A 72,089-nucleotide genomic window follows, 5' to 3' on the forward strand; every position below is an offset into this window, starting at 1 on the left:
AAACCGTGCGTGTACATACCAGCTACTTTAACCCAGCATTTTTGAATGTGAAAACTTTTCAGGTGGAAAATCTTGTAATTGTGCAAAACTCATAGGAGGAGGTTTAAGAGACAGAAACTCTGGTAGTCTGCTTGACAGACTAGCGGAGAGATAGGAAGCTAGACATATGACCAGCAAGGCAAGCTTGCAGGAGTGTAGTAGACAGACAGACAGACAGACATGCAGACAGACTGACTGACTGACTGGCTGGCAGACAGACTGACTGACTGACTGACTATCCAGGCGCTTGCATGCCCCCAAGGCTTATTTGAACAGCCGGGTCTTGAGGGCAATTCCGAATTACGGAAGTGAGGTGATGGTCCGGGGATGATGGGGTGTCGGGGATGGTGGGGTGTCTGTCTCTGCTGTGATGTGGGAGAAGACGGACAGACAGACGGACGGTCGATGATAAAAGGAAATGCGAGTTCGCCACAATGTGCTTTCTACTACTAAGATAAGGCAAATACTGAGCTAAAACTGAACATCGGATTTCTCAAATTCCTTAAATGAACTCCTGCAACAGTATTTGTTCATCGGAGGTGGTGTCCAATGTTTTTTTTGTTTGTTGTTTTTTTTAACGAATATGATGCTGCGCCGTGCATGGCAATGACTCCAGATATTTTATTTATCCATCCTCTGCCATTTTGGGAGTGTTTGAATAGAGCAGCTGAAAGTTACAAAATGAGACCGTCTGTCATTCCGGTACATAAATATTCATTTTTTAAGGGCCATATTAGAAATCACTGAAGCAAGACAGAATCAAAAAAACACAATGAACTCCGTGCGAGTGGCAGAAAATGAAAGGTTAATGGTGAGGTACTCGACCCTGGAAAGGTCTGGCTTCCCACACAGTCCATTAGCAACCTAACCATGTGACAGACACATTGGATCAGCAAACTGTCAACAAAACTGTCAGCGCACACGGAACCTGCCAAAGGGCCAGATGTCACCATGTTTCCCAGATCCCTGCACCTGCGCTTTATGTTTACTATCCAGGAATGAGAGCAAAAGAGACTGTGAGCTGCAATCTGCAGACGAGTTTCACAAACGTGCCTGCACACACATGCCTTTCTCAAAGATTTCGATTTCAAACATAAATTGAAAATATTAAAACAGTGTTCCATATGTGGAAAGCAGAACATGCATAGTAATAAGTTCGGTTGGTGCAGATCTCAAGTTTGCCTTTTACCTCATCTGCAACATTTATCTAATAAAACACTATTAAATAAGAAGTTACTCATGGAAATGGTTTTCAACAACGATGAGCACCTCTGGTTTAGGATAGAGTTATTTAATTCCTGCTATTAATTACTGCGTACAATTCACTTGATGTTTTGCGTTTGTGTTTTTTTCAATGTGTACCTACATGTTGAGTGCTTGGGAGGTTGGAGAGGCTAGAGGCCTGGGGGAGGGCAGGATGGGAAAGGGAGTAGAGATAGTATCCTCGGTGGGAGTCATCTAAGAAGATGAGGAGGCATAGAGGGCTACACGAGAGCTGGGGCAAGATGGCGCATTTGCTTCGGGAGGGAAGAAAAAGACGGCCTTTGGGTGATACTTTCGTGCAGTGCCGTGATAAGGCCGGTATCAATGAATGAGATTTTCTCTGAGTGAGCTCACTCGTAGGGAGCTACTGAGACATTTCAAGCGAGGCTTGTTCCACTTGAGCGCGTGAGGCCGACTCCCAGACACGACGAGAGTGAGATTTGCCCCCAGAAGTGTGTGATCTGCACTGATGGGGTTCACTACCGGCTAGAGAATGCGACTGACACCAGGGAGCAAAACAACTCACAGCAGCATTGATCATAAAAAGTATAACTTAATTCCCCGTTATGTTGATGACATACATAAAATAAAAACAATGGTTCCTTAGGATTCCTTTAGTGTACATAGGGGCAGATTTACAAGAAAGTGACACATCTGTAGAGATGGTCACTTTCCCTGCGCCACCCTGAGAAACCCTCACACCACCATGGATGCGCCGTATTTACAATATGGTGCACCATGGCGCAAGGGTTGACAGATGCGTCAGAAATTCTGATGCATCTGTAGGGGCAAAAGTCACACATTGCTGGAGTCGTGTTGCAAGCACGATGCAACTCCAGCAATGCATTTTGAGGCCTATTCTCAGTACAATGCATCACTTCTTATGCCTGCTTCAAGCAGGCGTAAGGTTTTGACGCAGTGGTGTCCTAGAAGTGATGCAGCGAATTATTGTAGATTTCTCTGCGTTACTTTTACGAGGCTTTCCTGTGTAGGAACGCCCACCCGGCATACATTAGACCTGAAGCAGGTATAATGTGACGCAGGGATTTACAACATGACGCATCTCCCTAGATGCTTCACGTTGTAAATTGGCGGCATTTTTTACACCGCCGCTGCGTCAAAAATGTGATGCAATGGCAGTGCAAAAGTGTTGCAAGCGGCTTGTAAATATGCCCCATAGTATATTGAACTAATGTGGATACCTAACGTTTTCATTCCAGATATCAACCCATCATCATTATAACACAATCCAAACAGCTCACAAACACAAAACAGCACTTCACATATGTTTCAGAATAGCATGTAGGAATAGCATCAAAAGATACAGGTGTTTATGACGGTGTGCCCGGGCAAAAGTTATATACAGGCTGGGTGATGAAGTGAAGATCAATCAATTACACGATTTATAACAGAAACGTTTTGTTCCTACGGTGGCAAATGTCCCTGAGGGTGTCATTAGGACATAGGAATGGCACATGCCAATATTTATTTTTTGAGAATATATTCACATTCCTAATCTAATACCAAGAAGGACGACAGCCTTACGCGCTATAATCGATAATGGACCACTCTGTAAGAATGAAAAAGGGACAAAGGCCCATAGTTAAATGGCAGATTGAGCAATGCCCAACATTGAAAAATAGCTTACAAGGTCACTTTGAGGGGCTTATTTATGAGAGTCCTGCACCACTTTTGCACCATGTAAATTAGTACATTTGTGACGCGGGGCTCTCATAAAGATTTATGAAAACATCAAAGCCAACCTGCATGGCTTTCAGTGGCCTCATAAATCATAAGTAAGTTGGCGCAGTGCAAATTACTGCGTCAACTTACTGTGCACCCTGCAGGCATTCATTGGGCATTGGGGTTGGTTTTTCTATTCAACACTCATGGATTTTGATGCTGCACCAGATTTACAAAGCCATATAAATCTGGGGAGAAGTGAGACATAATGAGAAGAAAGCTGTGTATGTGAATCAGGGCCTGGCAGTAGTCAAGCACGTCAAAAATGGCATGCCCAGAGCAGTGACCTGCCTAGAGTGACTCCTGCAGTGACAATAGGGAGAAATTGGTGAACAGGAGGACTCTGCACCCACCTGACAGTGTACGATGAGCCAGCAAAAAATTGGACCACCCGAGCCGTGAGAGGCCTAGAGTGAGACTCTAGCAAAGACTAATCGAGAGAGCGTCCCAATTGGCATCATTCAGCAGGGTCCCTTTGCAGGTGAGAGATCCCACCACGGACCATTGAGGGAATTTGGGTGGGTTTGTGACTGTATTAGGTGCTTGCGCTTGATTGCAGCTTAGCAGGGGCCGTGGCCTGACACTGGGGCTGGCAGGTGCACGACAGCGGCCGTATCGCCATCATTCAGGATCAGAGAGGAACTAAGGAGGAGTGCTACCTGGTGGAAGCCCTCCCCTAACAGACAAACATCACTGTTTTTTGTCCAGGCTGCAGCTGCACTGTGGTAAGGCTGATTGAAAAAGACTGATCAGGTCTTACCGCTAATCGCAAATCTCACTATGGGAGTGGCCTACCTTCATTGCCACAGGGCCTAAGCCATTTAGAGGAGCAAGGCTGCCCTGGTATATTGCAGGGCTCACAAGGGCTAGTGTGTATCTTCACCAGACCTGGTGCAATTAAACTATGCTCCACAGGTCGGGCGATGTAGTGGAATCTTGGTGGGCAGACAAGAGGTCTTGTCTGTTAAGACCATGGTCACAAATCTCGGGGTCAAGTTCATGCACTCCAATAAGCTTGATAGGTACGCTGTGATTATGGCCACCACAGAAGGAACTTCCCAAAATGCTGATGATGGTTTGGTACAGGACCATCACACCTTGGAAGAAAATACACTGCAAGAAATGATGGCAGCAATAGGGGCCTGAGAGGTATGCTAGAGCCAAAACTAGAGTAGCTGTGGTCAAACCACTATAAACAAAAGACTGCAGACCTACAATTTCCAGCTCATCTTTCCTCTTTCTGCCCCAGCTAAGATGATAGAATATTGGTGTAATGTCTCCTTGACAATTCTGGCAGTTTTCACTCTTTTTAATCAGGGTTTAGGCCTCAGCACTCCACCTAGAAAGCACTGCTAGCATTCTCTGAAACTTCCAAATTTAAGTTGGATAAAGGTCAGAATGCTGTTTTGATTCTTTGAGATCTGTCCACAGTGTTGATACCCTATCTCTTTCAATTCTCCAAGGACTCAGAGAGTCTGGTATCTGCGGGCAAGGACTGGCCTGGTTACAGTAATTTCTTCAGAACAGGAGGAAGGTTATATCCATTAATCAGTTCTCCTCGAATGAAAAAACTCTGAATTTTGTACTTCCTTAGGACTCAGCATTGACCCCAAACCTTTTTCATTTTTTATTTAGCTCCTCCTATGTCTCTTATCTATTCTTTTGGACAAAAATTTCCCTGACTCTAAGACCAAGTTTAAAAACCTTTTTCAATATTGTCCTCTGGATGGAAATTAATTCCCTGAAATGTAATACAGACAAGACAGAGTTTCTTTTATTTGGTCAGGATAATTTATTTTCTCCTCAGTTGGAGTGGCCTGATGATCTTCCTCTCCAGTCAAAGTGGCTCGCAATCTTGGCAACAAATTCAATTGCTCACTCTCTTTTCATTCCCAAGTACTACCTGTTACCGGTACTTGTTTTCCCTGATCAAATCATTAAAGAAATGATTTGAATACCTTTCTTTGACAGCAAGTACAACTGTAGTGCTAGCACTTATACTTCACAATTAGACTACATCTGTAGCTCAAATTCTGGGATTCCTAAACATCTATTCGATAAACTTCAAGTGGTCCAAAATCCTGCAGCCAAACTGGTTCTGAAACTCCCACACAAAAGTTCAGTTTCTGAGGGATTTAGGAAACTGCATTGACTCCCTGACCACAAACGGATTCTTTTTAAGACTCTGACTTTGGTCTTCAGAGCCTTCTACCGCTCAGGGCCTTGACACCTCTGTGACGGTTTGAAACATTACAACCCTTCAAGGACATTGGTATATTCCCACTATAATTTGCTAGCATCCCTGTTTTCAGATGCAAAAGAATGAGAGGTAAATCTCTTTCTATAATGGGGTCCAAAATCTAAAATCAGTTCCCTGTACCCACTCAGATTTACTAATAGTAAAACAGAATACAGGAAACTTCTCAAAACCTGCTTTTTTCTCCATCCAATGATTACTGTAGGTGTTTGAGCTACTGATTGCAAGGTTCTCCTTTCTCTCCTCGGTTCGTCATACGACAGTCTTGTGTGATAGGTGATGGTTTACTATGTTTGTTGCTGAGTAAGATCCAGTATACTCAGTCGTGAGTGACAGTGTGCTTTATAAATACCTCCTATCATATATTTTCATTATTCAAAAAAACATGTACTCCAGCATCCCTCATATCTGAATGAAGATTGTAAGAAATTGGGTTACTAAATGGTATGCATGTGAGTTCTCAACAGGGAATAAGAACACAAGTGTTGAAAATTGGGTCTCGCCTTGGCAGAGGTTTGCACCCTTTCCAAATAGTGACCACAATCCTAGTCAGGGTAAGCTAGATACAAATTTTGAATCATTGATATTCAAAGTACGGCCAGGGGCTGCATGCCTCCCTCCTGACCTTAACATGAGGCCCCCTGGTGTACAGCAGCACTCAACTGCTGCTTACTTGAAAGATGCTAACAGTAAAAAGATGTTAAATAAACAGGCAAGCATTTATTGAAAGTTTAATTGGTGTAAAGAAAGAAAATAACAATTGAGCCCTACACCACTTAACTTTAGGAGCGGCTTTATTTTTAAAACCATCTTGCAGCAAAAATGTAAAAATATGATAGTTTCTTCAAAATTAAAAAAGTGTACTAAATGAACATGCAGAACCTTTTCACTTTAGTAAATAACATTATACCATTGCATTGATAAGTATTATTTTAAAAGTGATAGTTGTCAAACACAAATTTAGAAACATCAGTTCTTCCCCCACCCTGACAACATTGCCAATAGTGAAGTAAAGGAGCACATTAGTTATTATGTGCACTTATTGGGTGGTCTGGGTTCCTATTATACAAGTAAATCCTTATAGTTTATTAAATCAAACACAGGAGAAGATTTTGTACGGCGCGCATCTAGAAGTAATGTATTTTGAGATCCTTGTATAATTAATAATGAGAAAAAGTGGCAATTTGAAATAAAACTATTGCCTAGGTTCACACAATTTAGTAATATGAGGTAGCTGGGATTAATCCAAGGTTTTCTGGTTTCACAATGTGCAATTCAGCGACTAGATGTATATGCTTTGTTTCCCCTACACCCACCTTACCTCCAATCAGTCCCATCCCAACCACACACCGCGGGCATTAAAGTGGTCCTCGGTCACATCACAGACTGCACTCTTTTGTCCCCAGGGAAAATATTTGTGAGTACCCATGCTTTAATTTAACCTGTGCTAACTCCAAAAGGCAACGTGAAAAGTATTTGTGCAACACACATACACACATTAACACAATGAAAACACCACACAAAGACTCCACTCAGGTTTAGGAAAATATAGAATATGTATCTAAGTAAAACAAGACCAAAACTAATTATGATGAGGGGGCATGCACCTCCCTGTACACTCAACATTTCATTGCGTTGGGACTCCATCCCCTGAGCCGAATTAATTTTTTTAATGGGGTTGGGAGGCATGCTGTGTCCCTCCCAGAGCCTTCAATGTGCCCTGGGATCAGGGCCGAATATTGCTTTTTGGGTAGGGGCCTGGTCCCCACTCCAAGCCACATAAGGGCTTCGGGGGACCCTAACCCCGAAGGCCGAAAGCCATGCATGGCAGTGGTTGGTCGCTGCAACAGTGGGTGGATGCAGAGCCTGACCACATGGCTGAAATATAACTTCATGTTAGAAAAACCCTTGAAATGCACAGAAAAAACAAAGGTTAAAATGACATTATAGGTAAGTATGTTAATAACATCTTATTTTGCACAGAAAAAGTCTCTGAAATTCACTGAAAAAAATAAATGTAACATTTTAGTTAGCTGGAAATGTCAGTTTGCACTAACATTTGTACTAAAAAAAAAACACTGACATTCACCAGTTAGCGATATATGAAGCAACTATAACTCGTGCCCTTGCCTTGCTTCGGCGGCAACATGGGCCGTTAGAGGATCTTCTACCATACTTGAGCGCCCAGGAGACATTCCACAAATTGCTTCCGTCCCCACTCCAATCATAAGGTACGCTAGCAATCGCTAGGTGTCCTTTTAACTTGAAACATGCGAAGGATCAAATACCACAGTGCTAATTCTAACGCAAAATCAATCTATGGCTAATGGATTCCGCAAGCGTTCAGTTCTTCTAAAATCAAGACGAGGGCACTTAATGAAGAGAAATAATACACCAGTCCTTATGCCTTCTGGCACAAATACACAGAACAAAGAGGCCATTCTAAAGATGCTTGCCCTTTTTCTGATGAGAGCTATCTTGAGCTCTCGCGTGCACATTAATATGCATGATCTGCGGTAATTTGTGCCTCGCTTGTCATCCCCCTGCCGGCTTGGAACAAAGCCTGTTGTTTAAGGATGAAGCGTGCTGCTCCCAGACACCACTTTTGAAAAGTACTGAGGGATGCCACGTAGTTTCTTTGCACTGTTAAGCTGATAGTAAACGGCATTCATTAGCGGTAGTAAACTGTTTTCTTCTTCAAAGGCTTTTGAAACAGAATTAAAATTCAACGTCCCAAATGCGATGTCCGACACTTGATGATCAAAGACCTTAACATTTTAAAAGGTAGTACGTACGAAAAGTGTGCTCACAGAAAGAGACTGCTGTTCGGCAATGGCCACTAAAGTGCTCAAGCGATGAAAACTTTGCTACTGCAACGAAAGTGCAGTGCTGAATTATTTTCTTGATGAGCCCTACTCAAACTTAAACTCCCCAACTCCGTTAGGGAAAACTGATCTCTCTCCTTACAGTAGACCAAGCAGTGCCAAGTTAATGAAAGAATTCCTTTGTAGGAGTCCTGATCCCAAAACAGACCCTTTGATAGGCTTCCCCAAGTACAGGTGCCAGAGATTAAAGTTGTTGTCAGAAGCTCTTGGCTGGTGTTGCCTAATGTCGAATATGCCAAAAATCAATGCTGTCTAACCTTACATCTGACCTCAGGCCTCTCTTTTTTTCAACCACCTCCCTGCATTTATCTCACTTTTGCAAGTTTTTTAATTGACGTCAATTCACAGAAATGCCAAGGGTAGCAAAAGTGACATCACAGCCCTTTGACTTTCATTTTCACTCACACATACATGCTTACACATACATACACAGTCACACATGCACACACTCTCTCTCTCACAAAAACACACTCACTCAAGCATGCGCACAACATACATGTGAAAGGAGTTTTTTTATTTTCCTTATCTGCCTGGAAAGGTGCTATTCCATCCATTTGTACTCCAATTTGTATCACACTAACAGTGAATAATGTAACAATATTTACTACTAGTGTTATAAAATAATTGACAGAAAGCAAGGAGAGTGGAGCCCCTACCCAAAGCCATTAGGATAAGCTACAGTTGTGTTCATTCTACTAATTTTGCCAACTCTGAGGCCAGGGAAAGTAAAGATGGTGCCAGAGGTTGCAATGGCCGGCTAGGGGTTACACGTGGAACCCCTCCTGTCTCCTAAAGGACTTCCATTTTTCTTCCCTGCATTCACAATTTCGCTAATGTCCACCATTCCCTCTTTTTATGGATGAAAAGTTGGTGATGAAAAAATAAGTGCAGGTACCCTAAGATGGTGGCCCTCCATTGGCAGTAATTGGCTCAAATTAAGCACAAATTAAGCACTGATCAAAGGCCCAAAAAATCTATTAAGCACATATTTTACGACCACAAATCACTTCGCACATCAGCCCACAGATTTATTTGTTACCATTTTTGTTTCTGAAATGCTATAGCAAATGTTCCTGATGCGCAAACAGTTTAAACAACTGGGCTGTCAACTTGAAAGATTATGGCCTTGGTCTAAAACAAAGGTATATAGGTTTGGTTGTGAAAGACCCTGCTGAATAGACAAAAAAATGTTATCGCAGCAAAATGGAGACATGCCCTAGACAAGTTAATATGGCGTGATCCTGTAACTAAGTTTATTTCAAATTTTTACGGAGCTAATATGTAACACCTTCTATGCTAGTTTCCTACAAATATTGTGATAAGTTCAGTATTTATTTTAAACAAGCTATTGATAATTTACATGCTAAAATTAATACAAAACTAGTCTGGCATTAAAATAACTCAATGTGAGCTTATCATTTATTAATTTTGACCTTTTATACCCAAGAGAAGAACAAAAGCTGATTGGCCATTTGGAGACCCAATCCCAGGGCCGGCTTTCCGGCACTGGGCGCTGACCTGTGGAGAGGGCCTGACCTTAGGGGGGGCACTGTGTTTACCAATAACTTATGATGCAGAGACGAGGGTCACTTTTGCCCGGTGATAGTGAGAGAATCCGAGGAGGTGGCTAAAGCCGGCCCTGCCCAGTCCTTCAAGGAATTATCTTTTTGCTGTTGCATTGTTCAAGAATACACAATCTTTATCAGGGACTATTTCCAGTTTCATTCACTCTTTCCTACATCGACGTGTCTATCGCACTCTTTTTAAGAAAGTGATAATGACATCTTCAGTAAAAAAGAAAAAATGAACAGTAGGATGACCTGTAACTAATGGCGATATCTACCGTTGAAGTTTTTAATTAATATGATAGTATTAATAGCTACAGGGCAACAGAAGAATTATCGCAAGAAGAGTCTGCTTCTTTCTGATATTCAGTCTCTGTCAGGGCCTTTGAAAAGGATGACATTTCTGTTCTGGACACCTTAGAATAGATACTATGGCGGGAATACAACAGATCCTCAGGAGCTATAATTTCAGCTGTATTTATTAGACTAATTCATGGCATTTGATATTGTGGACTTTAAGCGGCTCTGTGAGGGAGTGGAGGGGAATGTGCGAGGGAAATGTAGAGGAATGGATCCTCTCATTTTAGTGGCCAACGATTGTATTTTATAAAGTGCCCCAGGACGTCACAGGCTTATGTGCCTACTTTCGGTACCCCTAGAGCACTTACGTATTACATAAGGGACCCCAGATGCTCAGGTGGCCCCTTTTGTAATGCATTCTGCACTGGCACACATATAGGACTATCAGAAGGTGGGTCCCCATGTTAATGAGAGATTCACTTTGCCACTGTGCATGCACCTTTTTATGAATGTGGATGCAGAGGCACACAGGGTCAATGTGCCCTTTTATAATCTGGACCCTCGTCTAATACACCTATGGGTTTCTGGCTGCCACTTTGAATGATTATTCCTAGCTTACAATAAAAACAAAATAATTATATTCCATCAGTGACCCTGAAATAGTCTCTACTAGAGAGAGATCTGTTACATTTGGTTGTAAGCTGCTCCATATGGCAGGATTTGTGCCGCAGAAGGCGCTACATTAAATTTTCTGTTGTATAACTTTCTTTAACTTTTTCAAGTACAAATTTGAAAGTCAATTTGAATCCCCCCAAAGCCACAGGGGTTGGATTTCTAACCTTTCTGGTGCAAGGACTTAGTTCAATGCACCAACACGAATTAGAAATTCAGTTGGACCAGGACCTTTCAGAACCCACTAAGCAATATTGTGCGGGTGGCATTTACTGGTCATGATATGTCTCTCTAGATGAGTTCAGGGACACAATGGAACTCCAATCCCTCATTAATGAACAACACACTCAAAAATAGCATTAAGAATTCTGATGCAGAACTTTAAGATGTTTATTTTCTAAAAAATGTAAGTATAGTAACCATAAATATTATGGACATAAATATATACATTGTATGAAATGGTCAGTGAGTACAATGTGAACAGTCTCAATATTATTAGTACATTCATAGCATCCAACACCCTACCACTACTTCTAAGCACTATGATCAAATTTAGATGAAGCAGAAAATAGCAAGCTTATAAATGGAGTTTCTTATGATGGATCATACAGAGTACCGTCCTTAGTTACAAAAAACTGTTTAGCTATTCTCTATCATACTACCTGGTCCGGGAACAATAAGAAATTCCTGAACTGAAGATCACTTCTCTGCACCATTCTCGAAGCACCAGAGCAATCCTTAGTTGGGGTTGGTTTGCAGCAAACTGGATTGATAGTTCTCCAAACTACATGGGTTTTAATAGCGCCTCTTCAATGATTTTTATCTCATGGTCATAAATATGATGACACTAAAGTCCTAATAAGACAAAATATTTCTGAATTTGTATCATTTAAATTCATATGTTGACATTTCAGCCTCCACTGTAAGCATCCATCTTAACATGGCAGTGACTATAATGTAAAGAATGAAAGTATGGCAGCCTAGACAGGAGGGAGACATGATTCTAATACTTTTGCACATGTCTAATAATTGACATTCTTTAAAAGAAACAGACAATACTGTTTGCAAGCCAGCATATGATAAATATAGAAGAAGTTAAATAAGGCTCTGCCACGGTGTTCATGACATTGATAGCATGATTTACTACTTTTATTAATTTTGTATTATTCTGTACTTTATTTGTGATTTTGGAATGCTATTTTAAGTGTGCTCTGCATTTTGATGTGTGGCATTGTGTGCTTTGTAAATCAAAAAAATGTATTTTTTCTTTTTCCTGCCCTTGTCCACTATTCTGGGCATGGAGTTTCTAGGGAGGATAATGCATATTGGAAGGCCCATCTTTGATAGGATACATAGTCCGCCATACACAAACAGTCATGCTGTGGCTGGACATCAGGTCAAAGATTTCCAATGCCAGAGCCAGTTGAGGCTTCTCAGTCAGAACCCTGAAGGTTCCCCACTTCTGAATGAAGTGAATAAAAAGTGAATAAGGCGAGATGGGTGGACTGTTGATTTACTCTGATTCCCATGTTTTATTACTTTAAGAAATTGGATTATTGGCTGAGGGGGGGGGGGGTGAAACCCTACTCAAGCAGCAACCATAATCTTTGTGATGGTGAGGCACAAGCCAACCCTAAATTAGCCTGTGCTCAACTCTCTGGTTGCTTGGCACAGAGCAGTGAGTTTTTACATAAAGGCAATGTGTAAAGTATTTGTGCAACACTTTATACAGCAAAAAAAAGAAAACACACCGCAAAAGGGATCCCACAAAAGACTGATACAATATAGAAGATTTTAATAAATAAAACTAGACCATACTGACAAAAATCCATTCAGTAGAACCAGAGCTATGCAATTGTAAATATAATTGAAAATAGCACCAAAAAGCCCAAAGTGTCTTTTGTAGGTAGCTGGTCATGTGAAACCTGGAGAAAGTCACAAGTTAAGTCCAGCCTCAATGAGCACTGGTTGGATACAGTGACCAAGCTTGTCCTGCTGAAAAGTTACATTCTTAGTCCAGGGCAAAGAGTCCTGTTTACGGTGGAGGAGGCTGTGAGAAGCAGGGAAGCGTCAAGAACAACATCGCTGTAGCGCGAAAAGCCAGCCTGGCATCAAGACGGTCATCGCTCCTGCAAGCGGTTGATGCCACAGTGTAAAGGGTCTAGTTGATGGTGCTGGTGAGCTCTGTAAGTGACAAGGCTTTTTGTAACAATGATATTATTTGTGGATACGAGGAGGACAAGAACTTCAATTTAGCTGCACTGAGTCCACAGCAAGGTTCCAGAGCCTGATGGGCACCACTTGGGGGTGAGGGGTGGGTCCTAGCTGGATCTTGGTCCTGTTTCAGGAGGTTGGTCGCCTGTTATGTTCACATGGCTCAGAACAGGAGAGCAGCAAATTAGCCCTTGGAGTCACTCTGAGAGTACTTGGTTCAGGTGCAGGTCAAATCCCTCTGATTCAGGCAGGAGGGCAGTAGGGCACCGAGGCGGTAATCCAGCAAGGCAGGAGTCCAGCAAAGTGACAGTCCTTTCAGCATCACAACAGTCCTTCTTCCTGGCAGAGTCTCCACAGAAGTGGCTTAACATAGGCCCTAAAGCCCTGTGGTTCATGTTGGGCCCCCAAGCTCCAGGGGGGAATACTCAACACAGTACCCTGGCCGGAGAACTTCTAACTGAGTCCGGAGGGGGCCCCTCTATGTACCTTGCACAGGACCCCCTCAGGTTTTGTTACACCACTGCTCCACAGGTCCGGAATTGCACTGATAGAAGGCCACTTAATTGTGTGGCACAATCAGTGCTGCAGATCCACTAGTAGCATTTAAGTTATACTCTCTGGGTAAAGGTAGTTACACTTTACTGGGGGCTTACAAGTAAATTATATATGCCGGTTGGATGTAAGCTAATTCTACAATGTTTTAGGGGAAGAGCACCAGTACTTTAGAACTGGTTAGCAGTGGCAAAGAGCATAGAGTCCTAATGCCAGACAAAACAAGATCCACAAAAATAAGAAGGGTGAAGCAAAATGTTTGGGGGAAGACCACCCTAAGGCTGACAGGGCTAACAGCTACATTCTAACTTTGTTTCTCAGTCTAAAAGATAAATCGTGAAGATGTCTGAGCAGGTGCACATTCACACATTGAGCAGGTCTACATTAACACATAGGGCCTTATGTTGAGGTCACCTTAAGTTATGCTCAGTAACTGAAGGGAGGGGTGCTAAGCAGAGCTACTTTATGATATATGTATTTCCTGAGAAATGAGGAATTATCCAGGGAAGCAGTATTTCTGGTCTTCATTTCCCTAGTTTTTCCTCATTTCACATTTAAACTACACCTAGTTTTAGCAAGTGGAGTCTACAGGTGAAATACTCCAGATCCTTAAATGTAGACCGGATTGTTTAATACCATTTAAACTGGCACCCCTCTTACCAGCTGAAATAGAACTACTCTGGTCTTTGTAATGAAGTCCATTGTCACTCTCACAGTTCCATTGCAGGGATGTCTGGATTTCGATGCTGCACCATTACACCTCCATTTTACTCTGACAAGGCTAAGAATGCATTTCTGAGAAAACAAGGGTAAAGCGAATTGGGAAAGACACACATCACTGCATAGCGCCCTATCCTAGAATGGATTAATCTCATGGATTTGAGTCCTCAAGAGAATAAATAAACAACCATTATTAAATAGTCTTTTAAACTGAACTATCTCACACTCTCTAAAATACTGTTTTAAATATACCTTTTAGAGGTGGGTAACACTCTACAGGTGTGGTGCTTGTGAATACAAATGGTTCACTTGCAAAATATAATATGGGATGCTAGCATTACATCTAACTTATGTTGTGTGATGATGCATGGTTGCAGATTGTAATCCCTCGATTACCTTGAATAATATTGAAATAATTTAAAATACTTTGAGAAAATCAAATTAAATATGTGGATCAAAGTCTTTAGCAGGGATGGCAGACTGTACTTTAACAACAATCAGTTTCACTGAAGAAATTCAGCTATTATGAAGAGGATTTTACGGAGATTTTTAAAGAGATGATTGCAGCACAGTTTAGTCTTCAACCTGAGCAAAACAGAAGCAGATGAAAAAAGATGTTAGGGAAACAAGGGCAAGATGGCGGTCGCAACTGTGGCCGAGTAGCTGGTGTCGGCGTTTGCTCCCCCCCTGCCGAATAGCTTCCTAACTTCGATTATATGTCGGGACTCAAGAGACTCCCGCGAATTTGCAGACCGGGAATTTTTACCTGCTATTTGTTGCCTGTTCTCTGATGTTGCTGTGGCGGCTTCGCTGCATGAGTCTCGCTTTACACTCGCGGGTCTTGGTCAGCCGTATCCTCGGAGCAGGTCCGTCTTTAGGCTGCCGTTGCATTTCGCGGACTTTTCTTAAACAGAATTTAGAGCTGTCATCTGCAATGCCGCCCAAGAGTCACTCACGGGGGCCGGCCCGGGGGGCTGCCAAGCCTGCTACTGGTGATCAATCTGCGGCTGCGGCTACGGCCGCGGTCAGGCGGCTGCCCTTGAAGTCGGCTGTGGCTGGATCTACGGTCATTTCATCTTCTGGCGGAAACTCAAGAACACAGGCACTGGTGCCTGCTCTGTTTAAACCTCGTAAGAGTGCTGCTGCTGTATCGAGTCCTCTAGCTGCCATTTCGGTCATTCCTGCTGACTCTCCCCCTGCCATTCAGGTATCTGGCGATCAGGCATCACCTTCTGTCTCTTCTCCTCTTGCTGTGTTAACCGGGACCACTACAGAGGGGATCTCCGGAGGGAGTCAGTCAGGCACTGCATTAATCTCTGTACTAATCCCTGCGATAGATTCAGCTCAGACGCAGCAGGGCATGCTGGGAGATGTAGTTCCTTCAGCCCAGGAATCTAACTTGCAGCAGGCTGTCCCCTTAGCAGACCCCCTTGTTTCTTGCTTTGTTCCTACACAGACCTCTAATATCCCTCTAATTGCTGAGGCTGAAACAGACGCGACAGATGTTGATAATTTCTTCTCACTCTCGGAACACACTGGTTCATCGGGAGAGGATGGCGCTCTGGATAAGGACTGGACAGAGGATGAGGGCAGTGATACTGGGGATTGGCGAGTCAATGATGTCTTGAATTCTGTGGGTGCTCACAGTGGCCCACCCACAGTCCGCAAGGTCCCTACGGATTTTGTCTCTGATGTTGATACCGGATCTTTGGCATGGGACTACTCCTTTTCGGCACAAGTTGCCCCTCAAAACAACTCTAAGAAATCAGGGATGCTTCCTCTGGAGTCTGAATCAGGCCCCCCTGAGGGGGAAGTTTCATTAGCCACAATCTATCAAATAATTATGGCACACAGGGAGGAGACTCGACAGGAGAGTGCTCGGGCACAAGGGGCATGCCGCAGGGTTCAAAACTCCCTGCGTAGAGTCATGAAGACCTGTTCGGATATCGCTTCGAGGGTCACGGAGGCTGAGTCCCGGATTTCTACTCTGGAGGATGACTTAGCTACCCATAAAGCCTCTATGGATTTAATTCAGTCACAGAGGGGTGACATTGAATGGAAATTGGTTGATTTGGAGAACCGGGCACGGAGAAACAACCTTAGAGTCCTGGGGGTGCCTGAAGGTTTGGAGGGGCAGGATACGCGCCAGTTTATCATAGATCTATTTATGGAAGCATTTCCAGAAGTCAAGGAGTGGGACTGGCGGTTGGAGATCCAGCGCGCCCATCGTTTTCCCTTTAAAATAAAACATCGCCCTGGTCAGACTGTTAATAGGCCACGTGCAATTCTAATATGCCTACATAATTTTTTGGCGCGAGAGAGGATTTTTGATTTAGCCAGGCCTGATAGGCAAAGATCTGGGAAGGGATGTCAGTTTTTTGTTAGGCCAGATTTTTGCCCAGCAACAGTGGAGCGGAGGTGGCAGCTCCGCCAGCTGATTGCCCCTTTCCAGTTAAAAGGGGCACATGTCTTTTTGCTGTTTCCCTCCAAATTGAAAGTAATTTTTCATGGCCAGATAAAATTCTTTGAGTCTGAAGTACAGGCTAAGGGATATCTTGACACGTTATAATGTTATAATGTTTGTTGATGTATCTCGGATTCTCAGTGCAACAATAGCGGGATTTGGAGTCCCTGGTTTAGAGTGATGTTTCTCGGGGGGGGGGGGGCCTAGTCTGCACCAGCTTCTACATCATTGGGACGATGTTCCCTGCCCTGTTTGGGGGGTGGTTAGGGTTTGGGTGGTGGGGTGGGTCAGTAGGGGTGAGGGGTGGGAGGGTGGTTGGGGGTAGTGTGTTTGGGGGAGAAAATAAGCTTGACGTTAATTTCTTGTTTTTTGGCATTCGTGGTTTAAACCAACAAAATGAAAGTATCTTCTTTGTCAGTATGTTTTGGTTAAAAGATAATGGGTAGTATCTCTATTGTGACATGGAATATATGCGGTCTCAACAATGCTAGGAAGCGAGCCTTATTCACACAGGTTATTCGTTCTTTCCAGGTCGAGGTACTCTGCCTGCAGGAAACCCACGTCCCTTGGAATAATAGAGAGTATCTTAAAATCCCAGGGTTTGATTTGGTAACATGCTCTCGGCAGTCCTCTATGATAAGGGGGGTGGCTATTTTGATGAAGTGTGGGATAGGATCATGCTTGAGGCATAGTCAGGACGTTGGGGGTCGCTGGGCAATTGCGCATCTTTTGGTAAATAATTTTAACTTGACAGTTTGCACGGTTTACAACTCAAATTTTGACGATCCTGAGTTATTAGACTTCCTAAATGTTGAGTTGGCTATGTGGCCCCAACCTATTTGTCTTTGCGGGGACTTTAATATTAATATGCCAGAAAGTTTTGACATATTAAAAGGTCAGACGTATTTAGGTCAAAAACCTAGAGTGTATAGAGCCTTGCAAGCCCTCGTCCAAGAACATTTTATGATTGATCTGTGGTTCTACTATTGCAAAGACAAGGAAGGGACTACCTATTTCTCTGCTCCCCACAAAAAAACGGTCAGGTTAGACTATTTTTTTCTTTCAGATCAGTTAGTATCTTCAGTTTCAATTTCAATTCTTCCCAGAATATTGTCAGATCACAATCCGTTGGTTATGAAATGTAATATATCAGCAGACAGGCGCATTTTAAGATCTTGGACGTTTGAGCGCAAGCTTCTTCTGGATCCTAATTATTTGGATCATATGAGACCATGGGCAACTGAGTTTTTGAATTTTAATAGGGGCTCAACTTCTAATAGCATATTCTGGGACTCGTTTAAATCTGCTATACGAGGCGAAACTAAAAGTTTTTCTTTTTTTCGCCATAAACAAATAAAAGACCGTATTCAGGAGCGGATGGAAGAATTACGTAGATTTGAAATTTTACTCACCACTACTATCAGGGAGGGTGGGGACATTGTTATAGCCCAAACGCAGGTTGCACAGACTAAAGCTTCACTGCAGGAGTTTTTTGGACAGGACTTGGCGGCTAAATATCTGCAGTTCCGCTCGACAATGTTTGAGTATGGTGAGAAGTCTGGGCGGGTTCTCGCCAAGCGACTTCAACAGCGTGGATTAGCTAACCGCATCACTAGGATTGAGGATCCCCTGGGAGTCATTTATGATACCCCCAAAGGGGTTCTTTCGGTATTTTGTGACTTCTATCGTTCCCTATACTCCGAGGAAGCCACTTCACAAACATTGGACCTCGAATTTGCTGATTTTATCGAGAGTCTGCACACAGCTAAAATTTCAGACCATCAGAATATGGTTTTGACGGCCCCAATCCAATGGGAGGAAGTGATTTCAGCAATGAATTCATTGGCTAGTGGGAAGGCTGCGGGCCCCGACCTTATCCCGTTAGAATTCTACTGTACATTTTGTTCAGAAATACAGGACGATTTTCTGCGGGTTTTGAGAGATGCCCAGCGAGGAATTATTCCTGATTCTTGGCGCTTCACCTCTATCATTCTGTTAAAGAAAAAGGATAAACCTGAGCTGAACCCCGCCTCCTTCCGCCCAATCTCATTGATAAACACGGATAGCAAAATTTATTCAAAGATCCTGGCGAGTAGATTGGCTTTGGTTATAACTCCCCTGGTCTCTATCCGCCAGCACGGATTTATTCCTGGAAGGGACATGGCGGATCATGTACGCCGTGTCATTGCTCTCTTGGACTGGGCGCAGGTTAGACATTCCCCTCTTGCAGCTATCCTGTTGGACGCCGAAAAGGCGTTTGACAGGGTAGCTTGGGAATTTTTATGGAGAGTTCTTCGGTGGAAGGGCTTCTCCGTTATCTTCATTCAGGCTCTCCAATCACTCTATATTGCTCCTCAAGCAAGTCTGTCAATTTCAGGTAAGCTTTCAAGACCATTTGCAATAAATAGAGGTACTAGGCAGGGTTGTCCCTGCTCGCCTTTGTTATTCGCTCTTTATATTGATCCTTTTTTGAGTAAAATAGAGCTATCCACTAGGATCCTACCTGTTGAGATCAATGCAGTTGACTTTAAGGCATTAGCTTATGCCGATGACATTATAATTATAACAAGGGATGTGTCTCTGGCATTTTCCGCTATTAAGAACTTAGCTCAGTCATTTGGACGGCTTTCAGGTTATAAACTTAATGTCCAAAAGACTCAGATTATTCAGTCTGCATCTATGCCACCTACGGAAGTACCGGTGGTACAGACTGCAACATATCTGGGGGTTAAAATCTCGGCAGCAGTAGAACAAATACCAGATATGAATATTCTTCCTATTATTGATGCTGCCAGTCTTACTTTACGTAGGCTAGACAATCTCCATCTTTCTTTATTTGGCAGAAGGAATGCGCTAAAGATGCTGATCGTGCCAAAATTTCTATACATTTTTAGGACTATACCCCTGGAGTTCTCGAAGGCTAGTCTTAATAGCGCAGAAAGATGCTGCAACAGATTTATGTGGAGCTATCATATGCCTCGAAGAGCTGCTAAATGGATGATCCTTACATTGGACAGAGGAGGTTGGTCAGTCCCTAGTCTCTCTTTATATTATTGGGCCGCTTTACTTCAACATCTGGCTCCCCCATTATTCGGGCTCCGCAGTTCACTTCCCTTATCCTGCAGTCCTTCTATTTTCGAGATCAGCTTAGGACAAGAGGTCAAGGGGGTGCTTCTTAAGGTCCTCGAGCCGAGTTATTATAAAAAAACAAAATTCAAGGTCATTACAGCAATGCATTCTGCCTGGAGGAAGATCACTCGAAAATGGGTAATACCTAAAATAAATTTTTACACTCCATTGACTGCTGCTAGGTTGCTACCATCAATCTTTCAAGACTCAGTCACAATTAGGTGGGGAACTCAAGGTATTCTTACGCTGGGGGACTTACTCTGCGAGGGTAAAATGGCCTCTTTCGCATTTTTAAAAGATAAATATGCTTTGAATGCGTGTGATTTTTTTAAATATCTACAGCTACGCAGTTATATAGACCGTCTTCCGTCTTCTGATCAATTCTCCTAATGCATTAAGTAAGAATGCTCTCATGGAGTTAATCTTAAGGAGGACTCGTCTGAGTATTCTTTACCAAACCTTGCTAAAAGGTCTTCCTGATGATCTTCTATTCCAGACGGCTAAATTAGGAGGCAAATTTGGAAAGGCAAATATAGATATCGCTTATGCATTGGATCTGTCTAATTCTGTATTAGTTTCAGGCAGTTTACGTTCACAAAGTTATATGGCTATGTATGATTTATATTTTACCCCAGCCAAGATTTCTAAATGGGGTGGTGGGGGTGTTCAGGGGTGTCCTAGGTGCGGCTTGGGGGCAGCAAATGATGTTCATATGTTTTTTTCATGTACTAAACTGTATAGTTTTCTTCAGGATATCCAAGTGTTTATCAATAATTCACTGAACATTCAGGTAGAACTGTCTTCCGAATTAGTAATTATGGGCTACATGACAGATCCTAGTATGGAGAGACCATTTTTTGAATCTGCCTTTCTCTGTATTGCAATGTCTGTAGTTCGCTTATGCATAAATTCTGAATGGATCAGCCACTTAGCCCCGTCTTTTTTGAATTGGAGAGCGAGAATGCTGGCCCTCTATAATTTGGAATCAGCAGTCATTTTAAAAAGCGGGAGAAGAAGGCGGGATAAGGGCCTAAAGATTTGGGCCCCTTTTTCGATTTGGTATAGCAAGTAAATTGGTTGGGCCAAGTGTTATATTTTTTCTCTCTCCCCTTTTTTTTGTTGAGACTGCTTGTTGTAATGTTCCGGACAGTGATTTTATATTCGGTACTGTGAACCATGATTGCCTAAGCTTTGTGCCCTTCTGTTCTTTCTTTGTTAAGTCAAGCGAAAATTAATAAAAAAAAAATTAAAAAAAAAAAAAAAAAAAAAAAGGAAACAAGGGTCTCTAGAGTAAGCACTGTTATATAGTAGAGTTCAAAGACGGCTGCCACATTCTAGCTCAAATTTGGATTGTGACCCTCACTATATTGAAGCCATCTTGGTCTAAGAAGGATCCACCATCTAGAAAACATTTTGGCTTCCATCTTAGATGTATAGAATGTTACTTAAATCTACATTCAATATTAAAAATGTGAATTCAGTATTCAAAATATCGGTTGTCAAAGACTAAATGTAAGGAACCATAAATTTACCTAACGCCTATGTCCAGGAACCTTGGTTCACCTCCTTAACAAATCCTCTCTTACTCTGATCACAAGTAATGCATACTGTGTTGATGTTCCTGACACCCAGAGCTTGTGTTTTCAGTGAGCTAGCTATCAATTACATGCCTGGTAATACTAGTGGGGAGTGCAGTGTGAAAAGAAGTGAAGGATCTCGGAGGGTTTGTAAGACACACAGCAAAACACAATGCTTCACAATGAGCCCAAAAAACAGCACAAATTTAGGATAACATTGAGACATCAACTATCTGACACCATTCAAGCCTGCTATGTTATGTGTATATTTAATGCACATCTGTGAGTGTTTGCTGGTGCTAAGCAGCTGTGTCCTCCTAGCCCCGCCAATGTAGTTTGGTTAATCAAAAAGCCAGGCCTTCAGCTTCTTGTGGTATTGAAGAAGAGAGGGGGAGACTCTGATGCGGAATGAAAGGTCAGTCCACGCTTTAGGAGTGATGCAAGGAAACAACCATTCTCCTAATCTGAATCTGTATATGAATGTGTGAATAGGAGTCCTGTGACAGGGAGGTGTCTGGTGGGCTGTTTGAAGGAGATGCTACTGTTCAGGTTGGTGGAGCATGAGATGTGTAGTGCCTTCAATGTCCATGTGAGGCATTTGAATTGAGTGTGTCTGTTTATCAGGAGCCAGTGTGGCACCCTTAGGTTGGGTGTGATGTGATTTCTGTTTGGGAGTTTGAGGATGCTTGTAGTCATCTAGGGCCATAATTAGGTAGCTAAATACCGGTCGGTAACGGCCGAAATTCGGTAAAAATCCCGTTACCGACCGGTATTTAGTCAAGTGAGATGTAGGAGGCCAAAAAGCAGTTTTCGGTAAATATGAAGCGGTAAATACCGATTCATATTTACCGATTTCTAAAATACCGAATCATATTTACCGAATACACATATATTCCGATTCGGTAAATAAGAAGTGGTAAATATGAAGTGGTAAATATGAAGTGGTAAACATGAAGTGGTAAAACGGAAAAAGATATGTAGGTAAAATCGGTAATTAAGAAATCCATTAAATTCGGTAATTAAGAGTCGGTAATTAACACAGATTGAAAGCAGGTGGTAAGCATCAACAGTGCATATAAGCAATCCCAAAATGCAACAGCATGGACAACATGGCCGCTCTGTATGTCATTGCAAGGCGCCTACGTCTACAGGCAGCAGGTCAGAGGATTTGGAGACGGGAGGAACGCATCTACAGACAGCGCATCACACTCTTCCAACAGACTGACGCAGAGATACATGAAAGGTACAGGCTACACCCACAAACCATCATGGACCTGATAAGGGACCTGCACCCACTCCTGGACCAGCCAACAAGTAGGGCGCATGCCATACCACCACATGTGCAGGTGCTCTGCAGCCTACACCTACTCGCATCTGGCAGTTACCAGGGGGTGATAGCTGCGGTGGGCGGTGTATCATAGAGTTGCCTGTCCCGTTTCTTCAGGAAGTTCCTGGATGCCATGATGCAGAGAATGCACCACTACATCAGCTTCCCAAACACACAGGCTGGACTGCAGAAAACTAAAAGTGACTTTTATCACATGGCACAGTTCCCCCATGTCATTGTCTGTATTGATGGCACACACATCCCAATCTGCCCACCAGCTGCTACAGAGCACATCTACAGGAACAGAAAGTCCACCCACTCCATCAATGTGCAGGTAATCTGCGATGCAGGGAACATCATCACTGATATTGTTGCAAAGTTTCCTGGGAGCACCCACGACTCCTACATCTTCCAGAACAGTGGGATCTACACACGACTGCTTGCTGGAGAATTTGGAGACGGATACCTGCTAGGTAAGTAACAGTGACGCCCCATGAGACTTGCAAATCATAGTGTATTGAGACATGTGACTGATGGTTCCCTTTTACTCACCTAGGCGACAGTGCATATGCCGGGCGGTCATTCATCCTCACTCCCTACCTACACCCATCAACCCAGAGTGAGAGACGATATAACGTGGCACACAAATCTACACGCAACGTGGTGGAGCGCACGTTTGGACTATTGAAAAGCAGGTTCCGCTGCCTCCACAAAAGCGGAGGCGCACGCCAGTACACACCCATCATCTGTTGCAAGATCATTGCCACTTGTGCAATGCTGCACAACCTTGCCACAAAGAGAGGTACAGAGGTGGAACTAACAGATTTTGAGGACAATGATGATGATTCAGGTCAGCCAGAGGACAACGCTGCTGGAGTGCCAACAGCAACAGATGGGAGAGAGAGACGGGCAGAGATCACATGCAACTATTTCTGAGTAAGTAAGGGGACACAGCCAGTTGTTGTATGTCATGACGTAGTTTAATAATGCGGCACGCCGCCACGAAACCAAAATTATGCCATTCTGGCAACATTGCGTATTGACAAGTTTGAAGTCCAGGTTTACGTCACCCAATTGTCTTTTGCTACGCGGTGCAGCATCAATGTTTGCGGCCACGCGCTACAGTGTGGGATGGCATGGATTCCGCCTCCTCACTGGTGCCAGCCCCATGCCGCCTGCTGCTCCTGCGTGTTTCTGGGACCGGGGGTGTTATGCTGCTCCTGCTACTGGTGTCGATGCTTTCAGCAGCATCCCCTGCACCACTTGTGGCCGCCTGACCGGTCAATAGCACCTCCAGGGCACTGGTGACCTGCACCATATCCCTAGTAACGTCGCTGCTGCAGTGTGTCAGGCCCTCCTGCATGTTCACTGAGCGCCGGCAGAGTAGTGAAGTTGCAGTTGCCAGGCGGTTGAGTGCCCTGGTGTGACTGTCTCCCCTCTGCCGTTCCCGGCGCCTTGCAGCTCTATCTGCGTCTAACTTGCTGCACAACAGCTTCATGGACTGTGACATGTCCCGCAGGCCCGCTGCCATGTCAGTAATCCCCGCCGCCATTGCGCTGATGTTCCTGTCCATGTTTTTGAATGTGGTTCTCAGTCCCCGCACATGCCGCTGAACTGACATGACTGCCTTTGTTTGTAGGTGCTGCTGCTTGAGCATGTTGCCCTCGAGTCCCGCAAAGACCCCATGGCTGTCACCGTCTGCTGGTGGACTCTGAACCCACAACCTGCGGCGCCGTCTTGCACCCGTGTGTGCTCCCTGTGAGGTGGAGGGCACAGTGGCATAGCTCCCATCCTGGGGCATTGTGTTTGGCTCCGGGCCCCTGATGTCGTCGGATGAGGTCTCTAACGCTGCCAACCTGCCAGCAGCACGCCTCCTTGGCATCACAATTGCAAGTGGTGATGTGGCCGGTGACTCATGCATGAGTGGTGATGCGGGCTGTGGTGGTGGTGATGCAGGCTATGGTGGTGGTGATGCAGGCTGTGGTGGTGGTGATGCTGGCTGTGCAGTACTCGTGCTGGCCAGAGCTGACCTGTCTTGCCGGTGTGCCCTCTCTCCTGTACCATGTGCAGTCCTGCGCGATGTTACATCTGTGGACAGAAATGCAACATCAGCTCAGTGTACCTGAAGGGCTGCATTGCAAGCATCACAATAAATTCATGTAACACTCTCACATTGTCCTCTGCCTGCTTTTGGCTAATGTGTGTACCATGCATTGTTGTCCTGTGCTATTCACTTCATGGTTGGGGGTTCCCTGACTACATCTCCCATAATGCATTGCCTGTCTGCACTAACACATGGACTGGAGTGGGATACTCATTTCACAATGGGGGATGTGGTATAGGGGTAGGAGGGGCTACATTGCTGTGCATTCGTCTTACCTTGTTGGGTGGCGGCTCTGGCAGAGCTGTCGGCATCTCCATGCCCCACGACGCTCTCGTGCTCTATTGTGGCCTCCACCAGCTCCTCCAGTTCGGTGAGGGCAGGTGCCCTGTTGATTCCACCTCCAGTCTGGCTGGCCTCCTTCTGTATTTCCCCCATCTTCCTCTTTGTCAGTGCTTTTTGAGTACCTCAATGTCCCTGTGGGTCACTCCCACAGCATTGACCTGCGCCTGGATACCCAGCCATATATTGCGCTTCTCAGACTCCGGCACTTGCAGGGACTGCCTCCCAAACAGCTTCTGGTGCTGCTTCACCACCTCCTCCACTAGCACCTGGAGTTCCTTGGGGCTGAATTTCATCTTCCTCCTCCTTTCCCCTCCATCTCTCTGTGTCCTCTGGCTGGACATGATGATTTTGAGCTGCACAAACAGGCACTGGCTCCCTGCCTCTCCTCTGCACTCCAAGCCTCTCCAGAGTCTGTTGATTGTGTGCACCTGCCTGGGTGTGGCCACTTCCTGGTTGGGTGGGGTGTGGTTGCACAGGATTGGCTGTTTCATCCAGTCATGTGATTTTCTTTTCCCGATTCGGTAAATACCGATTCGGTATTTACCGAATCGGTAAATACCACCTCGGTATTTACCGATTCGGTAAATACCACCGCGGTATTTACCGATTCGGTAAATTCCGATTCTTGAATACCGAATGTTACCGATTCGGTAAATATTACCGAATTATTATCTACATATAACTTACCGATTCTTAAATACCGATTCGGTACGGTTCGGTATTTAAGAATCGGTACATTTTATTTACCTACATGAGGCCCCTAGTGAGTTATCTGGTGATCCTGGTGTAGAGGGTATTTCCATAGTCTAACTTGCTGGTGACTAGGCGAGTGTGTGACAGTTTTTCTAGCCATGCTTGGAAGCAATTTGAAGATCTTCCTCAGCATCTCCAAGGTCTGGATTCAAGATGCAGTACTGGCGCTGACTTAAGCAGTCATGTTCAGTTTGCTGTTGATGATTATTCCAAAGTTGCTGACATGAGTTCTGGGTGTGGGTCCGAGTTCAGCCGGCCACTAATTGGAGAGGTGTCCTTGCCAAAGATCATTACTTCTGTCTCGTCGGTGTCGAGCTTCAGACAGTTGTCTTTCCTCCATCTAGCAACATTGGTCATGCAGGCAGTGAACTTGTTTCTTGTGTTGGGGTCTTGTCTGAGAGGGAGAGTAGACGTTGTGTGTCGCCTGAAAACAACATTGTATAGAAATGTTCAATCTAGGTGATCTGATAGCAGTGGTAACTTCTGTCTAAAATCACTTGAATTGTCTGGAAGAGCATGAGGAATAATTTCTCCCTCTCATCAGCAATCCCATGATTAACAGAAAGGCCACTGATTAACCGCCAAAACAAATGTAAATAGGGTGAAGATAACCTGTCATCATTTCAGTGACAGAAAATCAGCACTAATGAACCCAAAGTGAGCCCTGCTGTTCGAATATGGCAAACATGCTTCTTCATTCCTGCAATTATAAACTTTTGATTTAATAATTATGTTTAACCTAACATTATAACTCATAATTACCCTAGTCTTTTCATTCCATTTACTTTTTAATATTAATTATCTCCATATTTACCCCATGTACTAATCATTCATTGTTTTCTTTAAGTTGAATAAATATACTAACAAAGACTCTTTACACATTGTAATGCATTTACTTGTTGTTTTATTTTAATAAATAAATATGGTAAATTTAGATTTATCAGTTATTAATTGCACTCAAAATACATTTACATTTCTTAAAATTGCAAGTATAATGAATAGATACTATAATCTTCAGACTTTTGAACTATAAAGATAGAAACATAATTCTGCAGGAGACATGCCACCAGAGGGCTCTCCACATCAAGAATGCAGAGATAATTTTGCTCCCCAATTACATTCTCTAGGTCCAAAAGATGAGGAAATCATTTAAGGCAGTGAATTCAGGTTTCCATGATCAATGGGTGAAGTACATGATGTTCTTTCTTGCCAAGTTAAAGATTGTGCTGTCCAAGATCTCCAGAAGCTCGAGCCCTGGAAAAATCACTTGGTTCCCGAATACAGCCTACTGATCGTATTGTGCCCTCTGATCATGCCTTGGGCTGGGAGGATTCACCTGGCTGACTGGTTTGAGGTCTGTCCCCTAGGTCACGCCAGGGACTTCTGACTACCACTGGTATTGTATGACACTGCTGTGGAGGGAGGGGAAAGTTGACTGGTTAGCTGTTTGATATTTCTTACTAAATTTGGATTTCCAGTGCCTCAGATGACATGCCTTTTGGTGGGGCATGGACACCTATGTTTTTTCAATGATTTAGTATGAATATCACAAATAAACTGCAATGTGACACAGAGGGAGTGTCATTGTTGTTTAATTACAGATGGGGTGTAGACCAGATTGGGCATCAGAAATGGAAGACCAACTTAAAATGATCACCTGGAATATCCAGGGTCCAAATACCTATGTGAAATGAGCCAAAGTGGGAACTTATTTGTGTGGTGTGGGAATACAGGAGGCTTGCCTCCAGGAGACATATTTACCAGCTGAAGAGGTGGAAAAAGTGAGACATAAATCGAAGGGGTTGTTTAACTATGCTCACTACAGTGTTCACACCAGCGGGGTTGGGATCTGGTTTGCACCCCAGATGCCATTTGAGGTAATTTCTAGGGACAGTGACACCAAGGGGAGATATGTTGTACTGCATGATCAGCTCAATGGTTGGGACACAATTCTGCCGGGTCTCTATACTCCCAATACCTATGATGCTGAATTTGACTATGCCTTGGCCTTAAAGAACGTAAAAACTTAGGAAACCCAATGATTTGGTTGGGAAATATCAATTGTGTCCTCGATAGTTCACTGGACTGCATGCCACAATCCATGACATATAATGTAAAAATGAGACACTCCCCGCGCCATCTCTTTGCGATGTTAGACTTGGTAGAAGTGTGGTGCACTCAGCATTCTTTGGATCATGTTGGACCTGGCCCACTTTGCAGGGTCAGCCACAAACCTTTTGTCTCTACTTTTTTCCTAAATTAATTTTTGTTGGCCTTAGGACTTTGTGCACTTTCCCACTGCTAACCAGTACTGTAATGTGTGTGCCCACTCCCCTAAAACATGGTTTAATTGACATTTACCAAATTGGCATATTTGGTAGAATGGTAGTAAATACACCCAGTGCCTGTAAATTAAATGCTACCAGTAGGCCTGCAGCATTTCTTGTGCCACCCACTTAAGTAGCTCTCCAAAACGTGTCCCAGTCATGCCATTGCAGCCTGGATCCAGTTTGACACTGCCACTGCCCTTTTATTACATGTAAGTCAACCCAAAGGTAGGCCTTATGTAGCCCATAGGGCAAGGTGCTGTGTAAGTCCTTGGAGTGCAACACTCCCCAATGTGTTTTTTATTACTGTGAAACCTACCCCTGCCATAGGATAACAGTGGGGATTCCTTATTACATTTAATACACTGTAATTCCTAATTGAGATATGGTATATAATGCTTGGTAACCATGGAATTGTAATGATAACCCCTCTTTAATGGTTAAGCCAGATTTTTCATTGCAATTTTGAAAATGGCACTTTTAGAAAGTTAGTGTTTTACTGCCATTAGCACTATTGTGCCTGTAGCCTGGCCTAGGTCACATGACAAGGTGTAACTAACAATAAGACCTTGTGAATTCCTCACGGACAGTCACACAATAGAGCGATTGTGTTACTAAATCTGCCATCTCCTGGCAGAATGGGGGGGTGGAGAAGAGCACAGCCCCACTTACACACCTGTATAGCTTGGTGAATATACGCACAAACGGCTTAATGACCCTGTCTTGTCACTGTAGCCATCTTGGAGCCTGGTCGGGGGAGTCAGGAAATTCTCTGCACTGCATAGAAACTTTCCAGAAGCTTCTCCCACCTTCCAGAAGAAAGACACCAGGTTATTAAATTATGACCTTCAGATCCACTCTTCAGTTCACCACTGGACCTGCAGAAGGATTCCCAGAGGACCGCTTGCTGCAGTGACCTGATGTACACTCTACCAGACTGCTGCTGTGCCTGAAAGGACTACGTTGCTGCCTATGGCCTGACTTGAACCCTCAGAGGCCAACCCTGCATCTATACCTGCAAACAGGACTACCAAAAGCGACTCCAAAGGCTAGTTTGCTGGCCTTCTGTTCAGAGCCACAGGGACATTACAGTCTCCCACTGTCTTGAACCCATACCTGGACCATGCCCCAAGAGGTGACCCATCAGCTCTGGACCCTTGATTGTGGTTCTAAAGGTGCCCCGATGGCCATTTTCCAAAACTGAGGAGTTTGGTCAAAATGTGCTCTGAGAACCAGGAGGAGACCAGGAACAACCTGCTTGCATATCCGCCTAAGGTGCATCGCTGGTCAGATTGACTTCACAACTTCTCCCACTACATTCTTCTTCCCAGCAGCAAATAAATTTCTGCAGTCCTTTGCCAATCAGGTATCCAACCTCATGGAGCTGTCTTCGGCTAGAGTCTTGTGCCTCAACCAACTGTAGTTTTTTTTTCTTCCATTTTGGGTATTAAGTCTGAATGTAGAAATCTTCACAGCAGTTTAGACCCAAGGCCATCCAATGACGACGCTGCCTCCTCAAACATTCTCTGCTGACTTGTCTCTCTGAACTTTACCTTCTCTGCGTGTGCCATCTCGGTTGTCCTTAACTTTCGACTTGGAACCATCTCATGCGACTAGAAGTCCACATTTGGCACCTTTAACTTTTAGGAGCTATTTTGAACCTTAAACTTTAAAAGAACATAACTCCAGTTCTACTGATTGGATTTTTGTTGTTTTGGTGTCAAATCATTTATTAACATTCAATCTATTCCTCTAAATTGGTTTGGGATTTGTCTTGTGTTGTGTTTTCAGAATATTGTTTTTTGAGTGCTGTATACATAATTTACATATTGCCTCTAAGTTAAGCCTTACTGCTATTTGTACCAAGCTACTCAGAGGTAGGCACAGGCTAATCATTAGCTTTTTGTGGTTCATCTTGCAAGCAATTGTGGCTGTTGCATGCCAGGGCTCTCACCCCTGTAAACAACAACAAAGTTTCACACAGACCAGGTATACTCACATTACAAGGGTGCAACACACATACACTGACTGGATTACATTTTAGCGACCAGAGAGGACTCCCACAAAATTAGAAATATGCACTACACCAGCAGGGTTCTTTCGGATCATTCCCCATTGACCTTCACATATCAATGACAGTACTACCTGGATCTGACCCACCACATAACGTCAGTGTTAATCCTGCGGGATTCTTCACTTGCCCTCCCTGCTACATGAGACAAATAGGCAAGAACAAGAATTGCTGGTGGAAATACTAGTTGAAATGGCAGATAAAGAGTTTCTACATAACAGAAGGTTCAAATAATTGCTTCACTGGGAGGGGGACAGGTCTGGGAGACAGCTAGTGTTGCATTAGACCACATCAGAGTCTTGACCACAATCACAGCTCTACAAAACAATGAGGGGGACATGGTGAATACACAACGCTAAACTAAAGATGCATTCTACTCATGCTATATGGCACTTTACACACTGTCACCGATTCATCAAAAGGGAGTCACATATCTGGTATTACAAACACCACCGATCCATAGGCTCACATAGGCACAGCAGGAATGACTTGAGGCACCAATCACACAAGGAGAGAACTAATGATATAGTGGATGTTCAGAACATCACATTTTTAAAATAGTATTATAAACAAACAATTAAAAACATCCTTCACAATTGTAGCGGAGCATCACACCTGACACAAGTAAAAAACTTTGCTTGCTTGGTACAGTTGTCTCTTATAACATCAAACAAACTCATGTTTAATTTTTTTTAAGAAGGCATGTGTCTGCTCAAAATAGAAAGTGATAAAAAATATATTGGCATTATTTCCAAAAATGTATATAAAAAACACATCATGATACACCTTGTGCAAAACTTGCAACTCTTCTTATGGGTTGGTCATGTGTCCACCTTTATGTTGATGCCAAAATGTTTTGGTAGAACAAAAACTAGTTATTTAAAATGAAATAATCAAGAAACAACTTACCCCCTTCATTTTGCTGTCTTACTCGCAACTACCCATCAAGCTGGGGACAAGCCACCACAAGTCCGCGGGACATTATGGTGGTCAGGGTGCGGTGCACACACTTTAAATGTTGATAGGACTGGCTGAGCTGGACTTCTGTTGACTTCTTGGCCAACTGTCATAGGTCCTCCCATCTCTTCCTGCAATAGATGCTACACCACTTGTAGACCCGCAGGGTCCAGACATTATTGGCAAAAGCCTTCCATATCTCGTTCTTCTGATGGGAGTTGACGTTCTATGGATACATAAAATAAAAAAATTAAAAATAAAATGTGTAACTTTTTTGTTTGTTTGTATTGATGTAACACAATTTTGAGAAATCAATCACAAGACTTGGCAGATGTCCTTTAAAACACACCTTTTATACGCTTAATTAGTGCACATGATACATAGAGACAAAAGAAACGCTGTCAGAGTTACTGCCCTAAATCCATACATCCTGCACGTGTAATCAAAGCTGGGATGTCAACATTTTATGCAGCAAGCATCTCTGATAAAATACCAAAGACTGGTATTGGGTCTTTGCTGCTGAATCCCAACCACTGCAACTAATCAGAAACCACACCTGTATTGTGTTAAAAGTTGTAAACGAGCACAAAAGGAGTAAAGCACATTTAAACCATCATCTGACAAAAAGGAAGGCATACAATATCCAGGCAGTGCTTCAAGCTACAATCATTAAAATGTCATTGACATTCTTTCCATGGCATGCCTAGTCACTACACAGCACTCGGAAGGATAGAAAAATATATAAATAAAAAACTGACCTTCACCTCAAATAGATTTGCAGCTTAGATTTTAAGGGTATCTACCCGGTTTCGATCCAGGGACCTTCAGGATACTAGTCCCTGCATGAACTGTTTCAGCCATGCTCCCTTCTTCCTAAGTCAGTCAATTGACTTCATGGGCACAGAGTTCCTCTGATTTATTAATTATGTTAAATCAGCTGTGCAGAGACCAATCCACAAGGCGAATCTCCATTCAGTCATTATCAACACACTCATTCCTTCCTTCCTTATAAGTGGTCAACAAATAGTGTGTTTAAATCTCCTACAAGTGTCTTGGGTTCCGTTCCAGCAGCTTCAATGCTGCAACCCCTCTCCCATTTATCATTGGATGCAGTGGCATCGACCTGTGGACTTTGGAGTCCTATGAAATTCCGACGTCAGGTTCCACCAGATACTGCAACAGTGTATTAGAATGATCCTGTGACCACAAAATGGAGTAATGCCATTACGTTCACTATTTGTGTTATTGATGTGGGATTCCTGTTCTGAGGCAGAAAATCTGGCTCCAGCTGATGACATAAATCAATAATAGTCTGCCTATGTATTCAGATTTTTTTATTATATCCCATTCTTCCTTGGTTGCAAGGTCTGGAGCTATAAATGAAAAGATAGCATGACGTTTTTTGATTATGCATTGGTTCTGATGTATTTCAAAAATATGATATACAAGTCTTTATTCCAATTTAATGGAATAATAGTTTTTGACTTTTGTTTTTTGTTCTTTTTTGTCATTTATTAAAAAATTCGAAAAACATTACATACAAAGCGCTGGGGTCGGCACGTGCTCTTCCACCCAAATTTGCTGGCTCCCATATACAATGCCTTCAGTACATAGATGAGGCTCTATATTCAATTACACCCTGTTGGAGCTGCAGCGATCACTGGTAGCCCTCACTCTTTACAGTGTGGAAAACAATCTTGAAGTAAATTATGCCAAAACAAAAAACATGGCCTGTAAGATCAAAATCAGACGTGCAGCCAATTTTTTATTTTTCAATGAGTAACACGGCTCTAGAACAAGTGACAGGCCTTAAATATTTAGGCATTAATTTCAACATCCGTGGCTCCCATGTCTCACATCTTCGCTGTCTAAAGGATTCTGCCTTGTCAATGATTATGAGTGTTTTAAGAAATGGCTTCCAAGATGAGTGGCTCCAAACTATCGGGCATCTGTGAAGAAATTAACGCCAAATTGATGCCAACACTCATATATGGCTCATTCATTTTAAAAGATCACACCTCGGGTTGGCAGGACAAAGATCAATGAAGATGTTACAGATGTTTATTCAACCTCCTGGACGAGGCACTATTTACACAGAACTTGTCGTTGTGTCAGAACGAGTAAGACAAGTCACTTATTTCCTGGAACCAATTCCAATTAATTTTGTAGTGCTTATAAACAAAAGAGTAACATTTACAGCCAACACGTGTTTTGCCCCCTTACATCGGCCATCTGGTCTGGGGCTTGCTCAGGGCTGTACAATTATAGCAAGTGCATAGTGATTATATATTGAACAGTTAAAGTAGTGCAAAGGTGAAGGATATATGAGTAGGTCCAACCCAGTGGGGTGGTGTACGAAGGGTTTGCAGCGCGGTAAAGGAGGATAGGAGGAGAGATAGAAAGTGGAAGGGAGAAAGAACAAGGTGGGAATTTATCTGTAGAGGGGAGAAGAGGCAGAGTGAAAATATCAAGGTGGAAAGGAATCAAAGGCCAGGAACAGAGAGGACCGGAAACACAGCATAAGTGGTTATAAAAACGTTATTAATTTATAGTGCATAGTAAGAGACACAATGGGTGTGGCATGCCCCGGCATGACAGTAGAAAATACAGCAGCACATCATATACAATGGTTGAAGGAGGGAGAATGGGGAGGCGGGGAGGAAAAGGAGTGCGCGCATTTTGCAGACTACATAAACAACCATTTACGGTGAGAATATTCACATATCAGGACATGAGAAATTGCACAAAAGCCAGGTCCAATGATGATTAGCATAAATAAAGACAGTTATCATTGGGCATCAATGTCAAATTGGATATCATAATATATAACATACGGGGTCCAGAGTACAAGAGTCAGGGTTCCAAAGATGGATTAGCAGGTCACAAGAAATATACAGCGACAAGTTAGTGTACAAGTACACAGGTAAACAGTTACAGTATTATCTTGGGCCAAATCTATAGTGCTAGATGGCATATCTACACAGACACAGCTGGAATTTGATCTTAATAAGCAATCAATACTGTTGAAGGCTCGGTTTATGGACTGCATCTCCAGCCTGTCTGAAGGAAATTATAGGGCGAGGTATCCACAACAAAAAACTCATGTGGGAACCTTACTTCAGGGAGGCAATGAACGCCCTTGAGTCGTAGAATGTCCTTGATCACAAATTAAACCCAAAGCTTACAGCAAAACTGTTGGTAAAAATGGTGAAGATACAATCTGGAATTAACGACAAACAAGAACTGTCTCAAAAAGTCAATTCCAGTCTACGTGGCTCACTGTACTGAGACCCGGGGAAAGCTGTGTACTTAGCGTGCCCTATGAAAATAGCCATTAAAAAAGATCTGCTGGGGGTGAGATGCGGTCTAATTCCTCTAAAAGGCTATACATTTGGGTGGTTAACCGGGTCAACAGAACAGCACTGCAGCTTAAGTGACTATAAGAAAGAAAGTCTCTCCCAAGTTATACGCATGTGCCCAGTTTTTAAAAATTGTAGATCCTACTGGCTGAAAGCCTTGTTCTATAAACTAGGCATAAGACAATGCAACATGGCTATCTCCGCATGTCTGAGTGGTGTGAACCCACAGCTATCAGCTAGATGTGTGAAATTCCTCAAAGAAGCAATAAAGCAACGGAACCTACCATTGGAGAGTTTTTAACTAGCTAACCAGTCGGAGAGTGCCTACCCCTTTCATCCATTTTAGTTGGACTATTCTTGGTTCCTGGACATTTTATTTTCAAACAACTGTGCAGACTATAGTCAAAAAGGATTGCCGTAGGAAGTTGCACCTGCATTACAGAATTTTACTGCAGCTTTGGATCGGCTGCAGTATTGTTTGCTTGAGTTCACTGCTCCTGTCATTGAAAAAGGGTTAATTGGCTGGGGCGGCCATGGCTTGCTCTGCACTGAATTCGATTAGTAGACCCCAGCCAAAAATGAATGTTTCTTGGTATGCTGCTGTGGCACACCATCCAATGGATGATTAAAATCAAGCTATCCTGGCTGAAGAGGGGTGAAACCCCGAAACCGGTCCTAGGATGCTTGTTTCCAGGCCAGGGAGGCCCTGGCCTGGCTGTTCGGACTGGACTGTTTCCAGTGGGCACAGGGTCAAGACTGATTTGCATATGGCTGGGTCCAAACTGGAATTGCATGGTGAGCAAAGAAACAATGGATTTAGGCCCAGATCTCTGTAATGGGGTGAATGTATGACATTGTTCTGCATTCTGTCCATCAATAGTTCTTTTTGCAATTGTCACCCCAAGTGGGACGGGTTTGCTCAGACTTGAGTCTCGTGCTCTCCGTGCTACTGGAATCAAGCTATACTGGCTGAAGAGGGGTGAAACCCCGAAATCGGTCCTAGGATGCTTGTTCCCAGTCCAGGGAGAACCTGGCCTGGCAGTTCGGGCTGGACTGTTCCCATTGGGCACAGGGTCAAGACTGATTTGCATATGGCCGGGTCCAAACTGGAATGGCATGGTGAGCAAAAAACAATGAATTTAGGCCCAGATCTCTGTACTGGGGCGAATGTATGATATTGTTCTGCATTCTGTCCATCAATAATTCTTTTTGCAAATGTCACCCCGAGTGGGACGGGTATGCTCAGACGTGAGTTCTGTGCTCTCCATGCCACTGGAATCAAGCTATCCTGGCTGAAGAGGGGTGAAACCCCGAAACCGGTCCTAGGATGCTTGTTTCCAGTCCAGGGAGAACCTGGCCTGGCAGTTCGGGCTAGACTGTTCCCATTGGGCACAGGGTCAAGACTGATTTGCATATGGCTGGGTCCAAACTGGAATGGCATGGTGAGCAAAATAACTATGAATTTAGGCCCAGATCTCTGTACTGGTTTGAATGTATGACATTGTTCTGCATTCTGTCCATCAATAGTTCCTTTTGCAATTGTCACCCGAGTGGGACGGGTATGCTCAGACGTGAGTCCCGTGCTCTCCATGCCACTGGAATCAAGCTATCCTGGCTGAAGAGGGGTGAAACCCCGAAAACGGTCCTAGGATGCTTGTTTACAGTCCAGGGAGGACCTGGCCTGACAGTTCGGGCTGGACTGTTCCCATTGGGCACAGGGTCATGACTGATTTGCATATAACTGGGTCGAAACTGGAATGGCATGGTGAGCAAAAAAACGATGGATTTAGGCCCAGATCTCTGTACTGGGGTGAATGTATGACATTGTTCTGCATTCTGTCCATCAATAGTTCTTTTTGCAATTGTCACCCAGAGTGGGACGGGTATGCTCAGACGTGAGTCCCGTGCTCTCCATGCCACTGGAATCAAGCTATCCTGGCTGAAGAGGGGTGAAATCCCAAAACTGGTCCTAGAATGCTTGTTTCCAGTCCAGGGAGGACCTGGCCTAGCAGTTCGGGCTGGACTGTTCCCATTGGACACAGGGTCAAGACTGATTTGCATATGGCTGGGTCCAAACTGGAATGGCATGGTGAGCAAAAAAATTATTGATTTAGGCCCAGATCTCTGTACTGGGGTGAATGTATGACATTGTTCTGCATTCTGTCCATCAATAGTTCTTTTTGAAAATGATGTTGCTGTCATCGTACACACTGCAGAGATGCTTTTTGATGGTTCTGCTCTGTGCATTTTAGCAATCATAATTTATTTATTAACCATTACCAGTAAGTTGTTATTTTCTCTCCTTTTGATGGCCCTTTTAATCCTATGTGGACAACATAGCACCTTGAAGTTTAGCGGATGTGGTTCGCAATGGATTCAAGTGTTGCTACATGTATTGTTTTATCTGTTTTATCCAGATTGCTGTTTTTATATTGTGATGGTTGTAAATACATTGATACAATAACATTGTATCTATCAATCTATTACCTACATTGGACTTATTTATGAATAAATCATCTTTTTAATATTACCTTTTTGAAATGTATGATGGGACAAAAAAATAATATCAAATTATGAAAGGAAATAAAACACTAGGCTTTGACTTTTGTATATTTTTACTTGATTCAACAAAACCAAATAAACTAAAACAGGATTTAAATAATAAAAACAAACAAAAAACATAAAAAACCAATCATGGTGAATCAAACAGTTATTGAAGAGCCACAATTGTTTTAAATCCAATGTACAAAATACAACTGGCATCAAAACAGTGAATGTGCCCAGAAAATAGTCCAGAGAGTTAATACTAGTCGCACACTGGAGGAAATTAGGTTTTGCGTCTCTTGCTGGTGGAGGTCTTGCCATCCTCTTCTGCTGGTCCGAATGAACGTCCCCTACTGAGGGGACTGGTGGTGCCACAGTTGCAGGGCTGGGTGCAGGTGTTTCTTCCTGTGGCAGGACCTCTCTTTCTGTGGCTGGGGCCCAGATATTGCTCAGCCACAGAAAGGAAAAGATGCTGCTGGAAAAGCCCGGCACATATGGGTAAAACAATCACGCAGCAACCCAGGCAGGGAGTTCAGACTGGAGTTTAGATTGTCCATCTGAACATCGTGCTGCCTCTGCAACTGTGTCACCTTCTGGAGCTCTGTAAGGACCTGGTCCATCATGTCTTGACACTGATAATTTATCAATCAATAAATCAGGGGGTTTAAAGCACGCAACTCACCCGTGAGGGTCGAAGGATAAGGTAGATAGAGGGATCCCAGAGCTTGGTCGATGGTGGCCTTGGAGACAACAAACCCAGTGACCTCAATCTGCGGGCCCACAGATTCCCTCCCACATTCCCTAACCCCATCCTGTCAAGCCTTCAGAATGTAGAATCTGCAAGACCAACTCGTCCCAGGGATAAAGGTATAAGGGCGGCTGGGAGAACCACCACCAATCCTCTGGGCCTCCATGTGATGCTTGGAGGACCATGGACTAAACTCTCCTTCTAAGGTCGTTCCACCTCTTCCTTATTTCCTCCGGTGTGTGTGCAGGTTATTTGCAACAGTATTCACTCTGTCAACTATTCTTGCCCACATTTCCCTTTTCTGAGCTATAGTTGTATTTTGTACTTAGGCTCCAAGCAATTGTGGCTCTACTTTAAAAATGTAATCCACCCTAACTAACAATTCTCCCTCAGTAAAACGTGGCTTTGTCCTCCCTGCCATTATTGAAGTTGATAACCCACAAGTTGATAAATAGAAAGAGACAAAATGAACAAGAAACTGAGAAAGCAAAAAAACCAACCTAACTTCACTAAAAATGTTTCTAGTAATAATGTTCTGCTGCAGTGGGTTGGCAAATGATCATGGTCCGCAATTGAGTGTGCTTTGTACTATGGTATGCAGGTATGCAGGTAAAAACAATTAGCCAAAACCCATCAGGTTAGTGATGCTAGGATCCATCCAAAAGTAACAGAAATAGTACAATGTTGAACGCATCCCGTGACAAAACCCCTACGTCAGCAATCTGCTACTAGGACAAGGCCAGCACAAACTTAAATAGACTTGCCACAACCCTGCCACTCTGATGCTGTCGGAGTAATGTTAGCCAGCAGAGCAGTCTGCTGTATCAAAGCAGTGAGTTGCTTATGCGACGTGGACAGAGATCAGCCAGCCCACATCTAAATACGGTGGGCAGGCATCCAATGGAGTACTTGTAAATTCCACCAAGAAGGGATGGCAGGAGTCCCGCCAAGATCTAAATCAGGCCCTTAGTCTTTTTTTTGGAAGTCAAAAGTGGGGCGAGGCTGGAGGCTGTAGCCAACAAGAGTTCCAGAAGTCTGAATACCACTTTGGCGAAGGAATTCTGAATCAGAGTTATTGCTGAGGAGAAGGAAATAGGAGAGCATTCCCGAATTCAGGCTGACTGGCAATGCTCCTTGGGCGGAGGAGCAGGTTGGGCCCGGCCTTCACTCGGTTCTCAGAGCATATGGCATCGCACAATACAACATACTAATGATTTTTAACTTTTTCAAATTTAGTTGATCGATTTGAGCGCAGTTGGATGAATATAGGTGATATGTAACTAGGCTAGTAGGGTGCTCCAATCAGTGGAAGCACTTCTTTTGATTGATAGTAATGATATGCGCTATTTTATGATGGTGCTTCTTTTCAGTTTTGGAGTTATTGCGATAGCATTATAACTGTGAGGATGCCCAATAAGAGATTCTGAATTGGCTTGGTTATAAGGAATATTTTTTTTCTTTTTGTCTGTGAAGCGCAGGAAATATGCTACAAAGAATATGAATGGATATGTTAAGGAAAGAATGGCTAGGATTGAGGGAGGATGATTTAAAACAGCGATATTGTTAGAGATGGACGCTTTCGCTTTTCGCTGAAATTGACTGGGGATAGATACTGAGCATTGCATTTCTTGATAAAGTTATTTGGGTAAGTGGCTATAGTTGTAGATATATGGGAGCACATTTGTATTGTTAGTATGCATGGTTTATTTTGTGGTGTGGGATTGATTTTTGCAATGTAGCCAATATGAAAATCTGGGTGGGCTGTGTTGTAAGGGATAGATGTTTTCTGATTGGGTGGGATGGAAGGGAAATGTGTTTCAGAGGATGTGAGCTGATATGTCAATGTAATAGTGGCCATGGTTGGAGGGAAGGTTTTTACACAAAAGAGTTATATTGCCTTAAAAGTGTGTGTTTGAATACTTTTTGGGCATTGAAAGTTTAAGATGAGGTGTTAATGAGGTTGTGTGTTCTGTGAATTTTTAGCATGAAGAGGATGGATTGGTTGATGAAACAGATGTGTGATATAATATATATAATAATAATCTTTATTCGGTTTTTTAGCATTGCAAAACCATAAAAGATATCATAGCATACAAATATTCACAGTAAAGTTTGTTTAAAAAGTATAGTTGAATATACAGTTAAAAAGAGAAAATGCAAACGGTTAGATGGTATGCGAATTAGTCCTCTTTTTTACAGGTTATTTCTGTGCCTCATGATACACTTTAGAAAATTCAGTACGTGGTAAACAGTACATTCGGAGTCCAAAGTTTGAAGTGCCAGCATAGCTGGACGGCATTGTCTGTCGCCCCAGTTTTTTAGTAAAGGGATTAGCCAGATTTTTCGGTGGGTATGGAAAAACTTGCAAAACAATATTGTGTGCATGGTGGACTGTTGGGAAAGATCATCACATGGGCACGGATCCATCTGAGTATTCCAGTTATTTTTTTCAGGAAATGTCACTAGTCTGAAGAAGAGATTCATTCTGAACCTTGTTAGGAGCATCTTTTCATATGTTGTGATCTCCAGAGTCAAATATGACTGAATTTTCGGGGACTGCTGTGTCATAGTTGCGTGAGTAACAGATTTTTTCGCAATCAGCGAAGTCAGTCTCAGGGATTCCAAATGGCTCAGCGCAACTAGTTTCAGTTCTTTTTTGGATATTTCTTTCAAATTTTCTGGCGTGTGGTAATATTTTTGTAGACCCAGGTCGGAAAAAAAATGTCTTACATAGGAGAGCCAGGCTATTTTGTGAGCGTGGTCCAAATCCATAGTGTCGTGTAGAATGCTTTTAGTCAGGCTATTTTTTTCCGACAACCAAACTCGCCTCCAAAGTAAAAGAGGTTGGATTTTCATTAAATCTTCGATATGTGGGATTCCCAGTTCCATGTGTGAAGCATAGGTGGAGGTGCCTCTTGGAGTTGATAAAAGGAATCTCATGAAGATATTCTCCTCTTTTTGTATAGAGCCGGTGGGTGTATGTCCCCAGATCCCTGCACCGTATAGTGCGATGGCTTGGCATTTCGCAGCATAAATCTGTAGCAATTCTACTGGTGGTCTTTTCCCGAGTTTATTGGAGAATTTCATCAACGTCATGATCGCTCGTTTGAAGAGATGTCTCCTGGCCTCAACCGCCGCTTTCCAGTTTAGGGCGTCATCGATCATAATGCCTAAGTAGGGATATTGTGAGGTCTTTTCAATTTTTTGATCTTTCAGAAAGATGGACTTAGTTACTTTTCTTGATCCACCGACTACCATGACAAAAGTTTTTTTGACGTTAATGTGCAAGTCCAAGGCACCCATGAAGTCTGCGTATTTAGATAAAGATTTCTGCAGTTCGATGGGGGTACGTGCTAAAATGACTGCATCGTCCGCGTAAAGCAGCGCGGGGATCAAGCGATCTTTTGCTCTAGGGAGGTCCCTCCCCCCTCTCAACATAGTCTCTTCTAGGCCATTGGTGTACAAAGAGAAGAGGAAGGGGGCCAGGACGCAGCCTTGCCTCACTCCCCGCTCTACCCTAAATGGTGACGTCAGTTCTCCTTTTGTCCCGTACCTCACTCTCGCCGTGGCTTCACTGTATAGCTCCCTCAGAAAGTCCAAAAGAGGGGGGTCTACCCCCATAGCGCTCAGCAGTGACCAGAGCTTCGCGTGCGAAACGCAGTCGAATGCGGAGGACAAATCCACATATACCATGTAGATGGGACCAGGTTTAGCATGGGTATATTTTGATGTTAACAAGCTTAGATTTAGGGCCTGTTCGACAGTTCCAAAGCCCTCCCTGAACCCGAACTGTAAGTCCGAGAGGATGTTTTTGTCTTCTACCCATTGCTGTAGCTTTTCAAGAAGGACTCTGCCAACTACTTTGCCCAAGGAGTCGAGGAGCGAGATTGGTCGGTAGCACATAGTGTCTTGTCGGTCCCCCTTCTTAAAGATTGGGACCATGATGGAAGATGACCATGACTCTAACAGGCCGAGTTTCGTTGTTGCTATGCAAACTCTTGTGAGTATTGGTACCCAGAGGTCTGGAAGATGTTTAAATAAGTCGACTGGGACCCCGTCAGGGCCGGGAGCTTTCCCACTCTTACTTAAAGATAACGCCATTTCGAAATCCTGCAGCTCAACATCCATTGAAATTGGGTAAACTACTGGGTAGATGTTAGGATGGTGTTCTTCACTAGTAGATGTCAATTTGAAGATTTTTGAAAAGTGGTTCACCCACGAATCCTCGTCGATGGCCACGTCTATTTTTGGGCCGTTGGGGTCCGTTAGCAAGGGGGATTTAACTATTTTCCAGAATGCCTGGCTGTCTTTCAGAAGTGCACTCTTGTGCAGAGCGTTCCACAAAGATTGTTTCAGTTCTTTTTTCCTTGCTTTTCTAGCAGTGTTATACTCCCGTCAAAGAGCTTGGATGTTTGTTTTGTCTCTATTTGGATTTCCGAGAGCTTTCTTCAGGTTAGTCTGTGCCTTGGTACAGTCTCGGTTAAACCAACCTATGGAGCTTGTTTTATTTTGGTTAGGTGTTTTGGTTAGCAGTTTTTTGACTTGCTCTATTATTGTCTTGAAGTTTTCCACGATTTGATTCGGCTCCGCATGAGGGTCGAGACAGATCAAAATGTTATTATAGGCAGATTTTACTAACCGTTTTGTGAGAATATTGGGATCCACTTTTTCCCATTTTATGGTATATCCATTATTTTTGCCCAGTTCTAGCCTGTTCTGTGTTAGAGTTTTTGCTATAATTGCCATCAGTGTTCTTGGTTGATTTGTTTGAAAGTTTAGGCTTAGAGCAGAATGATCACTAAGATTGTTTTCCAAAATTTTAAAATTATTAATTTGATCTTTGAGGCCTTCTGAGACTATTACGTAGTCAACGGTGGTCTCGTGGCCCCTTCCTCTGTAGGTGGGTTCTAGTTTGTTATTTGACTGTTGGATGGGGTTTATAATTTGCAGATCCAGATCGGAAAGTATTTTGTTCATGGCTAGCCCCACTCCTGAATGGATAAAGTGGACTATAGAGTTCTCATATTCATCCACCATTCCACAGGTGTCGTTGTTGGGGCAGGGATGTAGATTGAAATCTCCTCCCCAAATTATATGGGCATTTTCGATTTTGTGTTTGGGATGCCAATGTTCGGTTATTTTTTCTTGAATTAGGGAAAGAACGTTCAAAAAGTTGTCATCCTCTAAGTTGTTATATAAGTTGATTATTGTGATGAAGAGTTTTTTCCCAATTATGAAGGTGAGGATCTGGAAATTTGATAATAGGTCTACCTTGATGATCTTCATGTCAGAAACTGTATTTGCTAGGTAGGTTACCAGTCCCCCTTTAGGTCTACCTGAAATGCTAGGAAGGGCGGGGGATGTAAATGTCCTGTATCCCTCAAGGTGTAGGGGCGTCGTTGCCCAGGTTTCTTGTAAGCAAATGATTTGGGCGTCCTTCAAGAAACCAGCGGCCGAACCGTCCTCTATTTTGTTTCGGAGACCCGCCACGTTCCAAAAGATCACAGGAAGCTGTGAGGATGTGTTATCTAAGGCTGAGATTTTCATTTGTGGAGGGGTTGGAGTGGAGGTGGATGGGGCCAAGGTTGTTTGTGGGGGCTCCGGGGATTTGATTATTGGTCAATCGACCATTTCCAGGCCGCTGAACCGATTCATAGTCGGTATGCCTGGCCAGTTTTGCCCATTGATGGTATCTCTATAGTTGGATCCGTATAGTTGGTGGGGTGGTCTCTCCCACTGCTCCCAGTTTCTAGGTCTGTTTTGTGGGCCCATAATCTGCCACGGGACTTCTCTTTGCTGGTGGTTCTGATTTACTGACCACCAGGAGTTATCAGGGTCACTATGTCGCGGCAGTAGTTTTGGTCCAGCGACATCTAGCTCCCACGGCTGTGGAATAGGTTTCCGCCAGATGTTATCAGTGTCACGTATGTAATTGTTGTTATTATATCTTTTTGGGTAGAAGTATGACAAAGATCTTGTGGCGATCCCCCCTGTGGTGTTATTGTATTCCCAGGAGCAGATATACTCAGCTATACTGGGGTCCTCAAACGTGATTACAACGCAGTCTCCCCGGATAGTTTTTTTCCTATGGCCCACCCACGAAGTCCTGCAGACTGATGCTATTCTGCTTTTCCAGGGTGGCGGGACGGGGCGGTTTGTATTCAGCCAATACTGGACTTTGTTCTTCAATGACCAGTTGGGTTCTGTCCCCTCACCTGTAAGTTCGGGGACCCCCGTCATGACTACCACGTATGGACATGCCTCAGGTGGCATGTTTAAAGTAGGTCTTTGATCAGTAGTCCCTTTCGGGGCTCCTTTTGTTTTTGGTGGATTTGTGTTTGTTATGACAGGGGTTTTAGAGGCAGGTGTGTTTATGATTGAGGTATTTACTATTGGTGTAGGTTGGGAATTAGTTTGTGGGGGAATGGTCAGGGGCTTGGGGATCGGTTTTTGTACAGTGGGAGGGTTTGGTACTGTAGGGAGTTTTACTGTGGGTTGTTTTTTGGTCTGCGGAGGAGGTAAGGTTACAAGTTTCTTAAGTATAGGAAGAGTAGTCGTGGGATTTGAGGCTGGTTTTGGAAGGGCTTGTGGGGATATAGGTTTAAAAGAACCGGAAATTTTTGTTAATTGAATCTCGATGTTACTAAGTCTAGTTTCTAAAGGGCGAATATAGGAATTTAGGAGGGAAGCTATCTCCTTGATTAATCTCGCTGCTTCTCTTTCTTTGCCTAATTGTTATGGGCTTGGGGGATCTGGAATAGAGGTATCTTGAAGGTCATGTGGTGGCTGATGTATTACTACTACGTTGTTATTTAGGGGGGCAGAGTGATGGGGTAATACTGCTGGGTTTGTATCACCAACCAAAACTATGTGCTCAGTTGCTTTAGTATTTTCAGTGTGGTTTGGGTTTTTCCTAGCGTTCCTTTTCTTTATGGCTCCCTCCCGCCTCCCTCTCATTTGCCTTACTTCTTCAAGGGTTGGATCAGGGAAGATGTCTGGGGTTTTTTCTAGGTCACTTTCTGTGAAAGTTACAGAGAGTTGGGAGGCTGAAAGGTCTACATTGTTTGAGAGGCTAAGTCTGTTTGCAGCCACAGAGGTTTGGGTTGGCGGTGACTGTATATCTGGAGTTCTTGCGGTTGCTAATAGTCCCATTGAGGATCGACGTGCAATTGCAAGTTCGGTTGAGACCCTCCCCTCAATTAGACTTATACTTTGGTCAATGAATGTATTTGCTTTGGCGAGAAAATCATCCATTGGGCCTAGCAGTTTTTCTCCTATCCCGTTTTTGTAAAGTTTTTTTTGCTTGCTAGATCTCGTATTCATTTTCCGATGAGTGTTTATAGGGAGAACTTTGTGTGGCGCCTGTTAGCTTGTAGGAGAGGTCAGAGAAGTGATAGATACCTGTATTTGGATGTCCAAAATATAGAGCTTAGGGGGGTGGGCCGGACCGGACTCTCACGTTCTCGAACGGCCTCAAACGGCCCGCTCTTTGCCCGGTCTTCGCCCCGGGCTGCGACCCGCGCGCGTCCCGTGATGCGCGTTCCGGGGATCGCTTTTAAGATGTGATGGATTGTGGGGGCGAGGCACTGTGAGGGGGCGTGGCTCTCGCGGGAAGAGGACCAGCTGGAGCTGTTGTATGCTGGTCCTCGCAGTCCCGGGGCCAGCGCCTCACCCTCCTCTGCGGCCATGCGGTGTTTGCCGGCGTCCTAGCCGATCCAGCAGCGCAGGGTAAAGGTGGTTTTGCTACTCCTGTAGCGCAGGCGGTAATTCAGGGCTCCAAAACAGCAAAGGCAACGGAGTCTATTACGAGTGGCACCCGCGAAGCGGGTGCCACGAGATGTTAAAGGGCTTGGCTGTGGGCGTGGCACTGTGAGGGGGTGCGGCTCTCGCGGGAAGAGGACCAGCTGGAGCTGTTGTATGCTGGTCCTCGCAGTCCCGGGGCCAGCACCTCAGCCTCCTCTGCGGCCACGCGGTGTTTGCCGGCGTCCTAGCCGATCCAGCAGCGCAGGGTAAAGGTGGTTTTGCTACTCCTGTAGCGCAGGCGGTAATTCAGGGCTCCAAAACAGCAAAGGCAACGGAGTCTATTACGAGTGGCACCCACGAAGCGGGTGCCGCGAGATGTTAAAGGGCTTGGCTGTGGGCGTGGCACTGTGAGGGGGCACGGCTCTCGCGGGAAGAGGACCAGCTGGAGCTGTTGTATGCTAGTCCTCGCAGTCCCGGGGCCAGCGCCTCACCCTCCTCTGCGGCCACGCGGTGTTTGCCGGCGTCCTAGCCGATCCAGCAGCGCAGGGTAAAGGTGGTTTTGCTACTTCTGTAGCGCAGGCGGTAATTCAGGGCTCCAAAACAGCAAAGGCAACGGAGTCTATTACGAGTGTGATATAGATAAGCGATAGATTGTCTGTAGAGAAAGTGTGATGCAGTGTGCTGAGTTACATGACTTTAGACTATGGCTATGTCACTTGGTGAAAAAGGATCATGGTCTGCAATGGAGTGTGCTTTGTAGTGTGGTATGCAGGTGAAAACAATTAGCCAAAATACATCAGTTGTGTGATGCTAGGATCCATCCAAAAGCCACAGAAATAGTACAATGTTGAACGCGTCCCGTGACAGAATCCCTACTTCGGCATACTTCTTCATTATAATTGGAGTGTTCCATTTTAGTTGTACACATTTTCATACTCTTTTATTGTTTAAGGTATTTTTGTTATCAAAGGATCTTCCATTTTTATGACATTTTTGACACTTTGTCCTTAGGATGGTCTCATATTCTCGTTAGACAATTGACCATCACAACTTCTACATCTATGGACTTACACACGTCTCCACAATCAATCCCTGTAACAAGGAGGATAGAAAAGTTGGGTGGTCCCTAGCCTGTCAAAGGATCCTTTTTAGGGACTACAATGATTTGTTGGTGATCCATGTTTGACAATGGGATGGTGCATCTGTTTTTAACCCTGTAATATATGATTTTGCTGTTGAATAAATCAGAACTTTGTTTGCTATACACTGAAGTACGCCATCTGTAATTAACTATTATAATTAGGCCTGAGCAGAATTTGTGAAGTTCTATTATGCAGATCTCCGCAAAGTGCTGAATAAAAGTCTACCGCGCTGCTTCTTTCTGTCTGTCGAGTAGATGTTCTACTCAAGTGGCAGCTTCCTCAACGCGACCAACAAGTTTCTCAGCACGAGAATTAGTGACCTATTGCAAACCCCCACATTGAAAAATTCCACAGGGAGGTGCACTAGCGTATGATTTTCCTCGCTCACCAACTTAACGGTGGTGAGCTGCACAAGAGGAAAACTCCACTCTGCTCTTGTATGCAGAAATTTTCAAAACTCTGCACTCTGCATGGAGTGGGCAAAGCCCTGCGAGCAGAGTGACATTTTACACCCAGGACTAATTATATTTAACAATTGTTTTTCATTAAATTATATAAAGGTTTTTTGGTAAGCCGATATTTTTACCACCTTCCCAAAATAAGCAACTGAGGACTAGGTGATTCCATCAGGAGACATTGTGCTGTGTTTTACCTTTCTAAAAGTGGCATTTTCAAAATTGTAATTTAAAATCCAACTTTACCAATAAAGAGGATATTTAATTAAAATTTCATAGAAACCAACCACGACATGCGTATCAGTTCCCAATAATATTTTTGCACTTATTAAAAGCAATAAGGCAACCCAATGTCCTATAGGACAGGTAGGCCTCATAGTAGTGAAAAACAAATATAAAAGTTTTCAATACCAGGACATGTAAAACATAAAAGTACTTGTCTAACCTTTTCATTCCAGTGCGCCCTGCCCTAAGGGCTACCTAGGGCATACCTTAGGTTGACTTATATGCAATAAATAGGGTGTTTAAGGCTCCACAGGGGGATTATTTTGCCAAGTCAAATTAGCAGTTTAAAATGTGTTGAGGTTGCAATGGAAGGACTGGGACATGTAGTAAGGGTGCTAGAAATTGTGTTTCCGATTGGCAGAGTTATGCACCCTATCCAAGCAGGAACCACAATCCTAGTGAGGCTAAGTCATAAACACACCCTAAGTTAAAATGTGCTCATTCCCTGGTAACTTGTCACAGAGCAGTCATGTTTACTTAAGAGGCAATGTGTAAAGTATTTGTACAACACTTCAAACAGTAAAACAGTGACTAAACCACACAAAAATATTCCACACCTGGTTAGAAAAATAGAGCTCCATTTAATAAATAAAACAAGACCAAAACAACAAACATCCAATGAATAGAACTGGATTTAAGAATTCTTAAAGAATAAACTGAAATTTAGTGCTTAAAAGCATAAAGCGCCAAACGGGGCTATCTGGTCGAGCTAGACTGGATCAGAGCAAAAGGTTCAGGCCGAATGAGATACAGCATGGGTCAGATACAGGGACACACCTTGGCCTGCTGCATAGGACCTTTGTGTCAACATCGAGGGAGAGGCGAGGAGCAGAGAAGGCAATGCGTCCTCGTTGATCCTTAGGATGAGGGTGAAGAGTCAGCTCTGGGCCACGCAAGTCGCCAATGAATTGGAGATGGAGATTATGCACCGCTCCATCGGGGATTCTATGCACTCAACCCTTGCAGTAATGGCAATGCATCAGCTTCCAAAGAGTGGCACAGGTCCTGAGCGGCACAACGGCATTGATGCGTGGATTTCTGCGGGAACAGCACTTTATGCCCACTTCCAAGGGCACACTTGGCAGGAGAAGACTCCCAGATAGCAGGGTCCCGGTGCAGTAGCAGGTGAGATGGAAGTCTTTCATGTTCCTGAGACTTTAACCAGGAGACAAGTCAGCAAGCCATTGGAGTCACTTAGGTTCTGTGTTCAAGTGATGTGGGTCCAGTCTTTCTCACCCAAGCAAGGATGGCAGAAGACAGCATGTCAGCACAGCAAGAAAGCAGTTCTTCCAGAGAAGTAGTCCAGCAGAGTGACAGTCCTTCAGCAGCACAGCATTCCTTCTTCCTGGCAGAGTATGCACAGGACCAGAAGTGTACTGAGTTGATAGGGTCAGAAGTCCAGTTCTTATACTCAGTCGTGCCTTAGAAGTGGGGGAGACTTAAAAAAGAAGCTTTGAAGTACAAAGAGTTCCTTCAATCCTGCCGTGGCTCACTACAGGGAGTTAAGCATCCCTTTGTGTGCGGACAGGACACAGCCCATTCAGATATAAGTGTGAGGCTGTGTCCTGCTTCTCCCTCCCTTCCTCTCAGGTTGGTCCATTGGATCACCCATTAGTCACACCTAAGCACCCTTTGTGTGTGGCTGTCTAGAGGGAATGCACAAAGCCCAGCTGTCGCCCACCCACGACATGTATTAAAGACAGACTGCAGTCACACAGGGCTTAAAGCAGAAAAATGCCATATCTCTAAAAGTGGCTTTTTAAAAATTATAACGATAAATTCAACTTTACCATTAAAGAGGCTTTATCATTACAATTTTATAGGTACTAAACATACCAGGTCTATCTCATTCCGATTGGGAATCACACTAAATAGATGTAACAAGGAAATGTAATAAGGAATCCCCATGTTAACGTATAGGAGGGAAAGGCCTCACTGTAGTGAAAAACGAATTTCAAAGCTTTTCTCTACCTGGATATGTAAAATGTAAAAGTACATGTCCTACCTTTGAATTACACAGCACCCTGCCCTATGGTCTACCTACGGCCTACCTTAGGGGTGACATATTAAATAAAAGGGGAATTTAAGCCTTGGTAAGGAGTTTTAAATGAATTTGAAAATTATTTTGTGTGGTGCACACCGTGATTAATAAAATTCCCCAATGTATTGGTCTGACCATCCACTGCAATTAATTGTTTCTGCATGCTACACAGTATTCAGGGGTTGCCAGTACCCCATTCAGAGTATTCAAATGATATTTCAAGTAAGTATGTACCTGAGTAACTGTGTGCACAGCTATGTGTATTAAACATTCACACAATATTGTTTTCAACTATGCATGATAACAGAACAAACTACCACCTTATAATTATCAAACAATTTGTCTTTGCTTTCATCATCGTTACATAACGTACATGATTCTGAGAAATCACACATTGTAATTCATTTAAAATTAACTCAATATGTACAAAAAACAACCATCAATGCAAATCCTATTATTGATGAACAAATTCTTCTTGCTGTGACTCCATCTTATACGTGTGATGTCCTAGCATTTTGGGACATGTGGTCCCTTCTTCAGGGGCCGTGCAAAAACAATAGGCATATTGAATTTACCTGTATTCCATCCAGTATCAACAAACAAACTTGGATATATAGGAAGAAGGAAAGGGAAAATAGGAGGGGGAGAGTGTGAGTTAACAGGACTTCAATAAGGAGAGAAGCAGTAAAAGGATGCAGCATGAAGCTATATGAGATGAACCAATGGGAGAACCCGGTCTGGAGATAAAAAGAAGGGAAGAAAAACAGAGAACAGAGAATACGGATTCAGAAAAAAGAGAGAAATGCAAACAATGTACTGCCATAAATGCATGAATGAACAGCTATAAAAACAAAGATCTTACCTATTTAGAAGAAGACATTTGGAATGAAATTTTCAGTGGGAAAAAGACTAGACAACACGGAGACAATGCACAATGTAAAGATGCTAATGACGACAGAGGACCTGGGGAAAAAAGGGACAACACCACTATTGAAAGGCTAAAATAATAATACAATAAATCAACTAACTCAGACATTGAAACAACATTAGACCTTCTGTCTACTTTTTCAATCACCATGTGGAACAAACTGTGGCAGAAAATCCATTATACTTCTTGTTTAGCCGGTACTACTCAGACCATGTTGTTTGTTTTCTATAATAGGTTTTTTATCACTCCTTCTACTTCTTCTTCTAAACTTCTATCTAATAATAATTGTTGGTCTTGTGGCTCCTCTAATGGTGACCTTCTGCACATGTTCTTTCTTTGCCCCAAGCTCTCAATTGTTTGACATTGAGTATGGAATACAACTTCTGAGTTATTCTCAGTCTCATCTCCTTTCCTCATAGTTAGTCTTTTTATCGGCAGTTGTTTGGACATATGGTCGGGTGACAAGACCAAAAGCATAGTGCATCTTCTCCTGGCGGGTAACTTTTTAGGTTAATACATGGAAAATGTTGACAATGTTTCTTACTTGACATGTTGAAACTTGATATGTCATAACTAAGGCTACCAGTTTTCCGTTTTGACTGATTTTTACAGAAAAGTACAGACAGAAAACAATGTTTCCTGACTATATTTATTTTTAAAAGCGGAAAAATACTGAAAATTGTGCTTCTTGTGACTCTCCATGCTGCCTTTCATGACCGGCAAGCAAACCCTGAACAAATAGACAGCAAAGGGAGTTAAAAAATAGGATGAGATTTCCTTAAATACAGATGTATGTTAACATATATTTGAAATATAATGCTGATATGTACCTGTGGGTGTAGTTTTATGCTATATGTGGCTACTTTATTTGCTAAACACGTGATGGGCATCCACGTATAAAGGCATGTGTAAGAGTAAAATAAATGTAGAAATATACCATTTAACGACTCCATTTATTCTCAAAACACAGTATGTATAGATACCAATAAGATGGCCAAAAAATAAATATGGATAAATACAGACGGAAATGTTACAAAAATAAATACCATAAAACTAGGAGCCCTAGTCATAATCACAGATTGGATACCTCTCACTGTTCATCATTGCCCACAGCCATTAATAGAGATTTAATCTGGCTTCCCTTGACCTTATATCTTTTACGCCATTTCACTGATAATGCTAAAACTGTTGAAGTTCTCAAACCTCCTTGAATTCAATTTTATCTGGATTACTCCTTTGTTCAATTCAATTTCACTACATAGCCTACTGTATACCTCTTGTTCGCACATTACCTTCATTTCCTTGCCATCCTCCTTTTTCTTTATTTGGTTATATATTATTCAGTTCTACTCTTACACTTTTTCATTGCCTTCCCTCTAATTGAAAATGCATAACATTTATAAAATGCCATTTCAGTTATGATGCAATATTGTTTTTTTATTTTCTTTACAAGATTTGTCTTAGTTTGTCCAGCCTGTGTAATTCGATTGAATGCATATTTTTTCCCTCCATAGTGGATACTGTTTTCTATATTCATAATCAAAGGAGAATGAATCAAATTTCTTCATTTTCCAGGGTCTTATGATCTTTGTTCTGGAGACCCTCAGGGTGCGGTATATTTTTATTCTCTGCTCTGTCGGTTAGGTGAATAGCATCATCATTAGGTCTATATCACCTGAGTTTTCAGTTCTTCAAGTGATCTACATTCCTCTACCTGGAGAGTTATCATCTGGTTTTGAGACAAGTGTGATCAGAAGGTGAATAATGCCATGAGGATGTGAGTGTGTTTAAAATTACCTCAGTTCCTTTGTTTAATCTTTTATTTGACTAGGAAGGGACAATGTTCAAAATGAGTGGGTGGTGCTGAGGTGGATGTGTTAATGATCCGCCGCACCTGGTGTTAGGTTGTGATAGGTCGACATGTTTCGGCCCTTGTTTGCCCTTGCATGTTGGTGGGCCTTTTTCAGGACCAAGATGAGCGCAGCTACCTTTGTGGTCACTCGGGGTGAGTAAGTGAATTCACCTACCTCTCTTCATCAGTGAGCTCATTCGCTCAGGTTCTGACGCATGTTATAGGTGCACACTTTGCCTATACTATAAAATAGACAGACAAGATAGACTAACAATGGAAAAATACAGTTCATTACTTGTATTAATGTGTTTGTTACACTCAATGTGATGCTGTTCTTGAAGTATTCATCAGAAATATACCTTAGTAGGATTCTGCTGGATCGCCTTTAGTGCTACTTCTTTATGAAAAGTGTCTTGCATAGCTGTTGTGCTTACTCTGTTCAAATATGGGTTGAGGCAGGTCTACGCCCAACTATGTGCATGTGGATGCTGATGCTTTCATTTGCCATATGGAGAGTGGATACTTGAGAAACCATATATTCTTAGGCCTGGACAAGGAGGGAGGGTACGTGCTACTACTGTTTCCTTATTAGGGCTGGGTATCTACTTAAGACAACACCATATCATGGAATATATAGTGTTGTACAGGGAAAGTTGTGCATTCACCCGGTGAAAATCACCGGTTTTGTCTTGGTGCCACATACTAAATATTCCCTTTTCGGGTTAGACTATAATTTGAGTCACCAATGGGTTCGAGTTGTAAACAGATTGCACAAGGGTGGTGGGGAGAGCGGGAGAAGGGGTGATAATGGCTATGGCAAGACCTTTTTAGGCTGAGAACAGGCTGGTCCATATGTCTATGTATATATTTTTGGGGGAATTTTTTAGCCGGTCATCCAGCAAGCTATCAGACAATATGCTTGTCCCTAGAACATTGTTTTGATGCTATGAATTTGGGACTCGCATATAAATACATATTGTGTTGTGTGGTCTAGAGGCCTTCTTCAACATGCGTATATCAAGTTCCAACTACTAGTCACGTGTACAATTGTAATGATGTTAGTAACTTTATTTTTATGAAAGGAGAAGCTAATTAGACAAGCTTTCGTAATAATTAGCTTTTGCTTCATTCAAAGCATGATCGCGACTAGTGTGCCAGTTTACATTATGAAGGAAATAGTTGTTGCTCCTTCGGGTGTTGGAGGGGAGGGACAGCCCTGTAGATATAATTCGAAAGGGGTAAGTTATTGTAAATGTTAGATTACCTGATTATGAAGGTGAGCCTGGTGCAGAGTTTTCTTGTTTGTCGCTCACCTTTGCTGTGCCTCTCACGTGCATGTGCTGCCACCGTCCTCCGTGCCCCAGAAGTTGGAAGACGGGGGCCAGAAGGAGAGCCTTTTAACCTTAGTTTGAGTGCTCGTCAGACATCTGAGTGTAGATGACATGGAAAAAAGCCTCATTTTGCAGAAAAGATTAAAGGTGAGATTCAAAAGTTGTGTAATGATGGCATTATAGAAGAGATCAAATCATCAGATTGGTTGACACCAGTCAGTGTGAGTCTGTGTTGACTTCCAAGATTTAAATAATTCAGTCTGTATTCATTATCATCTCATTTTGAATATAGAGGAGACTTTAACCACAAGATTTAAGACCAAGTGGTTTTCCACTCTACATTAATCTTCCGCCCGCCAGCAAATTCAATATGCCCCTTAATATAGCTCAGTACACTGGTTGGAGAGTTTCAGCTTGTACAAAAACCATTTGGTCTTTAATCATTGTCTGCCCTTAGAAGTTGATGATGTTATTAGTGTATGCTGTACCACGGACAATGTGGGTTTTACAGAAGCAGAGTGTGATACCTAATTGAGTAAAGTTTCGGATGTTTTACAAGCAAAAGGTTTAACGGTCAAAACTGGAAATGTAACTTCCATAGAACTTGTAATTGGTTAAATTGAATCAGACCAAAAATAGATTGATAGATATCATTTTAAATGTTGTGGTGCCTGAAAGCAAAAAGGACCTTATGCTGTTTTTTTTGCAGTAATTGAATTGTACACTAAGGGCCCCATTATGATGTCGGACGGACATTTGGAATCTCCTCAACCGTGTCAGAACCGTTCCGACCGTCTCTGTAGGTTTACAATCCACCCAATCGATTACGATGTTCGCAGTCGGATTGCAAACCTCATTGTCTTTCTGAATAGGTTACGACCGGCTTTTGGAGCATCAGTGTCGGTTGGACCAACATCGCACAGCTCTACGGACAGCGTTTCTGACCAAGTGATTACGATGTCGGTTTTCAGCAGCCTTTCAGAGTTGGACTGTCTGACACAAAAAGGCTGTCGGAAAGTGACCCTGTGGCCTTCCGGGTGGGGACCAAGGGGGTACTCAAGGGTCCCCCCTATAAAAACCTCCACTGTGTGGTAGGCACCATGGGGTGCCCACAACAGGGTGCAGGGTCTTCTGCAAATACCCCATTTCCCCATATGAGCCTGTGTTGTCAGTCGCAACACAGGCTCCCATAGGAATCAATGGGAATCCGACTGAACAGTGTCCGGTTGAATTGTAATCGGTTGGAAGGAACCTTCGACAGCAAGTCGGTCGGATCTGAATCTGAGAAGGTATCAGGCAGAAAGTTTTCACACGACATTGCAATCGGGCCCTACATTTATTATTTATTTTTCAGATAAGACAAGAAAAATGTACAAGTTTATGAGGAAAAGTAGGAAATGTTTACGGGCTGAGTACAGTCAAGCTGAGTTTAGGGGAATAAGAAAAGAAATAAAGAAGCACCACTATTAAGGATGTTTGACATAACGTGGAAAACCACAATTACCACAGGCACAAGTGCTTATGACTTAAGAGCTATTTTTCATCAAATGCAAAGAGGAAATAAATGAAAATGAAAATTACTTTTATTTAGTGCATTACTGCCAAAAGGCGTATGGGCCCTTTCAACTACACAAGAAAGGAGACAAGTAGGAACTGCAGAGATAGAAGAAGATTCTGGAAAACAAAGAAGGAAAGAAACATTGTTGCTTAAAAAGCCATGTTTTCAAGGCTTTCCTGAACGTGGGATGATCAGAAAATTGTTTCATACACTGGGGAAGATAATTACATTTTTTAGCTTACAATAAATAGAGATCCTGCCTCCCCAGTGAACTCTCTTCCTTCAAGAAAGCATCGCATTGAGGGCTGAGGAAGCCTGCAAGGTTCTGGATGGGCTTTACCAGATGAATTTTTGCTTCAGATATTCCTGGCCAAGTACAATCAGCTCTTTAAAAGCCATGCAATTAGCAATGGAGAAAAGGTTTTTACTGCTCATGTATCTAGATCTCTCAGTGATATGAAAAGGCAATATTAAGTAATAGAGATAGATGTATTGGCTGTGTTTTAGGAAGCTAAAAGGTTTTGGATACATTTGTGCGGATTGCCATTTAATATTGCAAAACTGACTACAAATCACTGGAAAATCGGTTTAAACCACTGAGTTAACCACTAACCTTGGGTTTTAGAACAGTGTGCTAATCGCCGTGAAGCCCTTCAATACCTCATCAGGGGTGGTAAGCGCTATATAAATACAAATTGTTAACAATTGGAGGATCAGGGTTAGCCTCCCCTTGATTGGCTCAGTGTTTACAGAATCATGAAAATTTAAATTTTCTAGTCAGCATATGCCTTTGAAAAAAACAATGAATGTGCTGAATAACAGTCAACGATGACAGTAGTAAGTGGTGTAGAAATAACAACAAATAACAAACATGAAGAAGAGCAGGAATTCCTATACAAATGTGCAAAGAGGTATTGAACAAAGATGACGCGATGCAAACAATAAGTGGATGGATCAGATAAGGACTTCAGAGGTGTCATGAAGGATTTGAAAGTTATAGTTGTGCCAAAGAATAATTAAGTGAAGATACATGGTGCCAAGGAACAATTAAGTAAAGATACATGGCGCATAAAGACATTCCAAGTAAAATGCCCTCAGGATCTTAAGAAATAAGAATGGAGAAACAGCACACCAAGGAAAAATGGGATGCAGTAGAACAAAATGAAAAAGATGGGAATTGGTCTGGGGCCTCATATAAATAGTGAAATAGAAAAGATTGTTAAGGAATGATAACTGTGTAGCCATAGCAACAAGATTCACAATACTACCGTCATTCCCACAGCTAAAACTGCTAAGAAAAAGCAGAAGCACCTACAACAAAAATATTCTCAAATCAAAAAAAGAATTCTTCAGGATGGAATTAGAGAATGCTAAAAACTGACCTTGGAAACTCTTTGAACTGGTCACACATCAATTGAACAAAACTGCTAAATCCGCACTTGAATCAACAAAATCTCAAATTAGCTGTGAAGAATTCTCAAATTTCTTTACATCCAAGGCCAAGTCCTTGGAATGTGAGCTCAGGGCAGAAGCATCCACATTGGAGGCTTCACAACCAAGTGATTTTACACTGCTCAATCAGTCAGTACCAAAAAACGAAGCTCAATAGTCTACTTTCAAACTATATGACCACAACAACATCTTTAAAACCATATCGGTCATTAAGCCAAACAACCACTACAATGATCAACTCCCAGCACAATTTGTGCCGTCCATTGACCAAGCGATTATCCCCAGTTGGACATCGATAGTCAATGCTTCCCTGTCTCAAGGATCCTTCCCAGACTGTCTAAAGATGAGCCGAGTCATTCCCATCATAAAAAAAACGACAGAAAATCCCACAGACCCTAACAATTTTCGTCCAGTGTCCAACATTCTCCTATTAGCAAAAGTGATAGAAAAGTGTGTACAGCAATAACTAAGGCAACACATCTCTAAATCTAAACTACTAGATGATTGCCAATCGGGATTTAGATCAAATCATAGTACAGAAAGGGCAATACTGCACATAGTAGAAGACGCATTATTCGATCTGGATCAGAACAAAGAATGTCTTTTAATTCTTCTTGATTTATCATCAGCTTTTGACACAGTTAACCATGATATGTTGCTGGAACGTCTGGAAAACAGGATGGGTTTGTCGGGAAACGTTCTAAAATGGTTCAGGTCCTACTTGAGGAACAGAACACAAAGATTTCTGTTAAATAAAAAATGTCAGCTTCTTCCCCCATTCAGATCAGAGTTCCACAAGGCTCAACCCTCTCCCCTTAACTATTCAACTTAGATGTGGAACCACTAACGGATATACTAGCCTTCCCAACATCTCTTTCTACATGTACGCTGATGCCACTCAGATTCACATTAAGATTTCTTCTTTGGAGGAGATCAAACAAGGCATTAAGAGAAACGATGCTATGGTTAACAAGCAATCAGCTTAAACTAAGCACGCCTAAAACAGAATTCCTTCTTATATCCTCCGCCAAAAGCCCACCCATTATAAGAGAAAGGTCCAATTTGATCACTGCAATTGCCTGCACCCTTAACATTGTGGAATCAACCAAATCTCTAGGAATCACACTAGACCAAAGCCTAAACATGCAATAACACATCAACTCGTTGGCTAGAAATGCATGATTTCACCTGAGCTATATTAAGAAATTGAAACCATTCATCGAAACAGCAGACCTCAAAGTGGAAGTTCAGGCATTAGTAATCTGAGGATTGAATACAGATGCACAACACTTTCAGGGATTCCCAAGAGTTCAACAGCTCCTCTAAAAGCCTGCCTCAATGCAGCAACAAGGCTTATAACACGTTCAAAAAAATTCGACCACATCTCTCCTCACATGAAAGCACTGAATTGGCTACCTCATGAAGCCAGAATTCAACTCAAATTGGCATGTATCAAACACAAAGCGCTACACTTGAATTCACCAAGATATCAAGCTCAGAAATTGGAGATTGCTGGTGGAAGCAGACAATACAGGAGCACCAGAGACCTAGTGCTGAAGCCCCTGATTTTCCAGAAGAAAAAACCTTATGACAGAGCGTTCTCAGGCTCTGCACCGAGAATATGGAATTCACTACCTCCAAGCATCAGAAGGTTACCTAACTCCACAAGATTCAAGTAAGACACCAAGACCTTTCTAATGAGTAAATTCCTACCATAACCATTACCGAACAACCTCGTAAGATTGCCCTGAAATCGCTCAGTTAATGACGTAAGAGCATCTCTTGCTAGGGTCCAATTTCACCTGTTTTATATAGGTTCTTGCTTTCCTTTATGCTATGGTTCCTCTAGACTTTCATTCTGTGAATGTGCTAAAGTCTTTGTGTTGAATGAAGTTTCTGTTACAATTTTGAATTGGACTTTAATGTGTAAAATGATGTCCAGAGTAATGTACTAAAGGAAAAGTAGTCACGTCTTTTACTGTGAAGCGCTCAGATGCCCTAGGGCTCAAGTTTGCGCTATACAAACACTGAATAAATAAATAAATAAATGCATGGTCTAGCTTTTGAACTAGTGAGGCTCCCAATGAGGCCTTGGGCTAAAGTTGCAGTGGATAGCATGGGCCCAATGAATATTGAGGGTGTATAAAACAGTTTCTTGATTCTGATAGTTGATTATTATTTCAAATGGTTGAAAGTAGAACTTATGCCGGAGGTGAAGATTCGTAAAGTAATTGGTTTCATGGAAAGGGCACGTCTTAGTGACCGATAATGGTCTGCAGTGCTCTTTTATTGAAATGGAGTGATCTCTGAAAGAGTGTAATATTAAGCATTAGAAAGCAGCTCTGAATAACCAGATGGCAAAAGGATTGGTAGAAAGAATGAACAGAGTGATGAGTGTGTTCAGATTCCTCTTGAAAATGAGACAAATATGGCAGAATATGTGTATCAAATGATGTGGATATACAGTAGGACCAAATATAATGTCACTAGGTATTATGTTATGTGTATTTGTAAAACACACTATCACCCGTGAGGGTATTCTGGCACTGAGAAAGTGTGTGTGCCTAGCACTAACTAGGTAGGCTAGTTAATTGAAAACCCAGATCTATTTTACAAATTAATGAAAATAATTCCGAGAACAACACCTCTGGTTGGGAAACAGAGAATTCTGTAGGCCAGAATTAGGGAAGATTGAGGTTAAAATCATGAAAAAACAAGAGGAGAATAAAAAGAACGTTGTTGGAAGGTGAAAGTCAAATATTTCAATATGCATTTTGTTGAAAGGCGGTTTATTAGTAGGTGCAGATAGGTACCTACAGCTAATAATAACACCACAATCATAAATAAGGTCTAGTCAGGTCTACTCTCCATCAATTAATCCTTGCTCAACCCTTGGCAGCTTGACTGCGAGCAAGCAGGCTTAACTTAGGGAACAGGGGCCAGATGTATCAAACAGTTTTACCCATTCTGTGTCTATGGGAAAATGAGTTCATACATATGGCCCCAGGTGTGTAAAGCCCATACAAAAATAATACAGTAGATAAGCAAGACACAACACACAATACAAATCCAACACCAACTTAAATAGGAAATATTTCTATGATTAAAATGACACCAAAAACGTCAAGTGAGTCTCCTTGGCAGGCCGGGTTGCAGTTTGACGATAGGGGCTTGTTTCAGCATGACGCCTCAGTGATTACTGGAGGTCTTGGTTGCCTTTGATGATGATGAAGAGCTCTGGAGCTTTCAGTGGGACAATCATGAAGTTCAGGCCGAGTCACGGTTCGACATTACCAGCTTAACTCTCGACGACAGGTTGGTCAACTCATGTCATGGAGCTTTTTACCAAAAATTCTCCAAATGATTACAAAGTTCTGGATCTTCTTCCAGTATATCTTTTTAGGGTCTTGAAGGGTCCACAACACCAGCCAAGGTTCCAGAAGCTTTGAGTTAATCTTTGGAGAGTTGTGACTTAAATTCCCAAAATGCATCTGGTCAAATCCTTAAAAGTCCACTGGACTCAGGGAGTCCACTCCTTAAACTTCAAAGCCTTTTGTGAAACCCAGAGTGTGCAGCAGGTACAGTCCTTATGAGTGCAGTCCTTCTTGGTGCAGACCAGGGTTTCAGCAGGGCAGTCATTCTTTGTCTTGTTGTTTCTAGGCAGGGATCTGAGGTTCTGGGCAGCTCTTCCTTATTTATCCAGGTTTCTGGGCTGGCAAGAAGGGGTACTTCTGAACAAAGGGGTGCAGTGTGCCACCCTCCCTCAGTTATGACCACTTCCTTAGAAGAGTAGCATTTTTTCTTGTACTAGAAAGCACCTTTCCACAAATATCTAAATGGAGAAAATCTCTCTGGGAGGTTCAGGTCTGCCTAACCTAACCCACAGGTGTGGCTAACATTCCTCTACACTCCCCGTCTAGCCCCTCTCCTAATTCAATTACAGGGGAACCCACCTGGCTGGGGATGCAGGAAGTGGGGTGGGCCTGGTTCCTGTCCTCACTCTCTTTCTACTTAGGAAGACCAGTTTGGGTACCCAACCCCCTTCCTGTCCTGGCATCTACTGTTGCAGATTTCCTCTCACCAAATGTCTCCTTTGTCTCATCCCAAACCACTTCACACCTCATTAAGGGCAGGATGGCTCAGTCTGTCAAAGGCTGGCCAGTCAGGAGAGATTGCTTCATTGCTGAATTGGGTAACTTTAGGAAAGCAATTCTATAACTTATGTGATGCTATTGAAATAGAAAAATAAATTGAGCATACCGCCATGTGTATTAAAGAAATGAAAACCCCTTCCAATACTGAGTAAATCTCAGAGATCACTAACCAATCAGCTGACAACACTGTATGTAAAATAAAAGTTGACAAGAACGCATGCCAAATCCATGACTCGGAATGCAATCGACTTAAATGGTACCACTGTGGTAGCAGTGACCGCTAAGCCAACCATCCCAGTTGTGAAGCCAGATCGAGTATTTTCAGGAAATTCAACAAAAAAGAACATTTAGTGAGAGTATGCCTGAGCCTCTCCAAGAAACCCAGTGGTGAAGATAATTCTTCTGATGAAAATCCACAAACTGGGAAGAAAATATTATTTCAAGTATCAGAGCACGACACTATTAATCAAATAAAATACCCAGAATGCGAAGTGTGGCTAGATGGCAAGCATGACACTATTAATCAATTAAAATACCCAGAATGCGAAGTGTGGCTAGATGGCAAGCAGATTAAAATGTTTGAAGGTTCTTGCTCCCCATTCACATTAAGTAATACTGCTGATTTCAAATCCATAAATATCTGCAAAGAGAGAACTTTACTCACAGCAGATGTTGCACCAAGCGGATACACAAGGGACCCTCAGAGTTGGTTCTGTCGCTAAGACGGAGAACCATAGCCCCACTGCACTGTGAGCAGCTGAAGAAAGAAAAATACAATTACAATAATGCATTGTTATTATCATTTTATTATTCTGTCCTTGCTCAGCTGGTTCGAGGTGGGGCTGGGCTGTGTCAGAGGTATAGGGGGAGGAGTGGTGGCATATCAGCCTGGGTGGAGAACATGCCTAGGTTCCCACTCACTCTGTAAGCGCCGAACCATGGTGCTCAGACCAATCACGACACTGCTATCAGCAGCATTGTGATTGGCTAGGGGAGTCTGGAAACCCGGATGCTTCCTGTTTGTGCTTCCTGCCCTAGAGTCCTGGAAGCGGGGGAAGAGGACTAGGAGGACTTAGAGGCAGCGGTATGCAGGTACGTGTTTTTTTAAAACTTTCATTCCCTCACCAGGTCTGACCCCCGTGCGATCTGTCCACCCACCGCTGTTAAGTAGCGGCCGCTACTGGGGACCAGATTCCCCTTTGGAGGCATGATCAAAACCTGCACCACATTTAAGGGCCGTTCTACAATTGGCAATGTGTATGTAGTTGAGGAAGGTTTGAACGTCCTAGGGTGGCAACATCAAAAAGAGCTAGTAATCAAACTAGATCCTAATAACACTGAACAGGTCCTCACCCCAGACCATTCTATCATAGGTAGATCTGTACATAATAAATTCCCTGAAGTTTTCACAAATAAACTGGGACTGGTAAAACGTTTTCCCCCAAAAATAAAATTTAGATCAAATGCCAAACCAGTAGTTCACCAAACAAGGCCCATACCTCATCTCATGTGGGAACCACTTAAAAAAGAACTTGCCAGATTAAAGGACTTAGGTATTATCCAGCCTATAGATTGCTCTGAGTGGGTTGCTCCAGTGGATATTGCTAAGAAAGCCCATGGGGATAACATTAGGTTATGCATTGACCTTAGGGACCTCAAAAACAATATTTTTGTAGAAAGGCACCCATTACCTCGTATTCATGAGATTCTAAGCACGATGGGGGAGGCAACCTGCTTTATTGTTACAGATCTTTCTATGAAGTATCATAAAGTGGAACTACACCCAGATTCCGGAGAACTAAATGCATTTACTACACCTATGAGTTCATTCATGTTCCGCAGAATGCTATTCAGACATGCCTCAGTGGCTGCAGTCTTCCAGATAATAATTCAAGAAATACTAGACAAAATACCCAAAACATTACGTTTTCAGGATGATGTATGGTGCTACCACTGAGGAGCGCAACATATTATTAATGTGGGTACTCTTCAAATAAAAAAAAAACGTGTCTAAATTAAGTGAAGATAAATGTCAGATGGGTTGTGGAGTGTTAGAATACTTTGGACACACCATCTCTAAGGATGGCTTGAAACCTTGAATGTGTTTACTTGAAGCGGTCGAGAAAGCTCCTGTCCCCACAACAAAAGAGGAACTTCTGTCCTTCTTAGGACTCGCAGAGTACATGGAAAAGTACGTAAATAATTTTGCAGGATTAACAAGTAGCCTTATAGAACTTACTAAAAGTCATACGCAATACAAGTGACAACATGAACACCAATACTTATTCGAGAAGCCAAAGAATGCAATATTCTCTGCTCCACATCTATGTAATTTTGTTCCCTGCAGGAAAACAGCTCTTATCACTTAGGGCAACAACAAGGGACTTACTGGCACATTCATCAAGCTAGGATTTTGCGAGTCCTTAATTGAGAATATTAAGGATTCGCAATTAAGGACTAGCAAAATCCTATGCATGTAGGAATCGCTATAATAATAGCTATTACTACACATTCCTTATTTGCGACTCGCAAATTGTGAGTCGCAAATAAGTAATAGCTTCCCATTCATTCCTATGGGCCTGCAATGTGAGTGTGAATGTGAATGTGAAATTGCAAGCGCAATTTGCGAGTACCAATAGGTACTCGCAAATTGCGCATGCAATTTCAGGGTGCAAGGGTGTCAAAAGGACACCCTGTTGCACCCCTTAAATTGACCTGTGCACATATGTTGCACACACACATGCCCTAAGGGTGCTGTTATCTCAATGTATTAATGGTAAAGAACGTGTTGTGGCCATTGCCTCTCACACTCTCAATAAATCTGTAATGACCTACCCAGTGGTGGATAAAGAAGCCCTAGCATGTATTTGTGCCATAAAACACTTTACAGGTTTTCTATTGGGGATCTAAATTAGGCCTGGACGGTAAACTCCGCTCCGTTTGGGGAGTTTGCAGAGTTTTCTGCACTCTGTGCTCCGCAGAGCATGCGTAGTGCAGAAAACTTTTTCCAGTTTTTTCCCCCGCTCGCGAACGATAAATTGGCGAGCGTGAGCTGGCACTCGGATAGAATTTCTACCTGAGTGGCAGGGAGATCAACACGAATGGCAGTTGGCACTGCACTCTGCCACTTGCAGAACTCCGCAGAGTTTTAGTGAAATCTCCATGAACTACACCCAGACCTGATCTAAATCACTGTTCGTCCAGACCACACAGAACTTACATACATGTTCAGTCCCAAGGGAACTTCTAACAGCACACCACACCTTTCCAGATGGGTACTAGGTTTGGAGAGCTTTTGCTCTAAGTTAGAATACTTCCCAGGTGACCACAATACAACAGCTGACTTCCTATCTAGAGCACCTTTAAACAAAGAGGAACAATATAAAACACCTGAATACCCTATATTGAAAATACATTCTTCACCCATAAGCTCCACAGAGTGGGCGGGGAGTTCTGCCAATAATGCCACTTTAATTCAACCTAAAGCATAAACATGATAATGTTGGCAAAAGACACGCAGTGAAGTCAATAAGAAAATTAGAAAGTTTTGGGAAATTCAACATGAAATCAATCTGAACCAGCACCTTATATTAAGGAACGATAAAATAATTCCTCCCGAAGAATTGAAAGACAAAGTTATAGATCTGATATATAAAGGTCACCGGGGGAGGAGTTTAACGAAATCTAGACTCAGGGAATGCTATTGGTTTCCTAACATTGATTTATTAGTGGTCGCAAAGGTAAAAAATTGCATTATCTGTGCAAATAGTGATAAGTCCAAAAGCATCCGTAAGGTTCTGTTATCTCCAGGTTCGATACCTGATCAGCCTTGGGAGAAACCTGCACTAGACATCAAAGGTCCTATCAACAAAAAAGGTATCAAGAAATCATTTGTGTTAATTGATTACCAATCCCATTTAGTGGTTACAAGAATGGTAAAACAGATCACCACTGATAACCTAATTGACTTTATGAGAGACACTTTCACCCACAGACGGCATTCCATCCACCATAGTTATGGACAATAGAGTACAATTCACCTCTTCAACCATGACAGGTGGGTCTTGTGGGGGGTGGTAGAGGGGAGTAGGGGTGGTGGAGGGGGGGTGGAGGTGGATGGGAGGGGTAAAAGTAAAGGAAAAAGGAAGTTTCATAGCAGCAAAGAATTGTTCAGAGGGCTAAAAAGATGTGTAAATAAGCCTATAGGTATGGCAACTGTGAAGATATGTCAAACTTAGGTCTCCGAATATGCACACTGAATGTGTGCGGGCTAAATAATTATAATAAAAGACAGAGGGTTGCTAGAGAACTCCGGGTGATCCAGCCTGATGTAGTGTGCTTGCAAGAAACGCATATCCCGTGGGCAAAACGTGAAGATATGTCAAACTTAGGTCTCCGAATATGCACACTGAATGTGTGCGGGCTAAATAATTATAATAAAAGACAGAGGGTTGCTAGAGAACTCCGGGTGATCCAGCCTGATGTAGTGTGCTTGCAAGAAACGCATATCCCGTGGGCAAAACGTAAGGTCTTAGCTGAACTAGGGTATACGGTGCTAGTAACCTCTCGGCAGTCAAGTTTTGTAAGAGGGGTGGCGATCTTAGCAAAACCTTTTGTGAAAGCTACTGGGCGCCATTTGGCAGATATATTCGAACGGTGGGCAATTGTTGAATGCAGGACAGGGGGGGCTATTTTTACTCTGTGTACATTATATGGTTCTAATTTTGACAAAGCACCAATACTGGAGTATCTGAATGGAGAGTTGGCCACATGGCCCACTCCGTTATTCTTGTGTGGGGATTTTAAAATAAACTTGACTTCGGAAGATTTTCAAAATTGGGGGTGGAATTATAAAGGTAAGAAACCTAGGGTGTGCAATGCTTTATTTCAATTATTAACTGACAATGGGCTACTAGATTTGTGGAGCAGTCTGCATAGACAAGACCCAGGATACACGTTTTTTTCATATCCCCACAATAGGCTTGGTCGTCTTGATTATTGTTTTGCACCTACATCAGTGTTTTCGGGGTTAAAAATCTGTCGACATTCAAGGGTGACTTTGGATCACGCACCTGTTGTAGTTCAAATTCTAGCACTAGCTCGATGTGTGGCCCGAGAATGTTCACATTTGATAGGAAGCATTTGATGGATGAAAAATGTATTGATCACATGAAGGTGTGGATAAAATAATTTTTTCAAATTAATAGACATTCTGCGTCTTGGGGGATTGTGTGGGACACATTCAAAGCAGGATTTCGAGGGGAAACACAGAGTTTCAGGTTCCTAAAATCAAAATAGCGAAACAGACATTGCAGGCTTTATATGATGAGCTTAAGATCGCCGAGGAGGGATTAGCTCATGGGTTAGCTGCAGGTTATAATACAACAGCGCTCCAGAATAATTTAGCGAGATGTAAGGCTAAAATTAATCTAGAATGGAGTAAGGAGATCGCTATAAAATATCACACTTTTAGAAAAGAGTGTCATGAGTATGGCGAGGCCACAGGGCGTTGTCTAGCACAGAAATTGCAAGTAAAAGAGGCTGAACAAAGAATAACAGGGATCCAGAATTTGGCTGGGGATATTGTGTCTGATCCCAAGGAAATCCTTAAAGTGCTTCATGATTTTTATACAGAATTATACACAGAGAATGATACTGGGGCTCTTCCTTGATGGATATGGTACCTCCAGCTTCTCTATGGGGCCAATTGGCTCAAACGGAGGCTGAAATACTTGAGGAACCCATTTTGTTGGGATAATTAGAGCAGGCCATAAATTCGCTCGCAATAGGGAAAGCTGCGGGGCCGGATAGACTCCCCTTGGAAGTATTCAAGACCTTTTTTAAGGAGATTAAAGATGATATGCTTAAAGATTTTCAAATGGCACAAAAAGGGGTGATTCCACGAACCTGGTCTGAGGCCAATATTTGTGTGTTTAAGAAAAAGGGGAAGCCATCTGAGTTACCGGGATCGTGTCACCCAATCTCTCTCTCCTGAACGCTGATGGTAAAATCTACACAAAAATCTTGGCGACACGGCTGGCAAAAATTATACCATCGATAGTATCATTAAAACAGCACGGCTTTATACCTGGGAGAGGGACGGTAGTTACTCTCCTTGATATTGCACAGGCAGAATCTTGAGAACTTGGCCTGATTTTTCTCGATGCCGAAAAGGCGTTTGACCGGGTTTCGTGGAATTTTCTTTGGAAGGGATTGCAACAAATGGGTTTTGGGCAGAGTTATATAGGTGCTGTAAAAGCCCTTTATCATCTCTCCTCTGCGAATATTTGTTCAATGCGATCTCTCGAGGCACACAGAAAGGGTGTCCTTGTTCACCACTCTTATTTGCTTTATATATTAATTATTTTATTATGTTAGAGCAAAGTAGAAAGATCTCGCCTTTTATAGTACAACAAGAGCGGTATTCAGTAATGGCAGATGCCGATGATATAGCGATCGCTACTGCTAATCCTTGCCTCGCTATACCTGAAATAGAATCCTTGGAGCAGAATTTTGGGGTAGTTTCCGGCTACAAGCTTAATATTGCTAAAACCCAAATTCTATGTACATGTCAAGTTATGGATGGGGATACTAGATCTGTTATGGAAGCTACATATCTGGGTATTAAAATCCGTACTTCTGATAAAGAAATCGTGGAGGTTAACTAGGGCAAGATTATGTGGGGAGTTAAACATTCGCTTGAAAGGTGGGAGAATCTTCATCTCTCATTATTGGGCAGAGCTAATGTTCTGAAAATTAATGTTTACCACGAGTTATGTATTTTTTTAGGCCAGTGCCCCTGGAGGTATCTACTAAACAAATTCAATATCTACAGTCCCTCTGTGCTCGGTTTATGTGGGCTTCGGGGAAACCTCATAGAGCTGTTTGATATATGACCATTCCGTTTGAAAGAGGAGGATGGTCTATACCGGATTTTGCTTTGTATTATTATTCGTGTATTTTGGTTAATGCACGTATCTTACTTACCGGAGAAGAGATTAGTAATCTGGCCAAAGCCCCCTCAATTTATCAGATAATTCTGGGGTCGGAGGCTCAAAAATTTTATTCAAAAGAGTGGATGGCAGTTATTTCAAAAGAACGCGATTTAAGGTATTAAATTTAAAGTTTAGCAGACGGTCCGGAAAACTTTTAAGATTCCAGTACTTTCTATATATACCCCCATTAATGCGATGGGATTGCTATACCCGATTTTCTGGGATTATGTGGCTTTAGGCTGGAAAAGGAATGGGATTACCCGACTTTGTGATTTGTATCATGATGATGGGCTATTATATCTGTTTGCGGAGTTGGTGGATAAATTCCATGTACCTGTAACTCAATTTTTGTAATATTTACAACTCAGGGATTTTTTGGGAAAACATTCTATCTGTGTAATGAAGGTTAAAATTGAAGAAATAATGAGATGGCAAGGAAACATTGGGGGAATCTACAAAACACGGTTAGAACGGATGACCTAGAAAAATATAATATGATATGGAAGACCTGGTTGGGAAATCCCGAAATATCACTGGAAAAATCTATTGATTTGACAGGGAGGATCTTTCGGGCAGACAATCTTAAAAGTCAGCATTATAAAATGTTATTTCATTTGTATCATACACCGGTTAAAATGATGAAGTGGGGGGGCAACATGATGGGAAGTGTTTCCGCAGTGGAACGGATAGTGGAGATATTGTTCATGTGTTTTTTGCATGTGCTGTTTTGGATTCTCTGATCTATCTATAGAGAGGTGTTTATCAGAAATAACCGGGGATTGTGTTAAAATCTCGCAATCCGTGATGTTGCTTGGCATTGGAGAGGAGCTCCGTCGAGGACAGCTACTATATAAACGTTATTTAATTTTTATGGTCACAGCGGTTGCTCGGCTGACAATTGCGTCATTGTGGCTACAGAAAGAGGCCCCACCTTTTTTGATGTGGCGGGCTACGTTTCTAAATGTTTACAATATGGAATATAGTTTATATGCCATCAAAGGATATAGAAAAAGGAAATTAGGGTTATTGATCTGGGGGGCAGTGAGGGATTTTATGTTGGGGTAATTACTTGCTTTATTATGTACAATATAGTTTATATCTTATGTTAAGTTTTAGTTTTAGGATGGGGGCTTATAATGTGTAATGACGGATGTTCTGATATATGTGTTTTGCAATGGATTATGTATTATGCTGCTATGAAGCTCCGATAATAAAAAAAATAAAAATAAAATGACTTTTCATCCAAATTAGCCTTAACACATCTCAAGGCTGCTCTATATTATACAAGGGGCAAAGGCCTAGTTGAAAGAATCAAAAGAATGGTCAAGGAAAACATTCAACTTGTGTATGCCAATCACTTACCTGTGGAACAGAGAGTACAAGAGAAGTTGTGGGAATACCATACAAACCCTCTCCAGGTAACAGAAATTTCTCAATTTTCTTCCCTCAAAAGGAGGAGAACTAGTACCAAATCCTTCCCTAATTGGATCGGGGGAGGTAAGACAGTGGAACATGATTCAGCTCTGGCTAAAAACAAGATGGCCTCTCACCAAACCAACTGCAAGACTCTCTATGACTGCAATCATGATATCAAGCCACAGAAATAGGCAGTATGTTATGTTATATTATGTTATATGATTTGCAGAGCGCAGGACTGTCCTGGCAAAGGGGCGTCCCAGAGCTAAATCCGGCGGTAAGGGTGCAAGAGGAACTACTAGATCAAAGGAAAACCCAGGTTGGTAGTTTTTCTTATAGAGAGTGGCAGAGAGTTCCACAAACCGGGGGCAAGCACCTTGAATGAGCGTCCCCCTGCTCTGGTCCAAAAGAATTATTGCATGCATGTAAGATGTAAGTCAGCAGAGCAGAGCGAAGGACATGGTTCGGAGTGGAGTGAAGAGATGACATAGATTGTTCTAAATCGCCGGGCCTGCCCCTGCAATAATTTTGTGTGTAATGCAGAGTGTTTTAAATTTCATTCTTTGCTCAACTGGCAGCCAATGAAATTGAAGCAACAGGCCTGAGTCAGAGCAATATCTAGGCCGAGCAAACAATGTTCGGGTTGCCGTATTCATGTGCGCTGTAGCCTGTTGATGACAGACTTATTAGATCCCAACAGCAGACTACTGCAGTAATCCAGCATGGCCAAGACCATAACTTGATGACCAACTGGCGGGTCTGGGGGTCAAACAAGCCCAATATGTGTCTGAGGCCACACAGTAGGCCAAATGAAATCCCTGCCACAGGTATAGCGTGGTCCTCAAAGGAGAGGGCATTGTCGAACCAAACACCAAGGTTTTTTACGACAGTTTTGGGCACCGGAGGGGTAACCAGTGTCGGCGGCCACCATTTGTTACCTCAGCAATGGGAGTCACTACCTTACAGGAGGATCTCTGTTTTGGATGAGTTAAGCTGGAGGCAGTTCATTTACATCCAGGTGGCTATGGCAGATAGGTCCTCCTGAAATTTGATAGCCTCCTGGCTAGGGTCCTTAATGAAGGATAGCATCAACTGCGTGTCATTGGCATATGACACCAGTGAAATATTGCGGGTTTTGGCCAGCAAAGCCAGTGGTCGAATATAAACATTGAACAGGGTTGGACTCAATGCCGATCCTTTAGTGATACCGCAACGTATTAAGTGTGTCTGAGTGTGAAAGGGATGAGCAAACCTGAAAGGACCTGTCACACAGAAAGGAAGTGAAGCAGGTGAGGGTCTACCAGTAATTCCGATCTCCTGCAACCGATGGGGCAGGATGTTATGCAAAACTGTATCTGCCCTCATCCATGGAAGCTCTGAGTTGCTCTGTAACTGCCAAATGGGATTCCAAATATTAAGTTATTATGGTATTCACATAGGGTTCTGTAATTTTTGCCAGGAATGGAAGCAAAGAGATCAGACGATAGTTCTCCTGCCCAGAGGCATCTACTGACGACTTCTTTAATAGAGGGATGAAATTAGCATGCTTCCAGGATTGGGACGACGCTGCGTCCTTAAGCATAGGTTAATAAGTTCCAGGCTGCTGGACAGCAAGCATTCCTGAAATTTAGGAAAAAGTTATGGTTTGAGAGGATCATCAGGAGACCCTGACTTTATTTTAACGAACAAGGCCTTAAGGACATCAGTCGGGATTGGTGGAAAAGAAGAGAGGGAATGAGTCTCGCTGCCAGGCAGAACTCCCCACATGAAACATAAAGCTTCACTTTTAGGATGGAAACTGTCATAGATGCCCACCACTTTATTAATAAAACAAGTGGCCAGAGTTTCACATTGGGCATTGGAGGCAATAGTGTTATCTGCTCTCCGTGGCGATTACACCATATCGTTTAACAAGGAGAAAATTGTTTTAGAGGGGTTATTACTGGTGTTAATTTTGTTTGCAAAATGTGCAGAACAGGCTTTCTGTATCTGTTTATGGTAGTTTTTCCTGACTTTTATATATTCAAGTTTGGCTGAGGGTCTGTAAGCGCGCCTCCAAGTATGCTCTAGTACTTTACAGTTTTTCCTAGCTATAATAAGAGCCTCGTCAAACCATGCATGCGACTGGGATTTTTTCTGATGGCATAATTTGGCAAGGATACACTTATTTAACCCTGATTGATCAATTTTCCAAAACAGTCACTGGACCTCTCAATGTCTGTGGACAGCATAGGTTGTGAGATGGCAAGGGTTCTCTTGAAAGGTGGAGTGATCTAGTTTCTGCCAGGGGCGTTTGTAAACCAAATTGCACGCAACCGAGAGTTTGGGGCCAGCTAAGTGCTATGAAAAAAGAATAAGGTTATGGTCGGTCCTAGTCATCGGTAGAGATATCGGAGACTGTGGGAGCAGGATGTTGGACAGTACAGGGTTCAGAAGATGTCCTGCCTCATGTGTGGGGCCTGTAACCAATTGGAGGACTTGGCAGGCTGCCATATCATTTAAAAAATTGCGACTGTCAGGGTCATTGTCAGACTCCAAGTAAAGATTCAAGTCACCTTTAATGGCAAATTTGGCTAACTTCAGAGCTAAGCTGCTTACCACAATAGCTATAGTGTCTCTAAAAAGTTTGGACGGCCCTGTGGGACGATAGATCAATAGTCCAGAGAACGCAACATGTGCATTTAAGGCTATTTTAAAAGAGGCACTTTCGCAGTCCAGAATGCTTTACTGAATTAAATCAAGAAAGGGTTTGGCCCCTAATCAGTAAGGCTGGACCAATATAATATAAACAACCACAGAAAATGCCAGTACTGATACTCATTCAG

This window comes from Triturus cristatus, chromosome 6 (assembly GCF_964204655.1).
Source record: "Triturus cristatus chromosome 6, aTriCri1.1, whole genome shotgun sequence".
NCBI lineage: Eukaryota > Metazoa > Chordata > Amphibia > Caudata > Salamandridae > Triturus > Triturus cristatus.